Here is a 72089-nt window from a genome sequence, read left to right on the forward strand (position 1 = left end):
GCTACTGTGGTCTCAGTTTAAATTAACAAACACACAGTATTTATCAGTCATGGATACTATTTGCTAACAGAAGGGAATAAGAGAGAAAATGGAAGATGAGTGTGTGTGTGTGTGTGTGTGTGTGTGTGTGTGTGTGTGTGTGTGTGTGTGTGTGTGTGTGTGTGTGGGGGGGGGGGGGTCTGCTTACAAGCCAAAGCAGAGTGCTCTCCAGGGGAAAATGAATATTGGCTCAAACAGGTAGACACATACTCAAAGTTAACTTTAGCTGTTTGCAGACAGTTCAGACCTGGACTGCGCTTTTCTTATAAGAATGATAAAGGTTGTACCACAGTTGAGTACTTAAAAGTGGTGTCAGATTCAAAGTTATCTTTAGCTGTTTGCAGACAGTTCAGACCCGGACTGCGCTTTTCTTATAAGAATGATAAAAGTGGTACCACAGTTGAATACTTAAGAGTGGTGTTAGGTTCAGAGTTAACTTTAGCTGTTTGCAGACAGTTCAGACTTGGACTGTGCTTTTCTTATAAGAATGATAAAATTGGTACCACAGTTGAATACTTAAGAGTGGTGTTAGGTTCAAAGTTAACTTTAGCTGTTTGCAGACAGTTCAGACCCGGACTGTGCTTTTCTTATAAGAATGATAAAGGTGGTACCGCAGTTGAATACTTAAGAGTGGTGTTAGGTTCAAAGTTAACCTTAGCTGTTTGCAGACAGTTCAGACCCAGACTGCGCTTTTCTTATAAGAATGATAAAGGTGGTCCCGCAGTTGAATACTTAAGAGTGGTTTAGGTTCAAAGTTAACTTTAGCTGTTTGCAGACAGTTCAGACCTGGACTGCGCTTTTCTTATAAGAATGATAAAGGTGGTACTGCAGTTGAATACTTAAGAGTGGTGTTAGGTTTGGGAGACACTGAGCTCCTCATGGGGCCTGTAGCAGAGTGGATTGTAGTTTTAAAAATGATGCCTGCCACAGGTAATATTTATTAACTTTGGGATTGGCTTAAGATAATAAACTGGGAAGGGGGAGGGGGAGAACAAGGGTGTGAGCAGGCAGTTCTTTTGTACTGCTGTTAATGAACCATGGTTGATGAGGCCCACCATCTCATCAAACCATCTAACCATGACCTCGGTATAATCATGGAGGGCACTAGCAAGTTCATGGAAGTTGTCACTTACAGATGACTGAGCAGCCCTCTGCAGTCCCAGGCCCTGTCTGGTGTACAGTTCCATACGTGCCTGCACCCCCATGACAGTCTGAAACCACCACTTGGTGGTACCAGTTGTGGCACTTCTGCCAGGGGCATGATGATCAGCGACCCTACCATGGGCACCCCGGTACATTTGCCTATGTGGTGCCCTGCTGGACTGTGTCTGGTCACAGCAGGCATAGATACCACACTCTCATGTGCACTGCCACCAACTGTCAACTGTCCCTCTGCTATGGCCACTGGTGATAGGGTATGTATAGGCACTGTAATTGTGTGCGGGGATGGGGTGGCTAAGAGGGGGATGTCAAATGATGATGCAGTTTCGGCCTCTGACAACCCCACCTGTGCCTCAACAGTACTACCATCATCTTTGGTGTCTGTAGGAACACCAACATCAGCTTGCATGCAGGAGGGACCCTGACCCACCTAGCCACCTGTGGGGGAAAACAAGAAACCCACTTTAAGACCTGTACAGCATTGCATAACAGTACACACATACAGACACACACACACACACACACACACACACACACACACACACACACACACACACACATATACTGAAATTCCACAATAATATCTACCTGATCCTGAGTTTACAGACAGTCCCACCTTTATTCACATAAGTTCCCCATCCTGCATCACACTTGGTAACATACACTCATTAATACCACTCATTAATGTATCATTCCTCTAAATGCCTAGACGAGTGATCACAACACAAGACCTGTTACTCCATTACCTCCTTGACTTGAGTGGAGTAGGTTTTACATGGCCTCACTGCTGTCATCCAGTGTTCACCCTGGGTATGTCCGGACATTGTGAGCATGGCCCCCATATGTTAGGGGCTACTACGTTCACACTATAATGTCACGCACTGGAGTGTCATATGTAACTATTGCTCAGTACATGCCAGATCTGCTGCTCAATCAACTTATTATGTGGACAACAGTAATATATGGATACACTCCCTAATGTTGTCTAGTAATTCCCCAATGCATCTGTAGTGCTGCATATGTGGGTAGTCATTCACATTTCTGCTGATTGCAATATTAAGGGAATACCTGGTGTCTACTTTCCCTCACAATGCATGTTCCATGCTACAGACCTTATTATACTTTCAGCTGTCCTGTGATTACATATCAGACAAGTATTCCTGGTGTCTCATGTCAGTCCATGTCCATGTACTGCAAGATCCTGAAGGGAAGTACTGTCATATGAACAACCCCACAATCACACATGTGCATACATGGACACCCACACAAACACACACACATGCACACACACATCTTACATGCATCAATCCCCCTTCACTCCACCAGATTGCACTTACAGACAAAATATCGCCCCCACACACACACCTAGAGGTGAGGTTGCACAAAGTTAGTACACACATTCCTCCCATTACCCATCTGTGAACATGCATAACATATGGTACTCAACAGCATGCAGTGCAGCTATAGTCAATCCATGCTAGCAACAGTATACATGTGTGTGATGCATGGGCTGTGTTAGTAGGTGATGCCCCTTCCCCTGGAAAACACTGCACCCATTTACACAGTATTGCTGTGCACCTGTTCTGCACCCTGCCATGTACAGTGTACCAAACCTCACAGGTGTACAAACCATTGCTGAATGTGTATTACTGTGTCAGTTATGTCTGCTCTAATGATCACAGCTCCTATGTGTTTGAGCGACACATACCTGGGATGATATGTGGACAGCTGTCATTTGTGAATGCCTGATGTTTGGTTTACAGATCTCAACATCAGTGGTGCATGTATGACCAATACAATACTATTACACTGACAACCGTCAAACCTTACCGTGGCTATGGGGAGTGTACACACCCTTATTGATATGGCGCACTCTTCCTTGATATGCCATGGGACCACATCACTGCATATATTAACATTACATGAGCCTGATATGTGACATATGTCCTGCACATTCACATGCAGTATCTAAGAAATGTGTTAGTTGTGCAGATGCTGACCGCGATGCATATGTGCATGCTCTTATCATGATGGTTTGTTGCACCTATTGTTATGTGTACTACAGCAGTCACTATTCCTGGCAGGCGTATACTAGTATGGGCCATCTGCATTTGCCAGTATATGGTCATTCTGCCCTACACATGTCCCCCAACTCTGCATGATTGCAAGGTCTACTCGTGCACAGCCCTTGGAGTTCGCACACTGCTGTCACTATTTGCTGTGGAGTTAGGGTTATGTCTGCCACAGTTCCTGAACCTGACTGTGTGCAGATACAGCCATTCTTAGCATCCTTAGGATCCCTGCTGCAGTGCACTGGTGTGTCATGATGACAAACCCTCCCCACCCTCAGCCTTTTTGCAGATGCTTGACAACTATGGCCTACACATGTGTGTCAGTTTGCAGTTTCCCAAACACAGAACACCACGTGTAACAGCCTAGTCCCAGCTAATGACTGGCAAACATACATATGTACACTGGCACTGGCATAGTACAGATGGGGATGGTGGGCCTGAGGTGGGGTGAGGGATTGGTTGCGCAGCACCTATATCTGACATTATACTGGCTGTAGGTTTCCAACGTAGTCATGGTACACCAGTACACATTGCAACGCATGACTGTTGGGGACCTCTTCTGTTATGCATACACTACCTGTAGAGAGGCTTGGCTGATGTTTTCTGTGGTACAACTGTCACATCTGTTTACCCTAACCCATAGGCCACGTGCTTGCAGAGTCCAGGCAATTGCTGACACAGGTACCGCACAACCAGTACTTGCTGGATATTCCTGCTACCTCCTCAGTGTTGTGGCATGTTAGTAGGAAGCCCGCATAACCAGTTTGCTACATGTGACAGCATTTGTCTTGGGTGGCCATCTGTTTATGTCCTACATCATTCCTGTCCCATACATCCTTGCCACATACATGACTGTCTGCACTGTTTGTCATGGCATATGTAATGGTGAGGTATGGCTACATGTGCAGCTCATGGGTGCTACCTGTTGGGTATGGGGCCCACGACATGTCATGTAAGATGTGTGCAAGCCATGCCTGCCTCTGTTGCAGGTAAGTGTGCACATTTGATGGCCAAACATCTTGGACAGCTGACCATTATGTGGTGTGACATTGGGGATGTGTACTTGCTGAATGGTGCATTTCCATGACAAATGCATGCAGGCAGTACCTCAACAGCTGCCTCCACTATATTTTTCTCTGGAGTGTGTGCACACATATTCTTCCAGTGTTTGTGAAGGTATGTATTCCCCATATTTTCTGCCCTAACCTACGGTTCCGCATTACACACTCAGTGCTCATGTTGGGACCACATTGCAGGTGTTAAGGGTTGTGGACCACAGTATTATGTTATGCCATAGTGTAGATCTGTAACAGTTGCCATTGTAATACTGGTATATACACTGTTGTTGCACTGTATAAGGGTGATGTTTCACACATGTCCCTACTGTAGGCCATGTGTCCCACCATTATGTTCATCCCTGTGGATACATTTCACAATGACAGGATGTTAGTTATCTTGCAGGTGTCTGACATACCCTTCAGATACCCCATCATGTTTTTTCCCACTTTTCTGAGATTTAAAAAAGTTCAGTTACAGGCTTGCTGTTCTTGAACTGTTTGTAAGTTTTTGTGAGGCCATTTTTTGCTTGGGCTAAAGGGAAGTCTCTCTGTTGATCAGTGGCAGTGAAAAATATTGAGCAGCCTGCCTGCCCCTGTGGGAGTGGTTACTGACTTGAAACTGTAGTTTTATTGGCCATTTTGGGTCAATTCCAAAACTCCTTCATCTTCCTCTCTTAAAACCCTCTTTTGAGTGGTTTTGCACGTTTTTGTGCATAGCGCAACAGCGGGCAGCGCCGGCTAATTGGGTTTAAACTATTCCTGGCTCCACAAAGTCTGCTCTTCACTTTTTCCCTTAGAACTGCTCTATCTCTCAATTTAAACACCATATTCTCATTCTAAGGCCCTTCACTGGTCCAATTAAGTAATCCTACAAGTTAGCACTATTAAACCATAAGCACTACTTACTCTTATACTCTCTACGATTACCCTGTCCTCTATTGGTCCGTCTTAAATTCAGTTTCCCTATATTACTCTAGCATGTCCAAAGGTCAGTCAATGGTTTCCTCTCCAGTCCAGCTGGTGAATCTGGGAATTTTGAGGCAATGTTACAACTGTCTCATGTACACGGACAACCCTCTCCTCCTCCAAACAGGTTCAAATATATGTGAGAGATGCAACTATTTAGCCAAACTGGAGGCTGAGCTCTCTCATCTCAAAACTGGTGTAACCAGTCAGGAGGAGAAGGTAACCTCACACAACACAATTCCAGTATCACATAGTCCCACCACATCAGCTAACCAAACACATAAATACACAAAAACATACTCGGAGGCTCTAAATAAAAATCTACCTAAGCAACAGAGACCTCCAAAGCAGACATCCAAGCAAACACTACCTCAAAACAAAACACACACAACACATAACCCACAAAGTCAGTGTGCCAAGCAGCCACAGCCCTTAAGGCTGAATAACACACCTGATACTCTTGTTATAGGTGACTCTATTGTCAGTCACACTGACGTCCCGCTCACCAGGCTGAACAAAGAGAAGGTCACAGTGAGCTGCCTGTCGGGTGCTAGGATCCGCCACATAATGCAAGCACTCAGGTCACTCCAAAGCAAATACAAATATGACTCAGTCATTGTACATGCTGGTGTGAATGACCTGAGACGTTCCTCCCTGGACTACATGAAAAGAGACATAGAGGAGCTCTCTGATCATGTAGCCCAGGCTGGTATGACCCTGACCTTGAGCAGCATCTTACCCTTACCTAGAATGATGCCACAGTACAAAGACAAAATGATCGATTTTAACAATTGGCTAAAATTTTGGTGTCATTCAAAGGGGATCCAGTGTCTGTCAGCCTGGGATGACATGCTCGACAAGCCACATTGCTTCGCTAGGGACGGCTTGCACCTGTCACCACTGGGCTTTCGGATATTGGCAAAGGCTCTTGCCACCCCCATAGTGCCTTTTTTAGGCAAGGCTCAAAAGTCAAACCCACTCCCATAGACAGCACAAGGAACAAGAAACTAAGGGTAATGCTGCTAAATGCCAGAAGTCTTAACCTCAAGATGCACACACTCGAAGCTCTCCTCAGTATGGAGAACATCGATATCTGTGCAGTGACAGAAACCTGGTTCAAGGCTCCAGGGAGCACCCCGGCACTACCAGGCTATACCTCATATCATGCTTTTCGGCCCCAAAACCCAGACCGAACCACAAAAGGAGGGGGAGTTTCCATATTTATCGAGGATATCCACACCTCCAGGTTAGTGGCATTGCACAAAGTATCGGAGACCATCCATGTGCAACTAACAGTGGGCAAGACTGCTTTTCAGTTTATAGCATCCTACAGACCACCATCTCAAAGTCAGGAATCCCACTCGGCTTTCCTGAAAACATTGGAGAACATGAAGATCTCTCTGAACACCATTATATTGGGCGACTTCAACTACCCAAACATTGACTGGGAGCACTACTCAAGCCCCAGCACCTTAGCCCAAAGGTTCCTGGAAATTATAAACTCAAATGCTATGGAACAACTAGTCACCACTCCCACAAGAGGGGACAACATCCTAGACCTGATCATTACCAACATGGGGACACTATGCTCCACACCAAAAGTATATCCCTCATTGGTAAGATCAGACCATAAATTAATTTCACTGGATGTCCACATCCCGACCCCACCCCCAGCCCAGAAAACCACAGTGAAAAACTTCTCAAAAGTGAACTTCTCACTTCTCAAAACCGAAGTGGAATCCTTCAAGGCCCCAGGGCCAGTGGAAACTACGGCCCAAACTGCAGAATCCTATATAAACGCATTCTATGGACATCTTCAGGAATGCATGGATCATGCTATCCCAAACAAAACCAAGACCCAATCATCCAAAGGCAGGCGTCCAGTCTGGTGGACTCCTGCCATAAATAAACTGTACAACAGAAGGAGGAAGCTACTACATGATAGAGCAAAATCCCTAATAGGGAAGGCATCTCTGATCAGTACTAGCAAAAAATTACGATCCCTCATAAAATCCTCCAAGGCCAGCTTCGAGAGAAAAATTGCACAGGACACCAAAGACAATCATAAGGCTTTTTCAGTTATGTTAGAAACCTGGGATGCAACTCCCAGACTTGTTCTGAGTTGATTCTAAATGACAAAAAATACACTGAACCCACAGACATTGCCAATATCCTGGCAGACAGGTTCAGTGCAAACTTCTCCACCCCCCAAAAGAGCAAGTATCTGTCCCGGTAGAGGGCTGCCTCCCAAACATCTCAGATGCTCAGGTGAAGGCTGCCCTCTCCAAAGCAAAAAACACTGCTTCCATGGGACCAGATGGCATCCCAGGTTGCGTCCTACATGAACTCCAAGAGGAACTAATCCCTCAAATAAAACAGCTATACAATCTCAGCCTCACTACAGGATATGTGCCCACAGAATGGCGTGCAGCAACAGTGGTCCCACTCCACAAAGGTGAAGCCTCTACGGACCCTGGAAACTATCGCCCCATAAGCCTGACTAGCTTAGTCTGCAAGGCTATGGAGAGGATCATCATGGAGCTCATAAACAAAGACATTGGGGACCTACAGACACTAGATCCTACCCAGTTCGGCTTTGTCAAGGGCAGATCCTGCCTTTTGAACCTGATTGACTTCTTCGAAACAGTCACCAAAGCCATAGATGAAGGGAAGGTAGTCCACACAGCCTATCTGGACCTTGCAAAGGCATTTGACACAATACCCCACTCGGGCATCATAGATAAGCTATCCAGCTTAAATATAAACACTTATGTCACAAGATGGGTCGCAAACTGGCTCAAAGACAGAACCCACAGAGTGAGAGTTGCTGGAGCCATGTCAGACTCGAAACCAGTCACAAGTGGCGTCCCACAGGGTTCTGTCCTGGGACCACTCTTGCTCGGTATATACTTTTTCAAGGTACAGGCAAACGTGGGAGGACTATGGCTCACCAAGTTCGCAGACGACTGCAAACTGGGCGCCATAATCAACACTCCAGCTGACACAAACATCCTTCAAAAAGGTCTCACAGAGACAGATAACTGGTGCCAGCACCATGGTTTAAAGCTAAATGCCAAAAAATGTATAGTCATACCCTTTGGCAAAAACAATGTGCCCACAAATTACCACATAGGCAGAAACCCATTAAGTACAGAGAAAGTTATTAGGGACCTGGGGACCCAAGTTGATAGCAATCTCTCCTTTGAAAACCACATTGCCAAAGTGGTTAGAAAGACCTTCTACATAGCCCACCTCATCACGAAGGGTTTCACATCTAGATCATGAGAGGTAATCGTGCCCCTTTATTCATCCCTCATCAGGCCCATCATAGAATACAATGCCCCTTTGGGATGTACCTTACCCGACACCTGCAGCAATTAGAAAGACCCCAAAAGTATCTCACCAAGAGGATCAAGGGTCTCAAACAGATGCCATATGCTACTCAGTTAAAAAAACTCCAGCTCTACTCAGTTGCATACCGCCTACTTGAGCGATCTATGCCTGACATACAAAGCTATGTCAAATCCAGAATTAATGGACATGCTCCACCTCAGTAAATCTAAATCCCTTAGAGCCACACACTCGAGGGACTTGAACCTCAGCACAGAAATAAATAGAACTTGCTGGAGGGACAGGTTCATAACCCAGAGGCTCCCTTCGCTCTGGAATAGAATTCCAGTTCATGTGAGGCAGAGCACCTCACTGAATCTCTTCAAGAAGAATCTCGATAGGTGGATGGGGGATCGTAGGTTTGTCCCAGGGATTACTCCCGTGTCACTATTAGACAGAGGCACAGTAAACTAAACCTTAAAAATTGCACAGTATACTCAAATCAAGGGGTGGCGTAAGCCATACAGAATCGGGCTAGGCTTATAATTGCCCCAGGGTAGATAGCCTAGTATGAACCTATGAACCTATGAACCACTGTGATGCAGTGCATTTAACAGCAACAATACGTGAACATGTATGGCATGCATTATGGGTAGGTGTGTTAGATATTTGCATGGAATATACCATAGCCATTACATGCCCGGTGTATTGGCAAACATGAACATAAACCATACTCACCAGCTACAGGCTTTTGCCTTGGTGGCATACTAGAGGGACCTACATAACAGTGTGAGAGATGTGATGTCAGTGGCCACAGCTGTAGCATTGCTACAGGGTGGGTGCAGCATTACAGTACATCAACAGTACATGTCCACAATACTACAGCTTATGCACATCTGTTTATTACTACTATGCAGCAACAGACTATATATATGACATCTCACATATGCATGATGTACCTGTACAGATGCGGATGCATATGCAACAATGGTCTACTGATGTGCCCTGTGGCCTTTCCTGCACACTCCTCAGCTGGTGTGTGGGTAGCACCCATCTCCACAGTGGTCTCCACCAGTTATTGGGTGTGCAGGCGGGCAGGTGCCACGAGGCTGGCGAGGAGCTCCTTAACACGTGTCGGGGGATGGATGGCATGACCCCCCCCCTGTTGTGAGGTGATCCCCTGGACTGCAGCAGCATGCCGATGGGCATTGCAAAGCAAGTCACTACAATGATGCCGGACCTGCTCATAACTGCGGTTATGCAAGCCGACATCATTGACCCTGTGGACTAGATCGTTCCACAGGGTGGTCCACTCCTGCTACTCTTGGGCTGTCCTTCTGAACAGAACCTGTTAGTGCTGTATCAGGTGGTTCAGTATGACCTCATTTTCTGCCGCTGAATACCCTGATAAACGGCCGTGGGACATCTTGCCTGAAAAACATAAAGATGGAAACAGGTCTGAGAACTCATACAGCAAGGTTACCATAGTTCCTAATGAACATCTCTGTCCCCCCACCATATCAATGACAAAAAAAAAAAAACTGTTCACACAACTCAATAGGTATGGCTACAGCTTACCTACCATTGGGACATATATTGTATTGTACCATGCTTTGTGCTATTTGTTTGTAGCCATGTTCCCTGTGGGGATACTATCATTGCTGGCCTGATACAGACTATTTCACCTGCATGCCATTGTCAGGGCCACTATGGTTCCATATATGCATGTGGTATGTTTGCTATGTGATTGCTGCACATCTGTCATTCTGTATTATTGGGGATATCTATGCATGCTGTTGGACATGTTCCGGGATTGTGTGGACTATTACTACCCATATATGTTCTATAACAGTGACACAATAGCATGTTTAGGGAATAGTTGCCAGCAGAACCACCTCTCCCACCTCATCTGGCCATATTACCAGGCCACATCACATGTGGGACCCACCCTGGGGCCCCCTCATCTACTGGTCTAGTACTACCTTCAGGTGGAACCACCTCAGGGGATGGTGTCCCCCTGGGGGCACACACAGATATGATTCTTTCACCCGAGGTCAGGTCCAGTGTCTGTTCCATAGGGGGCTCCACAGAAACATGTGGGATGTGCTACAGCACCTTGAGGCCCCCAGTACACAATCACAGGGTCCACATGCTCCTCCTGCTCAGCCTCCATGCCAGGCATCTTCAGGGATATGAATGCATGTGTGAATTGCTATGTGTGATGTTCCCTCACACACAGCATGCAGCACTATGGTGGTAATATAGGGGACATGTATTTACATACATATGTGAGTGTGTGTGTGTTTGTATATATGTACACATATACATACCAATATATATGGAGTACATTCAAACATCAGGTCCACAATCTCTAACTATCCTTCCTGCACAGCTGCACTGTTCTGCCTTGCTACAACACAGACAGGTGCCACATATGGACACAGCCTAACATTAGGGGGGTATATATAGGGCCAAATTGCAGGTAAGCCTATTGCACACCTATGGCATTTCAGCATGCTACAATACATGTTAACCTGAGTGTCCTGCAAGTGGTGGGCTCTGGAACCCACATGCCCATCATTATGACAATCCTTCCACCACCAGCTATTGGCCACAATAATATATACATCCTTTCCATTACACAACACACACTATGTTGGATTACATCTTGTCAGTCAGTGCTGCTCTGCACAGATGACGGGTATGGCCCACTACCCACAGGGACAGACTCTATTGTCTATAGCAGTTGTTCAGCTGAACATCATTACATCAACACCTGATGGCACATATATATCATTCCACATCATTTATCCCAGTATTATGGACCAAGTACTACAGTCAATTACATGCATATATACTTCACATACCTGTTGTGGGAATGAGGTCTGTTTTGGATGGTTTCCTTGTAGGAGATTTTTTTTCTCCTTGGCTTTGGCCCTAGCTTGCTTTCTTTGTTTCTGTTTCTGTTTTCGTTACTCTCTCTCTCTCTCTCTCTCTCTCTCTCCAGTAAATGGATTGAGCTGCTTGGAGTAGATTGCAGCCGGGCTTTTGTAGGTGATGCACATGATCAGGTGATGGCCCCTGCACCAATCAGTGTCCTTCGCTTGCTACCTGCATGCTGTGTAGTACTTCCAGTTACCACTGTCATGGCACCCCACTACTATAAATCTCTACATCATGTGGGCATGGTCCCTTTACCTTTCCTGTATGATTGGCATCCTTCCTGTGTGTGGGCAGCAGTGTTACAGACAGCAGGTAGCAATACCTCTTACAAGAAAACTTGCACACTCAGGCCAGCTACATATTTGTATGAGGTTTCAGAACTACAGACAGAATGTGAGTAGTGTTGTTGTATGCATTGTATAGCACCAGTGTTACAGGGTTTGTGTGCACATACTAGTTTAACATGAAATGCAGTCTGTCTGCATAGCTCTTAACTGTGGGCCTATCCACTTGATGGCCAGAGGTGAGCCTGTTATGTTTTGTCTGTCCACCACACAGGTCTTGTGTCAGATATATCACTGGCAGTGTGTGTATTGAGTGCTATCAGTACATGGCTACATCCATTTGTATTTCTGACTTCATATTCCTGACTAAGGGTATGTTGCAGACTATCCTGTAACACCAGCAACTCGCTTAGTGTATGACGACACTATTTCACATATGGGCCTGTGTTCCAGCCTCTGTCCTCCACCTACATACCAGGCTTTGTCCATATGACATGCTGTCAGGAGTTGTTATGTAGTGGCCTGTGAGTATGTCATGCTGCCATTCCTGCCATCATTCCACTGCTGTTGTGGCCCCCACACATATTGTGGGGTTGGGTCCATATATGTGTGGGCTTCATCTGCACAATACATGTGTGCCCTTCTGCGGTCCAGAGGTCACTGTATGTAACAGTGGTATATGTCCCTGTATGTCAGTCTATGGGGGGTGCACCATCCCTTGAGGTGGTTCCACCCAAAGGTGTTGCAGGACCAATGGACGAGGAGGTCCTGGGTTGGGCCCCAGACATGCTGGTGCCCTGTGCCACGGCCAGCTGAGGTGAGACAGGTGGGTCCACCGGGACCGGCCTTCCCAAATGTGCTATGGTGTTTAAATTTTATCAACATATGTAGGTTAGTAATAGTCAACACATTCCAGAATTAGGTATAACAGCATGCATAGATATTCTCATTAACCCAAACAGCAGATATGGAAAAGTTGCACAGTAAACAGAACACATGCATATATGGAACCACAGTGGTCATTACAACAGCATGCAGGTACATTGATGGCAGCATGCCACCAATGTGGGAGTATTTCAACATGGCACATGCATAGAAACAAATTTAAATAATTATCAAACAATAGGATATATGTCCCAACAGTAGAGTTTATTCAGCACATACCAATTGAGTTGTGTATTTAGTTTATTGTTGCAGATATGGTGGGGGGGGGGGAAGAAAGATGTCAATTAACAACTAGTATATTCCTGTAGTTCGCATTACTTTCCTAGTCAGTGCTGTGATCTGTACCTTACAGGTATTAGTACACCACCCTATTGCCTTAGTTTGGACAGTATATACATGAACTGAGTTTTACCTGCAGCATACACCTCTTACCTGGTATACCTGTAGAGGTATTGTTTGTTAACACTACCTAACTGTTTGTACACATACTCTCAGATTCCAGGTTGATGTTATGCAAATACCTGTCCATGTCTTTTTGCATATACTCTGGGCATGTCTTCACCACATGCAGGTGAACCGGGACATATTTCAACTATTGCCCTCTGAAACCTTTAGTGACTTGTACAATGACAGATTTGTTTTATTTGACATTTTCCAAATATGTACAGGTCTGACAGTCAGTTATATGACATGAAATGCTGCCTACATGCCAGAAAGTAGTACACTGATATGGCAGGGGGACAGGGTAACAGCCGGCAGATATGGGCCGAATAACTGGACATTCTGGACATTTCTGTACATTTGTGGGGTATGATTCTGTATGCAGCTTACTACCACTCCCAGGATTCAAATCATGGCTGTGTCTGCTAAAAATAAAACACTGTCCATCACAGTTGAGTGTGCTATATAGATATTGCTGTGTATCTCTTGTCTGATTTCTGTCTATAATTCTCCTGTGGTTTTACATTCTGACCTTGTAATTACAACACTCTGATACAGGATTTCCTAGACAGTTGTATTATATAGTACAGTGTGGATGACAGTGATGAGTAATACCTTATTATAATGAGCAACTGCAACACTAACAATGCCATACAATACCAGAGTAAACAGTACCAGTACAGAGTATCGATCTTTTATTTATAGGTGCAGTGTTTGTATCTGACAGACCCGTGGAAACAATGTTTGTTAGCACTACATCAATGTTGCCACACAAATTACCAGTTTCCACATTACTATTATGCACATACGTGTCACTCTGTTAATGTACACACTCTGGTCACAGCTTGACAACATGGGGCTGGAGATGGGACATATTTGGCTAATTACTCTCATAACATTTTGGGGAGTTGCTAGAGTGATATGTATGTTCTTATAGATGTCTGACAATCAGTTGTATGTCTTGTTTGCTGCCTAAACATCTGGGATCATCCCACTGATTCGCCAGGGGGACAGGGTGACAGGTAGCAGATATGGGCCAATTTACTGGACATTCTGGCCATATATGTGCAGTTGTAGGGTATAATTCTGCATATAGCCTACTACCACTCCCAGGATTCGAACCATGGCTGTGTGTGATAAAAATCCAACAGTTCACGTTGCAGTTGAGTGTGCTATTTGAATCTGTCTTTTCACTGTTTTCTAAGTCTCTCTCAGTTGTACTATATGACCTCTTGGAATTACAACAGCCATATACAGACATTCCTACACATTTTATTTATGTAGCACAGCGTGGGTAACAGTGCTTAATACAACAGTACTATTAAGTGATTGCAACTCTACATTACCATATGATACCAGAGTAAACACATGCAGTCCAGCAGTTAGACCTCTATTGTCAGGCTATCATGCTTTTACTTACATACAACCTATATGAGACTCTTCCTGCCCTATTCTCTGGTGTATGTAGTACATGCCTTAAACAATACAGGTTTTATGAAGGCAGTTAACTAACTGCTACTTTTAGATATATTTCCTATGACAGTACATGCAAGAGTATTACTAACCTACCTTGCGTCGCAACCACTGCAGTCTGCAGCCATGGGCTTCCTGGTTCACAGCCCGCTCACCTGCCACTGTGAAAGACATGAGGAATATTTAGCCATACCTATCCATAATATACATGAGCTGGCAATTATTAAACAGGCAGTGGACTGATACTTACACATGGCTGGGACATCCCCTGTCCTTCTAGCCTCTTGGATCCACTGATCCAAGATATCCCCCTTTCTCTGCTTCAGGTCGGCATAGTGATGCCTGACCTGCTTACCAGTTCAGGGTATGCCAGTGGCACTGGTGAGGTCACGAGCGAGATGGCCCCAGCCTTCCACTTTGTATTGGGAACCCTGTTACTAGCCCTGCAGCAGTCTCTGGTCTTGGTCTTTCACAAGGTGTCTTGCCATGACTCTGGACTCCTGGATGCCCCAGCGCTGCACCCGAAAGTGCACACTCTATCCCATTCCAGACATAGTGCCTACAAGGGGGAGCTACAACCAGTTATGAGATGTATTCCCAGCTGTTGGGTTTAAATAGGGCCATTTTCCCACACTTTGCCATGATTGGACGGTTCTAAAAATGCTACGCTATGGGCAAACCTGCTTACCTAAGGCTGGCATTGCTTAAAGGGGTATAGCAATGGGCAGACTGAGTTAGCTGGCCTACACATTGCTTACACATACTAAGTTGGGCTGTGCAATGCTTAGCGCTGCTTAATATTTAATTTGCATTATATTTGCATTTTGGCATTGATTTATTATTCGTTACATGTTATATATGTGTTTGGTATCCATGATTCATGTGTATGTACACTGTATGGGGTCCTTGTGTTTATTAGGGGATTTCAATACTTTATTACAATGACACCTCATGGTTGTGTAGCGGTTAGCATTGTTGCCTCACAGCAAGAGGTTTTCCCATTCGATTCTTGGCTAGTGCACCTTCTGTGTGGAGTCTGCATGTCCTCTCCACGGTCGAGTGACATTAAAGACATGCAGGTAGGTTCGAGCATGAATGGGCGTGCCTTCGTTGAAGGTTGAGCGTCAGGCTGGCAACTTGGCACCGTAGAAATCCGCTGCCAATCATGAGTGGACCAGAGTTCCACTGTGGTGACCCCTAACCGGGAAAAGCTGAAAGTCTTATTACAATGACACCTCACATCTAGGCTTAATGCAGTACTCCAGTTCACATATTTATGTTATGTAGTAGGTTATACAATATAAAACTGTATATAGATTCCTTTCACATGTTCAGTTTGTATTTCCTATAGTGAGGATCTGTTTGGTGATACCTCAATCTTATGCATTGCTGTGATGGCTTAGTGGCTAACTATTGTGACTATAGCGTACAGGGTCCTGGGTTCAAGACTTACAAAGACTGTTTATTTTGTTTCTGGCCAGAACAGCGGCTGATGCATACAGAGTGATTAAGGCACTTTTAAGCAATTGTAAGTGGGTTTGCATGGGTTTGCGTGAAGGTAAGCAATGCTAACCTCTGGTTAAATATGCTTACAGAGAGTTAGCTTCAATATTGCTTAACCTGTGTGTGCATTGCTTACCCCATGCAAACGGGCTTACACTCGCTTACTACTGCTTAAATATGCTTACTCCCACTTACCACAGCACTAATTTAGACAGTAATGTCAAATGGTTCTTGGGAAGGTGGTGGCATTGGGAACTGTATGGCTTTATCATTCATTACACATTTTACCTTCCATTTGTATTCCTGATTCCTGTGTACATATACTGTATGGGGTACTTGTGATTATCTGTGGACTTTACAACATTATGACAATGACACCTCACATCTGCATTTAATGCAGTACTCCAGTTCACAAATGTATGTTATTTTGTAGGTTATGCAACAAATAATTGGTCATAAAGTGATTTGACATGGAAAATGGAATGTACTGGAGTGGGACTCAAACCAGGAATAACTGCTCGTAAGGCAAATGCTCTGCCCACTACACTATTGCTGTACTTCTTCATTTGCATATATCTTGCTTTTTATCCTCTTGTGCCATTTAAGCTGCATTAACTGTAGCTAAGCTATGGGCAAACCCGCACACCTATGGTTAAATTTAATCTGTTGTATAAAAAAAGCACTTCTTTATATTTAATGTTTTAACTATTGCTCTTGTACACTTGGGGGGGTGTTGCTGGGGGTATGCGAACATCTATGAGCGATCTCGCTCATTCTTATTCCTACACTGCTGTTCTTCATTGCAGGGATGTGTATATTCTGAGACCTCTGCTCTCAGACACACCCCCTGCACTCGTACATGCTCTGTGTCCATTTAGGAGCTCTGGCAGCACACCTTCATTGATATGCATGACGAGCTGCCGTCCTGCTCCTAAACGGCTGCTTCAGTGCAGGACTAAGCTAGTCCTGCACAGAAGGATAGTGAATCCAGGGCAATGTCTAGAGCTAGAAGTTTTTCTAGTGTCTTGAAAAAAATGTAATTACTAGGTTTAAAATGCAAAGTGTTTTATTGTTTTACAACTTCCAAGATCTGGCAAACATCTGAGAGATATGTATTTTTAACACAGAGATTTTAAAATTGTATTAGTTTCTGGTTTAGCCTGGGAATTGAAGACAGGTGACAAAAATGATGTCATCCAGGCTAACCCAGCAGTAAAATGTGATATTAATTTAAAAACTCTCTCAGAGAGAGACTGTGCATTTTATATTTTGTCTTGGACCTAGCAAGAACATCCACTCATCATCATCATCTGTGCTTGCCTGCATGTAAGTAAGGCTCAGGGCATTGTATTTCTCTTAGATATAGATAGGAATATAGTAAAGATTAGTTTAGATGTTTTCTGTATTTATTTGAGACTGTCCTGCAATGTTGTTTTAAAATATTTCCTGTGATTTTGAATTCTGAAGTAACTGTGTTGATTGACTATTGTCTTGTTCTTTTATAATTTATTATTAAATATATTTAAACCTAGCTTTGTGGCTGATATTTTTGAGACATATTTAAGCTCTTAGAGTACTTGCATATGTATTTGGTGACACTGCACAAGCCCCTTCTAAATAGCCTTGCAAGTCTTGGTCAAAACTACCATTTGGATAATAGTGGCATTACACTGTAGGATTGGACACCCTTGGTAAGGGCCTTATAGTAGCTGATAAGACGGGGTTGGTGACAGTGGAAACTACCTTATAGTCTGGGCAGAAGGGGGCATAGCTAGTAAACCTGTGCCACCCTTCCCCAGGTATACGTGTGTATGTGTGTGTGTGTGTGTGTGTGTGTGTGTGTGTGTGTGTGTGTGTGTGTGTGTGTGTGTATGTATGTGTGTGTGTGTGTGTGTGTGTGTGTTTGTATAGAAACCAAATCTCAAAGTGTGTGTGTGTCGGCTACTTGGGCATGGACATGAAGCACTGGTGGGACACAGAGGGTGCTGGAGGTCTTGGCTTGGCCCCTCAGCTGAGATCTTAACCCTATAGCTGTGCCAGTGGGGAGTCTTACTGGGGATCTGGAGAAAGAGGGAGAAACCAGCCTCAGACTGACTGTGATCTCTGTGTGCTCTTAAGGGAAATTGTACTTTACTGTGTGTGTACTTGTCATCCTCCCAATGTGTACATCCACTAGCTGTTGCCAGTGGTAAGGACTGAGGCTTCTTGATTATTGGGCCAGGGCTGGGGCATCCCATATTAATTGGTGGACAGTGGTAGGATATCCATGTCATATTAATTGGTTGACAGTGGTTAGATGGCCATGTCACATATTAATTGGCTTGTAGTGGTGTGGATATTAAATACCTGTAGCCTGTGTACAGTGGTCACTGAAGGTGTTTGTACTCTCAATCAGCCATGCAGTGAACATTCAGAGTTCATATCACAATTATTTTATTTTTTTGTTAGCTTAGTTAGTCAGGGAGAGCAGGCAAGCATATCAGCAAAGGAGTATGGCAAACTGACAAGGAGCCACTGGGCTTAGATGTGCCAGGCTAAAGACTGGTGCATGCCAACCTGACTAAGGCAGAAATGAGTGAAGCTTTAGTCACAACTACATCACAAGATAGCAACCAGGAGGACAGTCAGACTGGCCTTGGGAATCTACAACTCTCAGAAAATGAACAGTTCAATCTTTCACAGAGGACTTAAAAATCCATCTGGAGTTAAAGAGACTTGAGCTGGACGCCAAGTGTTTGGAAATAGAAGTAGCAGAGAGAGACTGAGACATCTAGAGACTGAGGAAAATGAGAAAATGAGATGCCTGGAAGCTGAGAATGAGAGGCAGAGACAACATGAAAAGGAGATGCTGACTCTTCGCCAGAGTCATGGAGGTAATGGGGAAGGGAGTAATCGAACCCTAGAAGCAACAAAGGTCAGTAAATTTGTTCCATAATTTACAGAGGGGGATAATTTTGATAGTTTCATTAATATGTTTGAAAAGGCATGTAAACAGTAGAATGCTGACCAAGGGCTCTGGGTACGGTTCATCACCCCCTTACTCCATGATAAAGCTGTAACTGCAATTTCTAAATTGTTTGATACTGATTGCTTAAATTATAATATTGTAAAAAACTGTTTGCTAGAATGTTTTAAGTTAACACCTGAAACTTATAGGAAAAAGTTTCATGAGCATAGACGCAAGGCAGATGAAAGTATGTGAAAATATATTGCTGAACTAAGCACATATTTTCATAGGTGGGTGTGTGGATGTCAGGTCACCACTTTTGAAGGGCTGGCAGACATTTTGTTGAGGGAACAAGTCCTTATCACTTTGCCTGAGGACATGAGAATCTGGTTAGCTGATGGACAATGCAGTACTGCAGATGAGTTGGGGATAGAAGGGACACCTATACCTAGCAATTAGGGCATCACTGCACAGGAAAGGGACACCCAGTGCTGCTCATGGGTCTAAGGGAACCCATAGTGGGCAGCCCAGACTGCCCAACAGAGTCTGCTAGTAGCAGGGGAAGCCACTAATCCATGTACACATCCAGGACTAAGGGTTAAATGTTTTAAATGCAACCAGTGGGGCCATGTAGCATACAGATGTCCACAGAGACAAGGTGGGGAACAAAACGTGGGAGAACCAGCAAGTGGGAATGACAAAATGCTGGCAGTAAATTGTCTCGAGACAACAAGGGTACCAAACTACCACAAGAGGTTATATCCTATCTTAGTGGATGGGAAATAGGCCACTACTAAGAAAGACACAGCCTCTGACATAAGCATTGTAAAGCCTGCGATGGTTACAGAGGAGCAGCACTTGTATGGGCAGTCAACTCCCGTCAGAGCTTTAGGAGGAACCCCATTCCAAATACCTTTGGCTAGGGTTCAACTTTACTGGGAGGGTGAAAATGGAAGCCAGCAAGTAGGTGTGTTTGAGGATATCCCTGCAGATGTCCTGATAGGGAATGATTTTGATAATGAAGTACCCTGTGTGCATGCAGTTACCTGCAGTCAGGTTTGGAGACAAGCATGTGGGTGTGGTAGCCTAGGGGAGACCCAGACAGACCGCACACTTGCAGTCAGGACTGGTTTGGTAGTTACTTCAGGTAGGGAGCTACCCTGTAGCAGTGAGATTGAAGGTAAGCCACAGCTGCTTGTGGGTACTGATGTTCCTTTGGACGGATTAACTGCATGGGCAGAGGTGAGTAGTAGTAGTAGTACCCAGGTTGACAGTGAGGCACCATTGTCAGATGATGGCAGACTTCCTGGGGAAGAGCTTACTAAGAGAGAGTTGAGACAGGCTCAGCTCTCAGACCCTAAATTACAAAGCCTGAGGGAGGTAGCTAGTGAGGCACCTGATTCTCAAGAGAAGGGGGAATCTTTATATTGGGACAAAGGGTTACTGTATAGAGAGTGGACCCCAGAGGGAAGGCTAGAGGGTGAGAGAATACAGCAGTTGGTAGTGCTCAGAGCCTACATCTGGCACATCTAGCCATAGCCCATGATATTCCCTTTGCAGGTCATATGGGCATAAAATGTACAAAAACACATATTATGCAGAACTTTTATTGGTCTGGGATTTCCAGAGATGTAACAGGGTATTGCAGGACCTGTGAGCAGTGCCAAAAGGTACACAAGGCAGGAGAAAAGGTGAAAGCTCCTTTGATGCTTTTGCCAGTGATTGAGGAGCCATTTCAGAGGGTAGCTATGGATATTGTGGGGCCTCTGAGTACCCCCAAGCTCCACAGGGAAAAAGTATATCCTAGTGGTAGTAGATTATGCTACCAGATACCCTGAAGTGGTGGCTCTGTCCTCCATTGAGACAGAAAAGTTGTCAGATGCTTTGTTAGAAATTTTCAGCAGTGTAGGGTTTCCAAAAGAAATACTGAGTGACAGAGGTGCCAAGTTCATGTCAAACCTGCTGACTTATCTGTGGAAGCACTGTGGGGTGAAGCACCTAAAGACCACCCTGTACCATCCCCAGACTAATGGTCTTGTTGAAAGGTTAAACTCTACACTCAAGTCCATGCTACGGGCATTTGCAGACCAGTTCAAGAGGGAGTGGGACAAATATTTATCCCATCTGTTGTTTGCTTACAGAAAGGTTCCCCAGGAATCCACAAGTTTTTCACCCTTTGAGTTGCTGTATGGGCAGAGGGTAAGGGGACCTCTAGGTTTGATTTGAGATGCGTGGGAGGGGGAGTGTGAATCCCACAAGGAGTCTGTTGTGGCATATGTCCTAAACCTTAGGACAAGATTCAGGGAACTCACTGGCTTTGCCCAGGAGAACCTAGCAGAAGCCCAACAGCAGAAAAAGGTCTGGTATGACAGGAATGCTCAAGCTAGAGAGTATGATGTAGGGCAGCAGGTAATGGTTCTCATTCTTGTCAGACAAAACAAGCTGCAGGCAGCTTGGGAGGGACCCTACAAAGTGGTAAGGAAGGCCAGTGATGTTAACTACATGGTAGAACTGGTAAAAATGAGAGTCCGGGGGTACACCAACCACTGAAACAAAAGAAAACAAAATCCCCAGGACAAACCACGATCCACCAAACTCCTTTCTGTAACACAGCTTTATTGTAGCAATAAAAAACACGAATGGTGCCAATCCTGGTTAAGCGCTTTCACGTATCTCCATACGCTTCATCAGAACAAAATGTAAAATGTTAATGGCACAAACTAAATACTTAAAAACCCGCCAAAATCGTTCCCAAATTGAATAATTATACAACATTATTTAAAGTGACAACTGCAAAAATATAAAAGATCAAACAACTAGATTTTATACATATGCAGATGAAATAAATAACAACATGCTCTTCCAGCGTATTAAACGCAATACATCTTTAGAGACCAAGCTATAATAATTCTGAAAAATATATACATTTAATACCTATTGTCTTATGAATGTTGAATATTTAAATATTTAAATAAATAGGTAAAAATACTGTAAGTATTGTGAATGTTGTAAGTGAACAACCAATCAACTGTACATAAAATGAACCAAAGTTCCAATATTTAAAATATTAAAAACCTTTCAATATTTGACAAGTGGTTTTGTTGAAATCATTTCATTTAGACCAGGGAAGCATGCTGCATTCAATTTTAATTGCCATTTTATCTCTCTTTCCCCCACAATTTTCTTAATGTCACCACCTCTGGGGTTGAGATTCACCTTTTCGAGAATGGCAAAGTGAAAATTGTGACTTGTGTCATTACCAGCTATATGACGAGAGAGGGCATTGTTTTCATCCTTCTTCCTAATACAATACTGGTGGTCGTAAATTCTATTCTTTAACTGTCTGTCAGTCTTCCCAACATAGAAACAAGCACATGTATTACACATAGCTAGGTATATCACATGACTTGACAGACAGTTCCCATTCACAAACCACACAGTGTTCCTATTGACATTTCTTAACGTACACTTGGCACCTTCAAAAATGAAAGGACATTGTGCACAACATCCACATTTTTGGGTGCCCTTGTTGGACCCCAACCTTCTAAAGTTCTGTCTATTAGATTTGAACTCAATAATCTTTTTCATATTACATCCAGTTTTGTGTACGAAAGTAGGCTTGTCATTGATATATTCCTTAATGCCCTCGTCACTGGAAATAATATTCCAGTTATTTCTAATTATGTCTTTCACCTTGTCAACATGCTGTCCGTATCTTAAAACACATGATTTTGAATATTGTAAATTTGACTCTTTATTAAAAGTATTTTTTGAAAAATTCAAGCTGTTACCTTTACCTAATAGTGGCAAATATTTTTTACCCCATTCTTGTATTACATAACCAGTCACATCACTAATTAGGTGATCAGGATAACCTCTTTTCCTGAATAAACCACCTATATATTCAATTTCTTGCCTCATCTTTGTCTCAGTGGAGGTCATTCTTGCAGCACGGATACACTGCCCTTTTAATATATTACGTTTTTGACTATAGGGATGTGTACTTCCAAAATTTAGGTACCCATTGCTGAATGTTTCTTTTCTGTAAATCTGTGACTGGAAAGTAGAACCATCATTGAATATATAGACATCCAGATAATTAATACCTGTTGTGTTACTTTGATGCACAAATTTCAAGTATGTGGTGGTATTGTTTATATATTCTATGAAACTTTGTAACTGTGTATCATCCCCCTTCCACAAAATGAATAAATCATCTAGGTATCTTACATAGCATCCAATCCATTTCATCCAGTCCGAACTAAGAACAAATTCTTCTTCCCAGTCCAATAAGACCAGATTGGCATAAATGGGGGCACAAGAAGCCCCCATTGCTACCCCTGAAGTCTGTCGATAGTATTCACCTTCGTAATAGATGAAGTTGTTGTAGTACTATTTCAGTAAATTCAATAAGAAGTTGAATTTTATCCCAACAGTAGCCACTATGTTTTGATACACAGTTCATAAATCTCTCAATTCCCTCGGTTCTAGGTATACACGAGAAAAGGTCTTTAATGTCTACAGTGACAAAACCATATTGGGGCTCCACAGCTCTTGATTGAAAATGCCCAAAATTTCCATGGATCTTTCATAATGTGGTGGGTGTTGGCTGGGATGTGTTTGAGCCACCTATCCACCACTCTGCCGTAGGGAAAAGTCTTACTGTGACTCCCCAAAATAATAGGTCTAAAAGGGGGGTTGACTGTGTCTTTATGTACTTTGGGTATTCCAAAAATGGTGGCTAACTGCGGAAAATCAACTTTTAAAAATTTGTAGAGGTCTTCATCTATTCTCCCATCCAACAGAAACTCTTCGAGATATAAATCAATTCTGTGATGAGCTATGTTGACTTGATTAAGGGATGATTCTTCATATTGTTCCAAATTGTTGAGGATCTCGAAAATTTTTTCAGTATAGGTATTTTGATCGTATAAAACAATCCCACCACCCTTGTCAGCAGACATTATCCTGATATTGTTGTCACACAAACTATCAATAGTCTTTTCTACCTCACTATTGTAAGTTCCTTGGATTCTGTCTCCTTTCACCGAGTTAAGAAGGGTGTATATTTCTTTACTAACAACATTTTCAAAGGATGTCAATGTGTGGTGCATAGGTGGGGTAAAGGTGCTTCTTTTTTTAAGGGAATCGTGATTCCTACAGGTGGTGGAACTGTCATGAAAAAATACACTAAGATTTAGTTTCCTCAAAAAAAGCTTAATTTCAACAAGAGTATCCACCAAATCAAAACGCTGGTTGGGAATAAATTTCATACCCTTGGAGAACAAAGAGATATGTTCTCTAGTGACCGGTAAAGATGTATAATTGAACAACTTAAGATCTCCTACTACATTAACTATGTTGTTCGATGGTGTATCTGTTGCCAAAGAATCAGTTTCACCATATCCATTGTTATCATCTTCTAGTAGTTCCAATGTTTCCTGCCTCTCTGATTCATGTCTACTTCGTCCCATCTGTTGTACCCCCTCCCCCCTGCGGATAAAAAATCTTTGCCTTCGATAAAATTGTTCTTGTTAAAACCATCCCTCGCATTGTAAATGTGATTGCCACTGTTTTTACTAAAACCATCCTTAGACCATCTGTATACATTACCATTTTCATACTGTTTCAGGTCTCTAAGAAATTTCTTAGATTTTCTTTCAAAACTTCTTTTCCCATTCTTTTCAGCATATTCAAATTGTTTAAAAAACAGTTTGTCCCATTGAGGGAACACCAAATCATTTGTAATTGTTTCACTCAACTCTTCTACCTCTTTTAATAAACCACTGAGTTTGTGGTCATTACAATTTAAAATAAATTCCATAAATTGTTTCCCAAAGTTGTCAAAAAGCTTATTACATTTGTTAATGTTGTCTGCATTCAAATCAACCCCAATGGGTTGTTTGAAAAATCTAAGACCCATTGGAACAATGTTACTGTCTAAACATTTCCTTAAATACATGTTGTCAACTTGTAAATTCTTAATTTTCATAAGCTTATTACCAAATGCAAATATCTTTTGTTTCAATGTTGGGTTGGGCAACCCTTGGTTAACATACCCTACATTCACTCTACACTCAGAACCAAACTCATACGGCAAATTCAGGAATTTGTCAAAATTGTCTTTGAAGTTGACAGTAGTCCCTGCACGGGGATTACATGTAGGTTTAAGAACAGTACCTTGAGTATTTGTAAGTGTATCCCGCTGGGGGAACTCCAAAACGGAATAGGTCCTTTTCGGTGGTGCACGTTTCGGTTTCGCACCCGAAATTAAATATACCTCTTCCGGATTGTTGCCAGATCCGTGCGAAAAGTCAAACAACCTCCCGTGTTTGTCCGTTCTGTTGATAGAACCACCTGATGTAGAATTTACAGACACGGCAGGTCTTTGCCCGTTAGGTATCTCCTCCAAACTGCCGTGGTCCGACAGTGAGCGTGGTGATGTCAACCGCAGAGGTGACGTCAACTGCTGCCCAATCCCTTTAGACGCAGTGTTTGTGGAAACTGTTGGCGGAGTCAAAAGTTCCAATAAACGGGTGATTTCACCCTTGAGAATAGCAACTTCGGAATGGACTTTATCTAATTCTTCTCTCCACCCTGGAGAGAAGTTAGCTGAAGTCTCCTCGATGGAATCCATGGCGAAAAACAACCGGTAAAAATGAGAGTCCGGGGGTACACCAACCACTGAAACAAAAGAAAACAAAATCCCCAGGACAAACCACGATCCACCAAACTCCTTTCTGTAACACAGCTTTATTGTAGCAATAAAAAACACGAATGGTGCCAATCCTGGTTAAGCGCTTTCACGTATCTCCATACGCTTCATCAGAACAAAATGTAAAATGTTAATGGCACAAACTAAATACTTAAAAACCCGCCAAAATCGTTCCCAAATTGAATAATTATACAACATTATTTAAAGTGACAACTGCAAAAATATAAAAGATCAAACAACTAGATTTTATACATATGCAGATGAAATAAATAACAACATGCTCTTCCAGCGTATTAAACGCAATACATCTTTAGAGACCAAGCTATAATAATTCTGAAAAATATATACATTTAATACCTATTGTCTTATGAATGTTGAATATTTAAATATTTAAATAAATAGGTAAAAATACTGTAAGTATTGTGAATGTTGTAAGTGAACAACCAATCAACTGTACATAAAATGAACCAAAGTTCCAATATTTAAAATATTAAAAACCTTTCAATATTTGACAAGTGGTTTTGTTGAAATCATTTCATTTAGACCAGGGAAGCATGCTGCATTCAATTTTAATTGCCATTTTATCTCTCTTTCCCCCACAATTTTCTTAATGTCACCACCTCTGGGGTTGAGATTCACCTTTTCGAGAATGGCAAAGTGAAAATTGTGACTTGTGTCATTACCAGCTATATGACGAGAGAGGGCATTGTTTTCATCCTTCTTCCTAATACAATACTGGTGGTCGTAAATTCTATTCTTTAACTGTCTGTCAGTCTTCCCAACATAGAAACAAGCACATGTATTACACATAGCTAGGTATATCACATGACTTGACAGACAGTTCCCATTCACAAACCACACAGTGTTCCTATTGACATTTCTTAGCATACACTTGGCACCTTCAAAAATGAAAGGACATTGTGCACAACATCCACATTTTTGGGTGCCCTTGTTGGACCCAACCTTCTAAAGTTCTGTCTATTAGATTTGAACTCAATAATCTTTTTCATATTACATCCAGTTTTGTGTACGAAAGTAGGCTTGTCATTGATATATTCCTTAATGCCCTCGTCACTGGAAATAATATTCCAGTTATTTCTAATTATGTCTTTCACCTTGTCAACATGCTGTCCGTATCTTAAAACACATGATTTTGAATATTGTAAATTTGACTCTTTATTAAAAGTATTTTTTGAAAAATTCAAGCTGTTACCTTTACCTAATAGTGGCAAATATTTTTACCCCATTCTTGTATTACATAACCAGTCACGTCACTAATTAGGTGATCAGGATAACCTCTTTTCCTGAATAAACCACCTATATATTCAATTTCTTGCCTCATCTTTGTCTCAGTGGAGGTCATTCTTGCAGCTCGGATACACTGCCCTTTTAATATATTACGTTTTTGACTATAGGGATGTGTACTTCCAAAATTTAGGTACCCATTGCTGAATGTTTCTTTTCTGTAAATCTGTGACTGGAAAGTAGAACCATCATTGAATATATAGACATCCAGATAATTAATACCTGTTGTGTTACTTTGATGCACAAATTTCAAGTATGTGGTGGTATTGTTTATATATTCTATGAAACTTTGTAACTGTGTATCATCCCCCTTCCACAAAATGAATAAATCATCTAGGTATCTTACATAGCATCCAATCCATTTCATCCAGTCCGAACTAAGAACAAATTCTTCTTCCCAGTCCAATAAGACCAGATTGGCATAAATGGGGGCACAAGAAGCCCCCATTGCTACCCCTGAAGTCTGTCGATAGTATTCACCTTCGTAATAGATGAAGTTGTTGTCGAGTACTATTTCAGTAAATTCAATAAGAAGTTGAATTTTATCCCAACAGTAGCCACTATGTTTTGATACACAGTTCATAAATCTCTCAATTCCCTCGGTTCTAGGTATACACGAGAAAAGGTCTTTAATGTCTACAGTGACAAAAACCATATTGGGGCTCCACAGCTCTTGATTGAAAATGCCCAAAAATTCCCATGAATCTTTCATAATGTGGTGGGTGTTGGCTGGGATGTGTTTGAGCCACCTATCCACCACTCTGCCGTAGGGAAAAGTCTTACTGTGACTCCCCAAAATAATAGGTCTAAAAGGGGGGTTGACTGTGTCTTTATGTACTTTGGGTATTCCAAAAATGGTGGCTAACTGCGGAAAATCAACTTTTAAAAATTTGTAGAGGTCTTCATCTATTCTCCCATCCAACAGAAACTCTTCGAGATATAAATCAATTCTGTGATGAGCTATGTTGACTTGATTAAGGGATGATTCTTCATATTGTTCCAAATTGTTGAGGATCTCGAAAATTTTTTCAGTATAGGTATTTTGATCGTATAAAACAATCGTGGTTTGTCCTGGGGATTTTGTTTTGTTTTGTTTCAGTACATGGTAGAACTGCTAGGCAGGAAACATGATGAAACCTTACCATGATAGGGTGGCCTTTGTGCTGAGTATTTGCAGTGGATGGCAGGAGAAGTCTGAGGGAGATCTGGTGACTGATCTCCTCAGTGAAACTCAAACTGACACCTCAGTGGAAGGAATAGCAATGTCCCAGCAGTTATCCCCTACCTAGGTTCGAGAAAGCCGAGCAGTGTTACAGGAGTTTGGGAACATGTTCATTGGGGAAACCAGGGTGCACCCACCTGGTGCAGCACCATGTGAGTGTCTATATCATGTTAAACTCTTAAAAGTTCGAATGTCATATGGTCGACACCATATGATTGAACTTTTAAAAGTTTGAACGTTTCAACGGACATCTTCATACAGTGCAGAATGGGAAGATTTCCCTTTTCTGCACTGTAGTGCGATCTTGGAGTTTGTATATTTAAAGAGCGGGGGTGCGGGGGTGCAGGGGAGCCTTCCCCCCTGCTTAAACTGTTCAGGTAGGTTTTTTCTTTGGTTTATTTTTTTTTATTACATTTTCGAACTTTGAAAAGTTTGATCATATGGAGTCGACCATATGATGTTCAAACTTTTAAAAGTTTGATTATGTAATATAGACACCCATGTGGATACAGGACCCCAAAGGCCTATTAAGTAGGCCCCTTATAGGGTGCCTGAGAGAGTCAAACAGACTGTGAGGGAGGAGATACAGGAAATGTTGGCACTAGGGTTAATTCGGGAGTCCAGCAGCCCCTGTGCCTCCAGAGGGGTGCTGGTACTGAAGAAGGATGGCAGCACCAGGCTCTGTGTGTACTATAGGAAATTAAATAGTCACAGAGTCAGATGCTTACCCCATGCCTAGGACAGATGAAGCCCTAGAGCAGCTGGGTGGGTCTAAGTATCTTTCCACTATTGATCTTACCAAGGGTTACTCACAGGTGCCCTTGACTCCCAGTGCTAGAGAGAGGCCAGCCCTTGTGACTCCTTTTGGCATGTATGAGTTTATGAAGATGCCCTTTGGGATGAAAAATGCCCCAGTGACTTTCCAGAGGCTGGTAGATCAGATCCTAGCAGGAACAGGAGATTGTGCACTTGCTTACCTAGATGATATTGCCATCTACAGCCATACCTGGCAAGAGTACCTTCAGAATGTCAGGGAGGTGCTGGGCAGACTACAGAGTACAGGGTTGACCATTAAGCCCAGCAAATGTCTGATGGGTATGGTAGAGGTCTCCTACTTGAGACATAGAGTGGGGAGTGGTGAGATCAGGCCAGAACCTGCCAAAGTGGAAGCCATTCAGGCATGGCCTGCCCCTGTTACCAAAAAGCAGGTGAGGGCATTCTTAGGGACAGCAAGGTATTAAAGAAAGTCTGTCTCCAATTATAGTACCATAGCTGCTCACCTCACAGACCGGACAAGGAAAAAGAGGCCAGATAAGGTAGTGTGGACCCCAGCATGTGAGCAGGCATTCCAGACGCATTAAGGAGCTTTGGGAGGACCCTCTGTGTTAGCCAGTCCATATTACAGCAAAGAATTTGTTGTGCAGGTGGATGCTTCAAACTATGGGGTGAGGGCTATACTTAGCCAGGTTTCCTCTGAGGGAGAAGAGCACCCAGTGGTATATTTCAGTCGTAGGCTCCAACCCAGGGAGGAGTGCTATGCAGCTGTAGAAAAGGAATGGCTAGCGATAGTGTGTTCACTGCAGAAACTTCAACCTTATCTGTATGGAAGAAAATTCACTGTAGTTACAGACTGCAATCTCTTAACATGGCTACATCAAGCCAGCCATCAAAATGCCAAGTTACTAAGGTGGAGCCTAGTGTTGCAAGCATATGATATGACAGTGCAGCACCGCAGTGGGGTTAGCAATGCCAACTCAGATGGGCTCTCAACACAGGGAATGGGGTAAGGTATTCCCAGATAGGCTCAACCCTCTCAAACAATTTTTCTCAAGGTTCACTTGAAAAACTAGCTTGAGTTTTCTGGGGGGGGGGGGGTCACACTGCCAGCCCATCTATCTGGAATTTTGTAAATAATTCTATGTCATTAGTGAATATTGATATGATTTATACACAACTGTATGTTATGTACTGAGCTTCAAGAATGTAACCACAGCATACCCTGCTGGAACATAGAAGATTAACCTGCAAAACTTAAGCATAGTTGAGGTTAAGTTACTTTATAGCTGGGCCATAAACAAAAGATGTTATCTCTCAGTTTCAGTTCAGTAGCAGACACAATGTCTAGAGCTAGACGTTTTTCTGTTGTCTTGAAAGAAAAGTAATTACTAGGTTTAAAATGTGAAGTGTTCTATTGTTTTACGACTTTCAAGATCTGGCAAACATCTGAGAGATGTTTTTTTAACACAGAGATATTAAAATTCTATTAGTTTTTGGTTTAGCCTGGGAACTGAAGTCAGATGACAAAAAGTGATGTCATCCAGGCTAACCCAGCAGTAAAATGTGATATTAATTTAAGAACTCTCTCAGAGAGAGACTGTCCATTTTGTATTTTGCCTTGGACCTAGCAAGAACATCCACTCGTCATCATCATCTGCACTTGCCTGTCTGTAAGAATGATTCAGGACATAGTATCTCTCTTAACTGTAGATACGAATATAGTAAAGATTAGTTTAGATGTTTTCTGTATTTATTTGAGACTGTCTAGCAATGTTGTTTTAAAATATTTCCTGTGATTTTGAACTGTGAAGTAACTGTGTTGATTTACTGAGTATTGTCTTATTATTTTACTATTTATTATTAAATATATTCAAGCATATCTTTGTGGCTGATATTTGTGAGACATATTTAAGCTCTTAGAGTACTTGCATATGTATTTGTGACACTGTACAGGCCCCTGCTAAATAGCCTTGCAAGTCTTGGTCAAAACTACGATTTGGATGATAGTAACATTACATAGTAGGATTTGACACCCTTGGTAAGGACCTTATAGTAGCTGATAAGAAGGGGATGGTGGCAGTGAAAACTACCTTATAGTCTGGGCAGAAGGGGGCATAGATAGTAAACCTGTGCCACCCTTCCCCAGGTGTGTTTGTGTGTTTGTATAGAAACCAAATCTCAAAGTGTGTGTGTCAGCTACTCGGGTAGGGACTCGAAACACTGGTTGGACAGAGAGGGTGCTGGAGGTCTTGGCTTGGCCCCCTCAGCTGAAATTTTAATCCTATGACTGTGCAGTGGGGAGTCTTATTGGGGATCTGGAGAAAGAGGGAGAAACCAGCCCCAAACTGACTGTGATCTCTGTGTGCTCTTAAGGGAAATTGCACCCTACTTTGTATGTACTTGTCATCCTCCCAATGTGTATGTCCCCTAGTTATTGCCAGTGGTGAGGACTGGGTCTCCTTACTGGGCCAGGTCGGGGCATCACACCACTAAATTGACAAAATAACTTCTCATTCTTGGGACTGGAAGTACGTCTTCAATTTTTTTTGCCACATCAGACTAAATTTTTCATTTTTTCCTGAATTGTCCTTGTTAATAAGAATATAGATCTTACCTACTGCCCTTTATTTTAGTATTGGTGTTGCAAAGAAATAACTCAGTAGACAAAGTTGGGCTAACCTTTGGGGCTAATATTACATAATATGAGGTTTTTGACCTCCTGTAATTTTAATGAATAAAAGTTTATGTATGATTCATTCACACTACACAGATCTGCAAATAGATTCCAACTAATGGGGGCACCATTAGTAACCAGATATGTTCAGTACTGTAGACCTTCACACTCCTTTAAGCCTGTTTGGAAAGAGGGAATAAAATGATATAAATTACTTTTCCTCTAATAGAGCCAATTCCTTCCACCATGTACTCAGCTTTGCTCAATTTAAAAGGTCATGTAAAGCAACTATAATGTCCCTTTTCAACAGTGCTTCCTCAGATAATTTTGGTGGGAGCCTGGGAATTGGTAACACATATTTTATCAAAATCCACAAAAACTATACTAGTATGTCTTTCTGTCTCAATCTTATTGCCTGGATATACAAATTAAAATCTGGAAATCCTATTACCACCAACGATATAGGTAATGATAATATGTCACCTAAGAACCTATGCTTTCTCCTTTCTCAAATAAAATTCAGTAAAAACATTGCAATCATTCTCATTTAGAGGATGGGAGTTCTTGTACTGTATAAAAAAGAAAATAAACTAAATGTTTGCCTGAACTTTCTGTTGTGTATCTAAGCATAACCCTTTCCGCTTGGTAATTAAGGCTTTACTTTTATCTAGAATTTCTTATAAGCAGACTCCATTGATCTAAAAGTGTATTTGTAAATTATATCCCTAAGTAAGTCATACAGTTCTTTATTTGCAAAAATGGAAATTGTTGTACCAGGTCTAATGATGTATAGAAAACACAAATCATGTCTGTTTTTAAAATATTTATCTTATAGCCAGATAACTCTCCAAACATTCCCAGTAACTGAAAGACTCTTTGTAACGCAGTCTCTGGTTCTGTCAAGTAAAAGAGTAAATCAGCTGCATATAATGCAATCTTATATATTTAATTCCCAATTCTATAAACCCTTAACAAGGAATTTCTTAAAGAGAATGTCAAAGGTTCAACATAAAGAGCAAAAAGCAACAGAGAAAGGGGGTATCCCTGTCTGTTGCCTCTGAAGACTGAGAACTTCAGTGATAATCTAGCTGTAGGAGTAAATTAATAAGCTTAAAAGGGAATCCCATTTTCTTGAGCACCAGAGATAGATACTCACATCTAACCCAATCAAAAGCTTGTTCAGTATCTAAACTAGCTCATACCAGTAGGAGGCCATCCTGTAGGCATCTTCTATAATTAGTGAGGCTTTTTAAAAGGTTGTCAGAAGTAGATCTCCCTGCTATAAAAAAACATTCTGATCTGCATGTATACGGGAAGGTATCGGTTTTCCAGTTTTGACAGTCTGTGGGCCAGTGGTACCATAAATAGTTTATAATCATGATTAAGTACTGAAATTGGCTGGTATGATGCCACTTGTAAAGGGTCTTTATTTGGTTTTAATATAACAGAGATAGTAGTGATCCTCCAGGAAGAGAAAAAAACAGCTTCTCTGAGGATAGTATTCACCAAATTTGCAAATATTGCAAAATTCCTTTATTGATTTCTTATTTCTCTCTATAGGAAGTCTATCTGATCCTGGTATCTTATTTCTGGGAATAATTTTATATACCAATTCAACTTCTATTGGAGAAAAAGGAGAGACAAGTTCTTGACTTTTGTTCAGACTTAATTTTGGCAGTGACATGGAAGATAAAATGTAGTGATTATTTAAGTATTAGAAAAATCCTTACCATGAGGGTTATATAATTGTTATAATTGTGAAGCAAACTCTTCTAATATATCACTTGGGGTACATACTATCTGTAAGCCAGTACCCCTTTTAATTCTAGTAACTGATCTAGTAGCTTTCAAATTGCCCAACTTCAAAGCTAAGTACTTCAAGGCAAAGAGGGATGAGTGACATGTTTTATGTTAACCATTTTATGATGGAGATCCTATTTATAGTCTAAAGTCTAGATAAATTCTTGTAAGAAAGAAAGCAACTCCCTATCCATTCTTTTCATCTTTCATGCCATCTCAGTATAGAATTTTGCACTTTTATTATTTTATGTAGCTTCATCTGGGTCAATTTAATTTGGTTACTCCTAGATTTGGTAAATTGATAAACCATTTTATAGAAAGAAAGTTTAAAAGCATCCCATTTCTCCACTAAGGCAGCACCCTCTATTTTTGCATGCATAAAAACTATAAGTATTTGATTTAAGTATCTGCTGGAATTGTTCTCCCTCCCAAAAGTTACTGAGTTTCCAATGCCTATCCAAAGTATCTGTCTCTAGCTTTAGTGTCAGTATAAGGGGTGTGTGATCTGATAGTGTTAGTGCCCTGTAGTTGAGAAAAGATAAACTATGTATGTGTTCAGCTAAGATAAATATTTTATCAATTCTGGATAAAGAAGCAAAGCAATAAGACATGCAGGTGTAAAGGTTATTTGGAAGACACAGAGCCACATGAGGATACTGTAATACATGAGGCCTAAAATGCCTAGTTAAAAGCTTTCCCAGTGCTGCAGTCTGAAATAGTCATGGTATCACTTGAACATCTCTGGATAAATGAATTGTATTCTAGTGTCCAGCCCAGATAACCTATCCTTCCTGAAAACAGGTCCATTCTCTTACCATCTTAGCCACTTCTTGCACCTGACTATCTGGAGGCAGGTATATTGACATAATAATAATAATAATAATAAAAAGCCTACCCAAAATATACCCTTTCAACGTATCTCCCCTTTGCATCACTCAGTTTAGAAGTTAACTCAGAGGGTGTATTCTTGCATATCAAAACCACCACTCCCTCCTTCCTGATGAACAGTAGGAAAATACTGTGTTATATAAGCTCCAATGCAATTTCAGATGCCCATCATAACTGACGTGTGTCTCTTGTAGTAAAACAAGTTTGTACTTTCTTATGTAAGCAAATATTCTGCATCGTTTCACCTGGTTTAACATATCATTAATATTCCAGGAAAATACTGAAATAAAGCCATAGCTTCAGTTATTAAATTAGGTTTACTCAGCTAAAGGTATGCTTCCAGAGACTGACTTCAAAGTTGTCAAAGGATTAGCTCTACTACTGATGCACAACTGTCTATATCTTGTTAGGCAGACTGTAAGATTTACTTCAGTTATTCTTTTATTTGTACAGTCTCTATGCCTATCGATAAATAATTTGAAAAAAAAACATTGCAAACTATTTACAAAGAAAACTATATTGTTTCCAAGGAGGGGGGAAATACTTAATGAAACAGTGATACCACAAGTTACCTGTCCATACTCAAGGGAAAGTAAGCGAGCAGGATTCCTTTTCACTTGCGAAAACCACATGGTGCTAAGGTCCCCTTCCCCCACCAGTGTTAGTCAATTGTTTAAATTAATGCATGACATGTTAGAAGTACTAAAAAAACACATAAGATACGAACATTATTTTACAATCCATAGGTTATGGTAGACTTCACAAATACTCATACTTTAAAATGGCTCCATTTAACTCTATAGCAAGTCCATCAGACATGGAGCAGTTGCGCTTCATATGATTGCAGTCTTGAAAGGCATATTACCGAGGCATGGACCCATTATATCAGTACCTGTACATGCCCTTAATTAATAATTACAGATGTAGTGTCTTGTTGTTGAGTCTTCTTCCCAGTTAATGATAGACTACCATACTTATGCTGCAGAGCTGCCTCCTGCCTCTGGATCATGCACATTTTAAACAAAGGGAATGGCTGGAGTGACTTAGCTGGAAAACTCTTGTGCAAGATGGGGTCATTTGATGCTTTGGAGGAAGGCCTTACCATCCTGTCTTTTTCAGGTTGAAGATCCTTTTTCTGGGTAGAAGATTGCTCTAGTCTGTCTCTTACATCATCCAGTGAGATAAAGGCATGGGCCCCTAGGCAAGCAAACATTGAGATCTGCTGGGTACAGGAGCCTAAATTTCCACTTGTTTCTCCTATATAGTCTTTTAGCTGGTGGAAAAATGGCATGCCATATCTACATTACAGGTTAAATATTCAGCTGTTCATAAAACATAGTGGTTTTGCTGAAGTCCATTGGGATGACAGCATTCTCTCCTTCAACAAATACATTGCAAAGCACACTAGCACAGGACATGGTTTTGAGTTCTTTACTCTTTTAGGTGAGCAGATACGATGAGCCCTTTGTATGTGAGTATCTTATGCCAGAATACCTGTTCATTTCTTGATATGCATTGTACCACAGATGGTATGCATTGATGTAAGTCTGATGATTCATGTATGCCCATAAATAGAATATTGATTCTTCTGGGGTGATCCTCTAATTCGATCACCTTGGTCTCTATGTATTTTAATCTTTGACTCATTTGCTTAGTTTTGTTTGAGGGAAGATGTTTCTGAAGATATAGTGGAGAAGATGCCCGAATGTTCAGTCAGTGCTTCCTCTAAGTCTTTTAATTTAGAATCTGTCTGTGTAATATACTCAGCTAAGGTGTTATTCAATTTTTTGTATTTCTAACATTAAAATGTCTATTTTTCTGTTTAAATTCTTCATTTCTCGATCTCCAAGTACTGTAGACAGACCAATTTCACCTTGTGTTGTGATATCACCACATGCTGCTTCCGTTCATGGGACTGCCAAGCTTTTAGACTTTTTAGTTCATCTTTCTGCCATTAAGTACACTTTCTCCACCTTATTTAATATCAGAAAGACAAAATACATGCAGTGATGAGAGTCAGCACTTAAAAAGCTGCCTGTTATTTAGAAAAAAACTGGTACATTAATAGAGGACAAGAGGGAGCTATGGGAAAAGCCAGTTAGCTCATCACTGCTGGAACTGCAAGTCAAATAACACCGCTTTTGACCTACAAACAGCACAAAGCCGTGCTCATGTGGCAATTAATAAAGGACCGAAAGTGAAAAAAAAAGTCTGGCAATTGCTTTATACAACTAAAAGCTCCAAATGCATTTCTGGTAAAACCTCTTTAGATTCTTTACAGTGAAGATGAGCCTAGGACCTACAATGCTTTCCAAAGGTCTTATTTATGCTGATTCTATTAAGCTACATTTACTTTTATTATTTTATTATTTTTTGTCTATGCAGAACATTGGGTGATCTACAAAATGTTACTAAGCTTGTCTAGAGGGCTGGATCTCCTATTCAATAAGCTAGTTACTACCACTGATATTTGTCTATTGTTCACCTCATCCCCATAGCATCACCTAGAAGATAAGCCTATACCAGCCAGATTCATAACATCCTGGGTCCTGGGAGGCACTTAAAATAAGTATACATATATATGCATTTTTTATGTATATAGGTTTACATAGATTTAATCTTTAAAATCTTGATTGAACTATAATGTATTCTGCCCTAATGGGTACTATAGCTTTAATATGGCTGTCTATTTAACTGAAGAGGGAAGAAATGTAATTACACACTGAGGACGCCAGAGGGTGAAACCGGATACCGGTCTGTGTGTGTGGTAGTTTGTACCATATTTTTCACTAACTTCACTGCTGAGAGATGGTATAACAAGTAAAAATAATATAGAGCTGTTTTAGCTCACTCAAAAGTGTTTCCGGACTCATTTTTTGTCTGTATTGGGCATTTCACAACTAGAAGCTTTGCTAGATCAAGTGCTGGTATATTGTTTTGGTGTTGTGTTTATGAACCGGAGCACCCCCTTTAACACAAGCACCATTACTTTTGGATTTTGTACTGTCTATTGAGTGCTGTGTTTCAAAGCGTGCTATCTGGTGGATGCTATATTCATTTTCTACTATACGAGAGTGGAACGAAAGTCATGGCAGTTGGTTATGGTGATTTGCGGACTTTTATTGGAAACCTATCTTTGGACAAAGATGACAATTCGTGGTATGAAGGTCAGAGAACACGGGAAACTGTTGGGACAGTAACTGAGGTGAATACTGATACTGAAATGGAGCATGCATTTAAAGATTTGACTTTGTGTTCTAAAAAAAATTCGATCTACAATGTGGCACATTAAATTGCTGAAAGCATATTTGAGGGCTAAGATAGCTCCATGGGGTTTACGGACATATGTTGAACTTGGGGTTGGAAAAGAGGACATTGAATTTATGTCAAAATGGCGGTTGGTGCAAAATACCGCTTTTAGAATGTTTATAGAACTTTTAATTTTACATTATGATAAAACGTTAATAGAGACTAATGTAAAGTTAGATTCTAACCTTTTGAATGTTCAGCAATTTGAAAAACAAAGTGGATTTGACAAATTGTATGATATGTATGTAGAACAAATGAATGCATTTGATACTGAATTGAAAGTGCGTAAATTGAAAAAGTTTAATAGGGACATGAATGATTTTAAAAATGACACAGCATATACAGGGAAACAAATGAAGAGGGCAGTTAGATTTTCTGGAACTGTAAATAAATCTAGCCATGAAAAATGCAAAAAGGGAAAATCTATATTAAAACCAACGCGCACTATGTGTTTTACAGACTCTAGTGCCTCACAGATTTCCTCTAATCCACCTAGTACAGACACTGACAATGATTTTGGAGAGACTTTTGAGCAGACATCGTCAGTACATAAAAGAACTAAAGGGAGAGAGGGCCCTTTAGGAGAGGGGGGGCATAAATATCGGAAAGCAACCAGATTTCAGACTGGAAGTGGTGGAAAAGGTTTTCAGGGACACATTGAAGCTACCAATGTAATTGAAATTTTTCAGCAAGCCAATTTGATTGTTAATTTAACTGATGTGGAGTTAACAAAAAATGAGAAAAGCATGTTAAATAAAGGCTTGAACTATGTACCTTCAGCTTTTGTCTCTGAATATGATATAAATATTGATGTAAAGAGATTTTGTAGGTTGTTAAACTTGAAGCATTTTTTTGCTAAAACGGATGGAAGTTGTGTTCCACCCCCTGAATTTAAGATAAAACAATCTAACTTCAATCCGCCTTATGAAGCTAAGGTAAGATTATTTGAAGAACTAGTCCTGAGAGACTTACACAGTCAACAAACTGTTATTTTTAAACATGGCTCGAACCTCAGTCCTGATGAGAGACAAGCACTTAAGAGCCTTAGGGCTAATAAGGATTTAATGGTTGTTAGGGCTGATAAGGGGGGTGCTACCGTCATTTGGAATACTTTGGAATATACTAATAAAGTAATGAAACAACTAAGTGAAACCAAGTTCTATAGTAAATTAACTCGTGACCCCACTAAAGAATTCAAAAGAAAGATAGATGGTATACTTTCTTTCTAGAAAGAAAAGGGAGTTATTACAGATAGTTTATATAAGGAACTTTTGGTGACTGATTAAAAAAATCAGAATTTTTATATACTTTCAAAGATCCATAAGACAATAGATTCCCCACCAGGTAGACCTATAGTCTCTGGTAGGGCATTTTTGACTGAACCTATTTCAAAATATTTAGAATTTCAGTTAAAGCCCCTTTTAGTTATGGTTAGAGCCAGACAAAAGGATACTAATGAGTTTCTTTAATTGATGGATAACTTACAAGTTCCTGTCAATTCCTATTTATGTACCTTAGACATACAATCATTATATGTTAATATTCCTCGCACAGGTGGAATTATGGCAGTTAGATATTGGCTTAAGGAATACGGGAAATACTCTGAAGAACACTGTGATTTTCTTATAAAGATGATTAGTTTGGTACTAGAACACAATGTGCTTTATTTTGGGAATGATTGTTATCTGCAGTTAAGTGGTACAGTAGTGGGTACAGTATTTGCCCCTATCTATGCTGACCTTTTTTTGGGCTTCATTGAATGTAGTTTGATATATGGAGATCAGAATATACATCTTAAATATTTAAATATGTGGCACAGTTTTCTGGACGATTGCTGGGGAGTATGTACTGCTACGTTGAAAGATTGGCATATATTTGTAGAATACCTGAACTCTAATGAGTTTGGTATGAAGTTTGTAGACAGAATAGAACCATGTACTATTGATTTTCTTGATGTGAATGTGACAAAGGTGCTGGATGGTACTATGGTCACAACATTATATAGGAAACCTTTTACAAAAAATGCCCTCTTAGAAGCCAGTAGTTGCCATCCTAAACATACGATTACTAATATACCATTGGCTCAGTTTCAGAGACTGCGCCACATTTGTAGTTATGATGATGATGATGTTATAAATGAGGCACAGGACATGAAAGATAGGTTCATAAATAGGGGTTATGATAGAGCCCATATTGATTCAATATGTGATAAAGCTATGCAGCTTAAAAGATAACCATTGCTGTACATTTCACGATCAGATGATATTAGGGTAAATCCTTATGTTGCTCCCAAAATTAGATTTGTGACTACTTATGGTACCAATACTTATAAAATTAAAAAAATCATAAATAGAGATTGGCATATTCTAAAATCAGATGATTTATTGAATCAATGTCTTGATGATGTCTGTTTCTTTAGCTATAGATGTGGTAAAAACATTGGTGAATTTCTATCTTGATACAAAAAAAATGGATAAAAATTGTGATTATAGACAGGATGGGCCTAAGGGAAGCACCTATTGTGGCAATTGTACATATTGTAAGGTCATTTCAAAAATGAAATGTTTTACTTCGATAAATACACCCAGAGTATTTGAGATCAGATATTTGATTATTTGTCAAACAGAATGGGTGATATATATGGCCATATGTCAATGTGGTGCTTTCTATGTGGGTCAAACTTCTAGGTCTTTTAAGACTAGAATTGCTACTCATTTGAGTGATATTAATTGTAGAAGACCTAGAAGTGCCCTATTTAAACATAAACTTGAACATGATACAGCTCATTTGTGTTTGTAGGAATTGATATGGTTGTGGGGTTGCATCTTTTTGATAATAATAAACATAGGATTTTGGATAAAAAAGAAAGATTATGGATTACCAATTTGGGAGCTTTATATAAACCTGGATTGAATGGGTATTGAGGATGAATTAGGTGAGTGTCTATACTGCACTTTTCATTAGCTTTATTTGTGGGATGATTTAAGTTAATTGTTTTATGTACATAAGAATATGTGGTTTAATAAGAGAATATATAAAACTTATATGTTTATTATGTTATAGGAAGATTGTAGATGCTTTATTTTTTTTCAATAATTTTTATTTTTATTTTTACATTAATAAATGTCATAAATAAAAACTATCTTACAACATGACCGTATATATATATATATATGTGTATATATATATATATATATATATATATATATATATATATATATATGTTATACATTGATGTCAAATACCACGGGATATAGGTCGCACAACATATCTATTTACACTATGTACATAGATGCTTTCACTGTTAGTTCCACAGTTATATAGACAGTATATACATTCGTAATATCCAAGTTATTATTTAATATCTGAACTTGTATGTGTTCTTTGGTTCCATTATAGTGTATTTCTAAGTTGCTGTGTGATGAATTATGCTAATATGATATTAAACGTTTGTTCCCAAATCTCTCTGGATTTCATGTTTTTGTTTCTTTTATCTATTACTATTTTATGAGCTAAAATGTATTGTATAGCTACTTGTTTAAAACCCTCCCAAGAGATACAGTTTCATTAGTAGGAAAATTGTTAAAAGTGTATTTGCTTGTTTTCTTGGTATGTTGGGTGGGAGAATGTGTAATAGAGTGAATTCCCAAGTTAATGTTGATGTTTGATAACCTGTTTTTTTGTAATTGCACCTTGACAGAGTTCCAGAGTTTATAGACACATTTACAGCTCCAAAATACATGGATTAAGTCAGCTATCTGGTCCTTACAGTGTGGGCAGAAAGGTGATTTTGATGTGTTAAATTTGTGTAGGATTGCAGGTGTAAAATAAGCATTATTATTGATCATGAGCTGAGTGTATGCTAACTTTTTGAGGGGTATAATTTTCAGTGTTAGATTGATTGCCTGGCTTATTTGCTGATCATCTATGGATGGTTTAATTTTTCTCCAGTAGTTAGAGAAGAGGAGGTCTTTCTGGTATTTGATTTCATTTATCATTTTATATGAATTAGTAATAGTTTTCTTTGTTGTGATAATAGTTTTCCAAAACCTGCTACAAGTTTCTATGTCACTATTGGTCATAGTAACATTTTGGGGGTAACTGGAACACAGTTCTTTGATTTGTCTTAGGATTATTATGTGTGATTTAGGGAGGTTTAAGTTGGTCCTCATTTCTTGTATTGAACAGTTAAGGTAGGGATAAATATCTTGGATTGTTTTATCTTTCAGTCTGGGGAAAGGGAATAAGTCCAGCATCTTATTGTTTATTTTTAAATTTGAGTTTTTATGAAGGGGTTGCAGTATTGTCATGGCTTGTCTAAGGTTCAAGAATTGAAAGAGTTTTTGCGCTAAGTTTATAGAATGTTTTAAGGGCTCTATAATGTTATAAGTTTGTATTTATTTCTCCTTCAGGAATGGAAGTGCTTTGGGATTGAAACCTAGAGCTTTAATATATCTATAATAGATTGTCACCCAAAGAGGAGACCAATTTTCCATTGATGGGTTATGTTCAGCTATTCTTAATATTCTGTTAGTGTTAATGATCGAGTAGTACATTTTAAAATCTGGTAGATTTAGTCCTCCTTTGCTTTTGGGGAGTGTTAATTTTGGATAGGAGATTCTGTTTTTTTGGGTTCCCATATAAATTTTGCTAGGAAGGTATGAATTTGTTTGAATAATTTATTATGTATTGTTGTCTGTGATGTCATGAATATATACATTAGTCTAGGTAAAATGTTCATTTTGATTATTGATACTTTGGCCAAGAATGGTAGTTTTAGGTTGTTCCATCTTTTACAGTCTTGCATTATATTTTGCCATTTAAGGTTTACATTGTGTTGGTTGTTATTCTGGAAAAAGGTGATTCCCAGATATTTAGTTTCTTCTTTTATTTTTATTGTGTTTAACAATGGTATTAGTGAGATGAGTTTGGCTGTTTTTAGGGGGAAAATATTAGTTTTATTGATGTTTAGTTTGTAGTTAGACATAATCGAGAAATGTTCAATTGCAGCTATTATTTTGTTTATATCTGAATTTGGTGTAGTGCAGTATATGTTCAGATCATCTGCAAATGCAGTGAGGTATATTTTGAAGTTGTATATTGATGGAGGATTGTGGTATGTATTTTGTTTAATGTATAAAAAGAGTGGTTCTAGGTATAGGTTAAACAGGAAGGGTGATAATGGGCATCCTTGTCTTATTCCATTTTTTATCAGGATCCTATTTGACCAAGTTTTATTTATATATAGAGATGTGTATGGGTTGCTATAGAGAGTTTGGATGATCTGAATGAAGTTATTGGGTATATTAAAGTAGGGTAGTGTTTGGAGTAAGAAGTCTAGATTAACCCTATCAAATGCCTTGTGGGCATCCACTACCATTGTGTAGATGTTGATATTGTATCAGTTAGCATAGGATATTAGTGCATCTAATGTTAATGTATTGTCACTAGTCTGCCTATGTGGTGTAAAACCGGATTGTTCTGGGGAAATGATTTTCTCTATCAGATTTTTCATTCTGTTTGTAAGTATAGAGGTAAATATTTTAGTATCTATATTTAAGAGGGAGATGGGTCTGTAGCTTTCGGGGTTTTTGGGGTCTGTGTGTTCTTGTAATATAAATATGGTTTTAGAGGCATTAAAGTGGATATCATTTATTTTATAGTTTATTATGTAATTCAGTGTATAGTATAGTAGTTTGGCTATCAAGGGGGGAAATGCTTTGAAAAATTCTGATGTGAGTCCATCCGGACCAGGAACCTTATGAGCTTTTAAGTGTTTGATTGTTGTAATAATTTCACTGATGGATATCAGTTCAGTTAGTTTTTTTTGTTGGTCTAAATTGAGTTTAGGGAATTTCAGTTTTTGAAGGAAAAGAGTTCTATCTTCCTTTGAGGTTTGTAGTATTTGTGCTCCATATATTTGAGAGTATATTTGTTCAAATGTTTTAATAATGTCTTCATTTTTTGTGTAGTTTTGTCTCTGTAGTTTATTTCTGATATATTGGAGGCATTTTTGTGTTGGGAGATAATTCTGGCCAGAGCTCTAGATGGTATTTGAGCTTCTTCTGCGTAAGTGGCTAACATTCTGGCTTCATAAAAAGATAGGTTCCTGCTTTCTAACATATATAGATCCCTTTGCAGTTTTAAAAGTTCTGCTTCTGTTTGGTTCTTAGGGTTATTTATTAGTTCTTTTTCAAGACGCTCTATTTTCCCTTTCAGTATATGCTCCTTTTTCAGTTGTATTTTTTTATAGTATGCTGCTTTTTGATAAACAATCCTCTAATTTGTGCTTTGGTTGCAGCCCATTCTATGTCAGTTGGTACTTGGGAGTTAGTGATATTTGTAAGAGCTATTTTTAGTATTGCTTCTGTTTCTTTTATTACATCCATTTTGGAAAGTAAATTAGGGTTTAATGATCAATTATGACCCCTATATAAAAATATCTTTTTGTCCCAGTTAATGTTCAGTGTGATTTTGGAGTGATCTGAAAAGAACCTGGTATGTATAGTTATTGTTGGGTCCATGTTAATGAATATGTCAGAGATTAAGAAGAAGTCTATCCTTGACCACATTTTGTGGCATTGCGAATAGAATGTGAATTTCCCTGTTTTATCTGCACTGTTCCCATATTTAAAAGGGTCATATAGTTTGAAATCTTGTTTGAGATTATTAAGGGCTAATGTGGCTTGTTTATTATGTGATTTGGTCAGATTAGATTTATCCTTTTTTGGGTTTTGATATGTGTTCCAGTCACCTCCAATTACTAGGTAGTGATGTTTAAATTGGTTTAAGGTTGGGTATAATGACATAAAAAAGTGTTGTTGGTTATTACAGGGTGCGTAAACATTAAGTACCATTATAGGTTTTGGTATTGTAGGACTATTAAATGTTACATAAGTATTTTTTCCTTAAATTGGTTTTTAATTATTATGGCAGCCCCAGCACTGTTTGTTTTCCCCTCTGAAGCTATGATTTGACTTATCCATTTCTTTCTGTTAATTTCTGCCCATTGATCTGCAGTCAAGTGTGTTTCTTGTATTAGTATGAGGTTGGCTGTGGTTTTTAATGTAAGGTGTAAGAATAGTTTTCTTTTCTTCTTGTTTTGGAGCCCTTTAACATTCCATGATTCTATTTCCCACATTTGTTTATTAGGTGTATTCTGTAGATATGCCATGTATATTAGTTTTGTTTTGTTATCTTTGTATGTGTTACTGTGTGATGGTTTAGGAAAGCATCTATTTATCCCCGTCCCTACTCTGTGCCTAACCACTATATCCCTGGACCAGGAATAATTGGGGGGGAGGATGAAGGTTCGTTATATGGTTTACCTTTACGTCTAATCTTGGAATGTGATTTCTTTTTAGATATAGATTTAACCCATATTATCCCCCCCTGTGTTACTATAAACAATGTGGACAAAGCTGAACAAACTAGTTCCCTCAACAAACACTGCTACTTAATATCCCTAGCCTCTTCCAACATATTATTTATACAATTATGGTATTGCATTTAAGGTACAGCATGTATTGTTTTTGTCTTGTGACTAATTCTTTCTAATAGTATTTTTTAAACAGCATATTAATATACATTCCTCAGTAAATTATAGCAATATATGTACCATAGTAATATTGTTAAACAATCAATCTAGTCGTTTTTACATTTTTCTTTCATTTGACTTCTTTTTCCTCCCCTTTATTTATTCAGATTTCGGCCTTCTTTGGTGCCTGTAATGTTTTTCCACATCAATCTGTGTGGATTGTAAAATATATAATTGGAACCTATTTATCAGAGGTAGGAAGTATAGAGAGATACATAAAAAAAACAAAAAAACAAACAAAAAAAAAAAAACAGCTTAGCCAAACAGTCCTTCTGCTATAGTTAACATATTAAGGCTATATTTACATTACCCCAAGATTGTTAGGTTATTTAACTATTTTCCTGAGATTACTTCTCTCCAGGATCTTTTAACACATTTCTAGTATTTACATAAAACATTTAACAATTTTTTTCCCTTTTTTCCCAATATTAATCTATGAGCTAGCCTGTTTCTGACAGTTTATTTCTTGCCTATTATTTAAGGCTGGATTTTCATTCACCTATACAGTACTGGGTGTACTGTTTTAGTGAATGGTTCAGTTCAACAGTACCTTATTTCTTCAAGGTTTTGCTTGCAGGTTGGTTGACATCTATGGTGCAGCTTTCTTCTTTTAGCTGGTGCAGATCAATTTTCATTTTTCAGGCAGTAAAATCATTTGGAGCTTGCTGAAATCCATTTTGTCTGACTGTTCTTAATGGAGTCCTCAAAATTGTAGGGGGACTGAATTTGCAGACCAATGTCCCAGAAGGAGGCTCCTTCCTATATTCGCGCATCGGAAATGGGAGTTGATTTTTAGTTCCTACCCAGGCTGTACTTCCTTTTCCTGTGTTCCTCATAGCTCACATCATTGATTTAAGGGCATAGACAGCAAGGGGAAGCTTTCAGAGTTGGTTCCCAGCTAGAGTGCTTGTGAATGGGGTTGTTTTTTCACCCAAGGGTCCTTTATCGTTTTTTGTGGATTTATTTCACTTCTGAAGGTGGAATTTGCTTGAAAACGGCCAGGAATGTCTCTTTTGCCTCTTTGGAGTTAGTGACCATGTATTTAACCTCTTTGATGTAGAAGATTAACTGATTTGGATATTTCATCTGGAATTTGATTGTTTTTTCTATTAGGAACCTGCAGTATGGAGATATTAGTTGTCTTGCTTGTCTTATTTGTATTGGGAGGTCTTGAGCAAAGGAGATTTTATTATTATTCCAGGTGAGTGTGCCTTTTTTCTTTGCTGCCAGTATGATTTTATTTACATCTTGGTAGTTTAATATTTTAATATAGACAGGTCTTGGTTTCAGTGGTGTTTGCATTTCTCTCAGGGCTCTGTGGGCTCTCTCTATTGTTATTTGCTGCATTTCTTCAGGTTCCTCTAGCAGGGAATTTATTATTTGCTTGATTGTTGGTATTAGATTGTTATGAAGTACAGTTTCAGCTATTCCTCTGATGATGATATTGTTCCTTTGAGATTTTGCTTCCAGGTCTGTTATTTTTGCTTGTAAGTTTTGTATTTCTTTGTCATGGGCATCAGTTCTTTGAGAAATGGAGTCTATTTTTATTTCATTTTTTATTATTTTGGACTCAGATTTTTCCATTCTGGATATTATTTGGCTGAATGAGTCACCAAAGGTTTGAAATTGTAATGATAAGTCCTTTATTGCTTGCTGGATAGGTAATAAGGCAGATTTTATGTCTTCCAGATTAGCTGGCTGGTCTGTCTTGGATTTATTTGTATTTTTAGAGTTGTCAGTTTGTTTAGTTGTCTTTTGTCTTTTGGAAGTTGTGTCTTTCTCAGGTGAGGCTAGTACTGAGAACTTGGTCTTAGTTATTGTTGTTTCCATATTATTTTCCTCTTTTGACATCTTGCTGTATAGTGTTTTACCAATCTTGCAGTCAGATGCAGGGCCTTAGTAGCACATGGCTTAAGCTGTTATTCCGAAATCTTAGTTAATCCTGCTGTTTCTGAGCTGAATCTGTCACTTTTTCTTCCTCTTTTGTTTGCTGGATGATATTAGCAGTAAATATCTATAGTTATTTCTGTATTATTAATTCTGCGTTGCCTTCTAGGTTTGTTTTAATCCAGGGTATATCAGAGACCTAGGTGATAGCAGTCCTCACAGAACAGCGGCCATTTTGAACTCGCACCTGTAGATACTTTATTAATGTAAATTAATTTATTATACCTATTTTTATTTAGTATATGCATGCTGGTTACAGAAAGTTATTTAATATGTATATGTACATATATATGCATTTGTTTTTATGTATATAGGTTTACATAGATTTAATCTTTAAAATCTTGATTAAACTATAATGTATTCTGCCCTAATGGGTACTATAGCTTTAATATGGCTGTGTATTTAACTGAAGAGGGAAGAAATGTAATTACACACTGATGACGCCAGAGGGCGAAACCGGATACCGGTTTGTGTGTGTGGTAGTCTGTACCATATTTTTCACTAACTTCACTGCTGAGAGATGGTATAACAAGTAAAAATAATATAGAGCTATTTTAGCTCACTCAAAAGTGTTTCCGGACTCATTTTTTGCCTGTATTGGGCATTTCACAACTAGAAGCTTTGCTGGGTCGAGTGCTGGTATATTGTTTTGGTGTTGTGTTTATGAACTGGAGCACCCCTTTTAACACGTGCACCGTTACTTTTGGATTTTTATATATATATATATATATATATATATATATATATATATATATATATATTTATTTATATATGGGTCTATTGTGTATGACCAAACCATCCTAATGTAGAATGCAAAACACCGATAAAATAAGTTTGATCATACACAACAGAGAACAAAAACAAAACCAAAAACAATAATATCAAGAAAGCAAAACTATTTCCTTTCCTGGTATTAAAACTAAATCCTGCCATAACACTAGTATCAAATTAGTTTGAATAGTTGCAGTGTTATGGGAAGATTTTACTGACATTAAGGTGTAGGGTTACTGTTGGGGGAAGGGGCAGTATTAGGTTTAGGATTGGCACCCATTACTAAAAAGGACAGGGCAGTTCCTACGAAGAAACAGGAGACATCTTTCACAATGAATGTTTCAGAGTAACTGTGAGAGGACAACATGCATTGTTCAAGACATTGCTATGACTGCAGAAGTGTCTTGATAATTTTCTACAGAGGTGTCTATAGAAATGTCCCAAAATATATTTGCAGGGTTTTTCTTTAGGTTGGAACATCAGCTAAAAGTATCACAAGAGTCACCAACAGGTGAGCTACCAGGTTCATAATCAGTTATCAAGATCATAGAAGAGTTTGCATTACCATCCCCAAAAGACGTCTACATAAGGAAGGACTACAAAGAAGCCATTCTAGATGGGTACTAGATTTAAGATCTCTGCATTAGCGACTGATGCTTTTAATGTCAATAACTAGTGTATATGAGGTTAGTGCCGAGAAGACTGAGATTGTGCTATCTTTGGGATTTTTCTTTTTCTCAAGATAATATGATCTCAGAGTGGTAGATAGGTAACTGGGGTATGAGGGTACCACCTACTACATTGGTGGATGACTGAGGGCCTTTTGGTACTTTTAACCGCAAAAAGGATGGCAGTGAAGTTTAAACTAATTAACCAACCGCAAATCACTCAGAGCAGCCAAATAAGAGCCCAAGTCACACGAAGAAATATATTCAGGTAGTGTAATACACACAAATTAACGCTAATATTTTAACTTGGCGTTTTCGTCAAAAACACTTAATCAGATACAAAATAAAGTGCCCGTACATCATTTAAATAATTAAAACAGACTGAAAAACCAAATGTCATTGGACTAACTGTAATAGTCAATCAGACTCTCACCTATAAGGTTCACACTTATATTAATATCATAAAAACATTGTTGTAACATAGTGCTGTTTAAAATAAACATCTTATGGCAGTTGCAATATAAATATATTTCCATTATATATATGTAACATAATACTATAATGATAATAATATTATATAAAAAAAATTATATAAAAACCTCATATGAAACAAATCTTTATAAATAGTATACTGCCCTCTGGTGGAATGAGAAATTATTACATTCATAATTTAGCAGTTCTAAGTTTTAAAACTGGTAAAATAGACAGCATGTCATTTAGTCCTGGTTGCCGAGTAGCTTCCAATATTATTTGCCAATAAAGCTCTCGGTACTCTAATTTGGCTTCCCACATACCCCCTCTAATTTCCTTTGGGACAACCTCCAGGACAAAAAAATAATAACTTGCTTGAGTACATATTAATTTGTGACGGAATAGTGCATTCTTTGTATTAGCCCTACCAATCTCATACAAATGTTCATAAATATTATACCGTTATATAGGTAAAACGGAAAGAAAACTCAAGACACATATTTATGAACATTTGTATGTGATTGGTAGGGCTAATACAAAGAATGCAGTATTCCATCACAAATTAATATGTACTCAAGCAAGTTATTCTTTTTTTGTCCTGGAGGTTGTCCTAAAGGAAATTAGAGGGGGTATGTGGGAAGCTAAATTAGAGTACCGAGAGCTTTATTGGCAAATAATATTGGAAGCTACTCGGCAACCATTACTAAATGACATGCTGTCTATTTTACCAGTTGTAAAACTTAGAACTGCTAAATTATGAATGTAATAATTTATCATTCCACCAGAGGGCAGTATACTATTTATAAAGATTTGTTTCATATGAGGTTTTTATATAATTTTTTTTATATAATATTATTATCATTATAGTATTATGTTTCATATATATAATGGAAATATATTTATATTGCAACTGCCATAAGATGTTTATTTTAAACAGCACTATGTTACAACAATGTTTTATGATGTTAATATAAGTGTGAACCTTATAAGTGAGAGTCTGATTGACTATTACGGTTAGTCCAATGGCATTTGGGTTTTCAGTCTGTTTTAATTATTTAAATGATGTACGGGCACTTTATTTTGTATCTGATGAAGTGTTTCTGACGAAAACGCCAAGTTAAAATAGCAGCGTTAATTTGTGTGTATTACACTACCTGAATACATTTCTTCGTGTGACTTGGGCGCGTATTTGGTTGCTCTGAGTGATTTGCGGTTGGTTACATAGTTTAAACTTCCCTGCCATCCTTTTTGTGGTTATTGGTCTTAGAGAGATGGCAGAGCAACCAGGAGTTGAGTCTGAGGAAGAAATCAATGGAAGTGAAAGGGGTGAGCTCCGTAAGATGGTCGGGCACTTTATCGCAGCTTGTGGAATTGCTCACACCAGCCTGCCAATCAATCGCTGCTTTCATGTCAGATGTTCCTGGCAACCAGGAAATATTGAGAAGTGGAGGTAGGATGGCACCTTTGGTCACGGCGACTTCTCAGGGTCTCTTGACTCAAAATACACCTTTGGTGAACGATTCCATAGGATTACCCAATATTTTTTCAAGGGATGAAGGAAGTTTAGCTGAACAGTCGAGACCGACTGTGAAAACGACCAATTTTGGCGCCATTTCTAACACCAGCCAAGGTGACTTTAGTTCAGTGAATGGCTCTAATGAAGGCATTATTTTAGGTTTTAAAGACATGATAAAAAAGAATTATGATTTAACAAGTAATTCGGATCTTGTCAAAGTGGATAACAGAACTCTGACCTATAAGGAGAATCTTGATAGATTGTATTTTTTTAATGGACAAATTCCAAAGCCTAGAGTGTGATAATGTTTATTTGAATGAATGTTTGAAACACAAAATTGTACCCAAGGGCCTGAGGGTCTGTAAATACCCGAATAGGGTACAAGAAGGCTCTGAATTTCATTCAAAACTTATAAACATCTTTGATAATTGTGGTTTAGAAATAGTAAAAACTATAAGGGATGAGAATGATAAAGACAAAATGTTTTTGTTGAAGGAAATTGAGAAAGTAAATCAATGCATTCTTAATGATTTATTATTTACTGTTGAAAATGAAAAAGCCAAGTATCATGATATTTTTTTACAAATTGATAAGAAATGTACCAGTAATATGTCTAGAAAGCAAGGCAAATTACATAGGGGCTTGAAGGAGTATAAGGAAGGTACAGCATATTTTAAACCTAAACCATTTGTGAAATTTGTGGAACAAGATGTTAGAAGTACTAACTTTGATTTGGCTAGTGATAGTTACGGACCTGGTGAAAATAATTATGGCCAACCACATTCCCCTAGGGGTATCCCTTTAGAACACTCTTACCCCCCTCCCCTAAGGAGATCCAACAGGATATGGAACAAACCACAAATACATTAGAACTACAACAATTACCAGTACAACCAGGGAAGGAACACACAATATTAAGTGACTCCCATGTAGACACTATTTCTGCGTCTAATAATGTGTATTCATTTCAGGGATATAACATTTTCAACTATAACGATATTCCTATTAATGTGGATTATTTTAATTTATTTTCCAAGGGTTTTAAATTTATTCCACTTAGGAAGGTCAATTTGGCTAAAGCTATAGTGAATTTGAAGTTGTTCATCAGGAAAAAGAATTTAGCTGTATATTTTGACAATACTAAGCAGGTTAACATCACTGAATCTACCCTCAGGAGAAAATAAACTTTTAATCCTCACCTCTATCCACAACTGAGAAATTTAGAAAACATTAAGGAGAGAGAAATTAGAAGGGAGGTTCAGAACCATAGAATTTTCACAAACCTTTCCAAAGTTGAAAGTCAGTTATTGGACACTTTAAAATCAGACCGTACCATTAGAATCATGCAACCTGACAAGGGGGAAGGTACGGTTCTGATAGATAGTATTATATATGAGTCCAAAATGAAGAATGAACTTAACAATTCCTCTAAATATATTTTTGCTTCGATCAGTGAGGTCAACATTGCCAATTCTAGAATTCAATTGATGTTAGATGATTTATTGTTTGAAAAGTCTTTGTATAAACGTTTCTTAGATGATATTTGTATTTTGTGGACAGCCAGTGAAGAGAAGTTTTTTGAATTTTTGAGTTATCTAAAAAGTAGAACTAGTTTTTTGGATTTTACCTATCACATGGATCATGATACTCTTAATTTTTTAGATGTTAGTATTACGAAAGAAAATGGTAGATTTCTTTCAAAAATTTTTAGGAAGAAAACTTTTTCAAATTCATACCTTCATTTTAGTAGTGGCCACCTTTTTTTTCAAAAGAAAAATTTAATCAAAGGGCAATTGGTCAGTGTTAGTCGTATGACTTCCAAGGAAGATGATTTTATTACCGAGTGCTATAAGGTAAATGAAATGTTTCAGAATAGAGGCTATCCCTTGGACTTAATTCAACAAGTCACTAAAGAAGTTAATGAAGGTAGGCGAAATAAATTTGCACCAATTTTAGGTCAAGATCTGTGTTCAACCACCAATAAAATTCCCCTTGATCCTAGTAAGGATAAAAAAAGATGCATATATTTTAGATTACAATGGGGATTCAAATGTTATTAGAAAGGTGGTGAGTAGAGAATGGGATAAATTTAGAGAAATTACAGACTTGGAACCCACTGTTGTGGGTTGTTTGCACTTTACTTACAGAAGAGATATGAATTTAAAAAAAATTTTTGAATATGTTGGAGGATATGAGAATCCATGTCATCATACTAGGACTGTCACATTCAAATGTGGCATATGTTCTCAGTGTAAATATATTAACAATGCCTCTTCTATAGAGATTCCTAGCAGAAATCTACCTATTAAGAGTAGGGTATATGCTAATTGTAATACTAGTGGTCTTGTTTATCTAGCCATGTGTAAAGAATGTAGTTCTTTTTATATAGGTAAAATGGAAAGAAAACTCAAGGCACGTATTTATGAACATTTGTATGAGATTGATAGGGATAATGCAAAGAATGCACTATTCCATCACAAATTAATATGTACTCAAGCAAGTTATTCTTTTTTGGTCCTGGAGGTTGTCCCAAAGGAAATTAGAGGGGGTATGTGGAAAGCCAAATTAGAGTACCGAGAGCTTTATTGGCAAATAATATTGGAAGCTACTCGGCAACCAGGACTAAATGACATGCTGTCTATTTTTACCAGTTGTAAAACTTAGAACTGCTAAATTATGAATGTAATAATTTATCATTCCACCAGAGGGCAGTATACTATTTATAAAGATTTGTTTCATATGAGGTTTTTATATAATTTTTTTATATAATATTATTATCATTATAGTATTATGTTACATATATATATAATGGAAATATATTTATATTGCAACTTCCATAAGATGTTTATTTTAAACAGCACTATGTTACAACAATGTTTTATGATGTTAATATAAGTGTGAACCTTACAGGTGAGAGTCTGATTGACTATTATGGTTAGTCCAATGGCATTTGGTTTTTCAGTCTGTTTTAATTATTTAAATGATGTACAGGCAGTTTATTTTGTATCTGATGAAGTGTTTCTGACGAAAATGCCAAGTTAAAATAGCAGCGTTAATTTGTGTGTATTACACTACCTCAATACATTTCTTCATGTGACTTGGGCCCTTTTGGTACTTTAATTTAGACTGTAAATCACAGGAAGGTGATTCCAATGAACTGAGGCTAATGTTTCTTGAATCAATGACATATACATCAGAATTTCATTTGGGAGCCCAGCTAGATATAGTGACAGTTTAGGAACTCTATGAGAAGTGTAAAATCCAACATACTAAAGTATTAAAGCAATGAAATAGACAATATTTATGGTACATATACTTTTTCTAATACAGAAGTAAGTATATTGAATATTGAAAATAATGAAACTGTATACAGTGCTGGTTATTTATTACAATATGTCTACCTCAGATGTATGAACTGTTTTGCTTCTGAAAAAGGGGGATGTAACACATCATGCTATTTCTGTAAAATTAGTGCCCTTAGTACTGTTCAGAGTTCCAGCATGTGAATTAAATTGTCTTGTTTCCTGTGTACCCCGCCCAAGATGAGCATCACCCCCCCTGTCATTCAGTCTGTTAAGTAAATCTGACAAGATGTTGCCACTTATCCAGCTCTGTTATTTGATGCTACACCTACCAGCTGGAATTTAGCTACCGAGATATTTTTTTCAAGTCATGCCTGCAAGATTGATAATCAGCTTTATACTAGTTTCCTTTCTGCTTCTACTGTCAAAATGTCTTGAGACTGTAGCATTCAACAAATTCATTACCCACCTGTCTACTTTTAGGATACTGTATAAGAAACAACATGGTTTGTATATAAGCCACACAATGCCATGACCTGCCTCCTCTGCATTGTGTCTTATTTTACAGGAGTATAGATAGGGGGTGACATCTCTGGGTACTTATTCTCTGACATATGGTCTTTGATTCCTCACCCTCCTCACTGTAGACAGACTGAGTATAATATGATTAAACTTTTCTGCAAGCCAATGATTCTGCAGCTACGTGTAGCACATATTTTTCAGTCTACAGGTTAATAATGCCCTATTTACCTGGGGGTGGGTAAGGTTATATGGGTCTGTCTTTGGCTTCCTCCTTTTTTCCACCTTCACCAACTGACAATTCCACTTGGTTGCCATCCCTCTTTGCTGCCAACCAGACCTTCACTGACTGCATTAATTCCCTTTCTAACCTTAAGAACACACTAAACAGGATTAGAGTTTGCTGCACAGTTACTGACTGCTAGCACTATATAGGGGTATATTCATTCATTTTTATACACAATTGCAGGAATCTGTCATTGAAGTCTTTCACCTGCTGTCTGCTATACCTTTTATCTTATTTGTAAAACCTATATTTGTTTTAAATGTCACTGTGATTAATTTCCTGCCATGTCATGCATCTGTCTGTCAGACATTGTTCACTGTCAAACTATTGCCTGGTGATAATATCACAACAAGCTTTTCAACTCATCACTGTTATTCAAGATTAAAGTCTTACTTTATCCATCTGGACAAAGTATTTAATTAATTTACTCTGTGTTGTGAGTTGCTGTGATGACCGTGCCTTGGCCCAGCAATCAAGGAGCCTCAATCCTCATCACTAACACCAGGGAGGTCGTCTCATAGAAGAGAAAAGGATAACTAATACACACAGTAAAGTACAATTTCCCTTAAGTGCACACAGAGATCACAGTCAGTCTGGGGCTGGTTGCTCCCTTGCTCACCAGGTCCCCAATAAGACTCCCCACTGGCACAGCTATAGGGTCCAGGTCTCAGCCTAGCTGGGCAAGCTAAAACCTCCAGTACCCTCTCTGTCCAACCAGTGCTTCGTGTCCCTGCCCAAGTAACTGACACAACACACACACACACACACACACACTTTGAGATAAGTATTTATACAACTTCACAGACACTCCTGGAAAAGGCTGACACAGATTCTCCAGCTGTGCCCCTTTGCCCAAACCATATGGTAGTAATTACTGCCACCAGCCAACTAATAATATCAGCTACTAAAAGGCCCTTAAAAGGGTGTCCAGTAATTACTGTGCAATATTATAATCCAATGGTAGTATGACTAACAGTCAAGGCTTACTTTAGAGTGGCCTATTATAATAACCTCTATAAATATGCAATGTACTCAAGAGCTTATCTCTACACAAATCAGCCACAGGTAGAAGGTCTTAAAAATATTTAATAACAAATAATTAAAACACAAGACAAAACTACTACATCACAGAGATATCTAAGAGTTCAGAGATCACACAAAAACTTAAAATAATACAGTAGGACAGGTCTGATTTCAAAGAAAAATACCTAATTAATCTTTACTAGCTTTAACTATTCCTAGAAGAAATCACAGTGCTAAAACTTACATGTGAGCACAAGGCAGAGTGCTGATAAGCTGGATGTCCAAAGTCAAAATGCACTCTCGTCTCTTGTGAGAAATAGTATTTAAACATTACTAACAAACATGTCTCTAAGGCCCTCCCAAAATTACATCATTTTTGACACTTAGGGTTTTCCCAGTATTCATATTGCATTATCTTAACACCTGGTCTGAGTTGAAAACAACACAAGCAACTAGTACTCGTGAACACAAAAAGACTGCGAAACTTGCAGATGTTCTCCTTTTCCAAAACTTTATTCCGTAAGCGCTTTCATAAGGACTAGTATCCAAACTTCCCCAGACAAAGTTACACAAGCAGTCAATGACTTATATACTTATACAATTAATAAATAAAACAATAAAGCAATTATATAAAAAAACAATTGAATAATTAAATAAATAACTCAATTCCTTTCCTCATATGGAAAATTATTTACTTTGTATTTCTATATATAATTCATGATTTTATTACTAAATACCTAGACACTAAATTAGTGACTTGAATTAATATAAAATACAAATGTATTAAGTTGAAAAAAAAAAAAAAAAAAAATATATATATATATATATATATACATTTGTGGTATAATTAAGTAAATGACCTGGGGCTATGTTTTTTGTGTTAGCCCCCCACACACACACACACTCTACCTATCTAGCTGTTTAAGTTTAAAAATGCATTTAATGGAAGCATATTCATTAAGGCCGTGTGTGTGCAAAAGTTCTAATTTGCCACAACAACTCCTTTTCTTCTAACCTTAATGCCCATGGCCCTCCTCTTTTGTTATATAGTTCCTGGTGCACAATGGCAAACAAAAATTTGTGAGTGGGATGTTGCAATGTGTGCCTAGCCAAAGCATTTGTGGTGGTACCTTTACTTATATGATACATATGCTCGTATATGCGTTGGCTCACTGTCCTTTCTGTCTTTCCTATATAAAAGGATTGGCATTGTTGGCATATAGCAGCATAAACAATGCCCTTTGACTCACAATTAAATTTACCTAATATGTTGTATTCAATATCTCTAATGGTTATTTTAGTGCCCACATGAATATGCTGACACTGATGGCAGTGATCACATTTGTACATACCCATGCTCTTTTTTGTAATTCTACTTGGAAGTTCTAAGATGTCCTTTAAATTTTGGCCATGCCGATAAATAACGTGTGGCAATTTTTCAAACTTTTTGTTGATGTGTGTATCTTCTACCAGCAGTGCTCAATTCTTATAAATAAAATTTGAAACAATTTTTGCATCCTTTGAAAAAGTTGTGATAAGTGTGGGACCACCCATGGTCTAATATGCCTTTAGTATGGGAATTTGTTTGCGCATAATAATTTCTATCACCATCCGACTCATGAATAAAATCATGGTATCCATTAAACAGGATAGGTCTAAAATGTCCCATGTTTCTCTTGTTAACCACTTCTTGCCTTATTTTATCAAATAGTCTGGGTGGATAACCACTACTACTGAACATGGATCTAAGTAAACTACATTCTACTTGGAAATCATCCTCAAAAGGAATCATCCTTGATGCCCTGACTAATTGGCCTTTCATAACTGCCTTCTTTTGATGGAAGGGGTGGCTACTAGAAAAATGCAAGAAAGTATTAGAATATGTGGGTTTCCTATATATAGTTGTTGTAAATCTGTTATGGGCTCTATCTTTTGATATGTACACATCTAGATAGTTGATAGCTGGTTTGAGTTCTCAGGCCACAAACTGCATTATTTAGCAATCTAACACCTGCACAGAAACTTACAACAATAGAAGACATTTCACATGTATATTCTAACAGAAACTAGAGCAATAAAGCACATTCCACATCTACATTCTGGTCATAAACTTTAGCCTTAAAACAATGGACATGAAACCTTCATCCAGCCACACTGGAGACGAATTCTAATATGAAAGGATCACAACATGCTTCACTGGGCCAGTAGATTGCAATGTTGTCACATATTTTGTAGTTCCACATTTCACAGTATTCTTTACACTCAAGAAACATGCCTGTATTTTACATTTATTATCAAGAAAGCATGCCTGTATTTTACATTTATTTACAAATGCCAGAATTATATATCAAATTCTATTTGACTAGGCTGGCAGCCTTTGCCCATCTCTCCCCAATCATCACAGTTGCATCTTACACTTTTTATCTTGTGGTATTTATTATGATATGTATTACATCCCTACAGAATGCCATGACTTGCAGCATACTTTATCCTAGACTACAGAGGACTGATGTAAAAATGGAAAAAAAATTCAAGCCTGCTACAATGTATCATTGCCAGGGCTGATAATGTCACTTCAGAATGCCCAGTAAATATAACAGTTAAAAATACTGCGAAAGACTTGGAAGGGGCCTTGTACAGGATGGGTATAGCTAAGCATAAACTGCTGGAAGTACAAACAAGTTACTTTAACAGAAGGCTGCAAGCAGCAATTCTAGTTTCAAGGCAGCAGAATAAATTAAAATACTGTTCAAAATAAAACTCAGATGAACATGAAACAATACATTCTATTACTGCTTGTGCCCTTTGATACTCCACTAATGAAATGCTACTTCAAATTCCTTGAGATCATGAAACTCTCAGCTGTCAAGAACACTGACATTGACATCAAATCCCTTTTTCCCATTTGCACACGATGAGACTGAGGTGTCACATCCACAGTGACGGTCATCTAGATGTTCATATTATTACCATTTTCTAGGTAATTCCTCACAGAGGTTCCGGGACGGTGACAAGTAGTGGACTCATGGATGAAGCTGTTAGTCAGCCATTAAATATCTTATAGTTTTGATAGTTTTGATTTATTTTACTGCCAAATGCAGGAATGGCTATGTAGCTGGATAATACTGAATTTCATATATTAACTATGGATTCCTATTGTCCCAGTAAGGCTTTCAGTTTCTTCACACAACCCTCCATAGCTTGAACTCCACACTCCCTTAAGTTTTGATTCTAACTCCATTCTACCTAGTATGTGTAAAATTCCAGTTCAGCAGTTTCCACAAAATAAGCAGTTAACACAGTGAGGCACGTTATTTTTTCCAGGGCACTCAGAAGGATCTCTGCCTTCAAAACATCTTGATAACAAGTTCATGGAAGACCACTGAATACATGCATGCCACTGATGATTTAAATGATATTTGGGTGCTGGTTGACCTGAGTCTGCTGACTGGGCAAGACTAGCAGGTCCTGAAATGATAGTTAAAAAGTAAGTGCCCTATCTTTCTTAACAGGTAATATTTTAGGGTCTATATTAGAACACCGAACTTTCAAAATTTCGAGTGTTCTAATATCGAACCCTATTAATCGAAAATTTAAAACATCAAACATACAGAACAGCAAATTTTTTCCTAGGGAAAAAAATTGCTGTTCCAAAACACATACACTCGACACAAGCACACCAAACAAACAGCAATCCACACACATACACCTAAATTCTTACACCTAACCCTACACTAAACTATACATACACCACTAACTATCCACTTACCTTAACCCAAACTCTAACCCTAAGCTCCGTCACTACCGCACAGTCACCTCACCTGCACCCTAACCCTAACTCACCTACCCCACCCTAACCCTCACGTCCACACAATCGCACACTTACCTGACCCGCGCCCTAACCCTAACTCACCTAACCTACCCTAACCCTCACATCCACACAATCGCACACTTACCTGAACCTGACCCGTTACTTTCCACAACAGAGCTGAAAATACCGAAGCAACAGAAATGGACAACCAAATTCTTTCCCTAGGAAAAAAATTGTTTTCTGTTTCTTTGATATTTTCCACATTCGCTGAAAACAGGTCGATATTAGAACACTCAATATTTTGAAAGCTCTGTGTTCTAATATAGATCCACATTTAAAAGGGTCTAATAGGGTAATAGGGTGATGACTTCAATGTTCGATTTAATGCTTCTTGCTGATGAATGTGCCTATTTTAACTTTTCTTCTCAATGAAATTATCTGCTACTCAGCCAAAGTCATACCTTTCAGTTGTCCAGATTTTCACAGAATGTCCAGATTCCTCATAAAATTTGTGGTTTTGTGGCAAATCACAGAGTATTGAAGTCACAAAATAATGACATACATTTGAGTTTCAGACTTCATATCCTTCAGAAATGCATGCTAACAAAGGTCCTGTGATTCTAGCAACTTTCTAAGTTAATAAGCGTTGTTGTGTCTTTCGGCTTTTTCCGGTTAGGGGTCGCCACAGCAGATCTCTGGTCTGCTAATGATTGGCAGTAGATTTTTACGTGCCGAGTTGTCAGCTCTGATGCACAACCTTCAACGAAGGTACGCCCATTCATGCACGTCTCCACACAGAAGACGCTGAGACTAGAACAGGACAACGTCTTACTGTGAGGCGACAACGCTACCGCAGCACCACCACAATATTTAAAATTTGACCCTATTTTTTGGACCTCTGTTTCCACATTATTTTAGGCATTATCCATATTTCTTGTGCTAAGATGTTGAGAGGTATGGCCAAAGAGCATATTGGATGATTGCAGTGAACAGTATGCTGACTCTTTGTAACAGTACATATTACTTTGCATGGCACTTGCAGTACAGGATCCCTTGCTAAGGGTGAGAACATGTTTTACAGATAGCTAACAAGATTTGTTTTCCTGTGTCCATAAGATATATGTTGTTTTAGCCTTTATTTTGAAGGAAACACTTGACAATATGAAAATTAGACATCACTAAAATGAAAAATACCTATCATATTTACCTTATAATTAGACTGTAACATAGATTAGGATATATTCATACTATAAACAAGCCAGGAGCTATCCTGGCAAACCCATTACTTACCCTGCTGATCTGCTTTCACTTAGCACTACCTCTGTGCTTTGTAATGGCACATAATTTATGTATTAAAATATGGTCTAAATTTAGATTACAAACCATTCTAGCCTTGGTTACTGTCCCTTTTAAGTTCCTGTCATGCTCATGTGAGATATCTCAAAGGAATATTCTCATATAGCAAGCCACAAGCATGAAGCCATTTTGCAGTTTGCACCTCTTAGGTCTTGTTTGCATTCTACTCCTTCATTCATCATCTAACTACCTGCATAATCCAATACAGATACAGGATCATACAAAAGCTAGAGCTTATCCCAGCACTGAGTGGGTGCAAGGCAGGGATGCTAGCTCACCACAGGATGAACTCACACAAAGGTCACATGCCAGCAGAGAATATGGAGGATCACCATTCCACCAACATCATGCCTTTGGGATGTGAAACAAAGCCAGAGCAACCTGCAAAACCCCATGCTGACCCAAGAATGATGTGAAGACTTTGTAGATAAGCCACACCTCCCACGAATTAAGCTAGAGAATCAGACATTGTGTGTCAGCAATACTAACTGCTGTTTCACTGTGTCACTCCACTTGCTACAAAATAGTTTTACGTAATTTTCAGTTTTGTGTAATGTGCATTGTACATAAGAAACATCACTTAAAGTTATTGACAGTAAAGGTTTACCTAAATTATCTGCTGTTTGTAAGACTGTTATTCTTGTTCACATCATATGGAAGAATAGTTTGGTTATAGCTTGATTTATGTTTCATAATTAGCTTACACAAATTACTAATTTTGACTAGGTATTTTTGTATGTGCTCTGGTTCTGTCTGCAGAGTAACATTTTAATTGGTTTAATAACTTCAATTACCAGTAGAACAATGACAGCCAGTGCTCTTAATAAAGCAGTCAGTTACAGCTCCCTTAACAAATGAGCTGTCAACTACTCTTTAAGAGAATGCAAGCTGGTGCAGGCACTTAGAGCTGAAAACATCCATACTGTCTTCATTCAGGTAAGTTCTCTGTCTAGAATTTAGGAAAACTAAGTCAATGCATGAGTTTCTGCATGAGAAAAGTAATTAACTCCCATGCCAAATCTTTTTTTAATGTTCCCAATTACCTCTTTCTTCCCCATCACATCTCCAGCATTTGGTGTCTACCTGTGGAAAAATCTTTGGAGCCTGCATGGAGTATAAATTACCTATGTAAACACTTCAAGCAAGAAGACTACTTGCATATTTGGGAGCCATACATATATCTCTCATTGTTTCTCTGTGAATTGCTTATCCAATCTCTCTTCCCAATCCTTTCTAACCTCCTCTGATTGATTCCTATAGTTATCATGCAATATTTCATATACCCTGCTAATTACCCTTTTTTAACAAGAGCTTCTGTTTAAGATTCTACTAAAAATTCTATTAGTGCTGGTCTTTCACTTAGGATCCCACTAGTTCTTTCACTTTGCCTATACCCTGATTTCAAAAAGGGAAGGCAATCTATCACCTCCCAAATTTTGAGTCAAATTATTGTTGCCTACAGAAGACGTCATAACAGGATATTTTTCAGCAAGCATGGGATAAGGTGGGTTAGTAGCTACTGGTAAGAAGTGGTCCTGTTGTTGGCACAGTTGTAATCAAAGGACTAGATAAGCATACTCAGTGTACTCAAATGAGTACATTTTTGAGCATCTTCAACACTCAAAAACAGAGAATGTTTAGAACTGTGTAATTTGAGATATGCAAAGAATACTCATGTGAAAGGAAATACACCTCTAAAATATTTTTTAATTAAAAATGCTAACAGTTGAAAAAACCTGCCCCCTGTGCACATGTTTACAATGATAGGTGGCTAGTGGGGACAGCAACATTAGGTTTTAGTACAAAATGTAATTTTTTGCCTTCACCCTTGGTTATAATAGGCTACTACTATGACTCTAACAACTCTACAAAACTCAGCTTTACTAACTCTGGTTCTACTTTTTGAGCAGGAGTTTAGCCATGTATAAATATCACTTAGTACAGGCTATTGCAAACAGCATTCACACTCTCTTTGCCTTTGCAGAAAAGCACTAAGCAGGGGTGATCTCTTTCTTTAATATTTCTGATTGTAACTGATTTCCTAATCAAGAATGTAAACAGGCATTCACAAATAATTCCAAGCATTCACAAATTTCATCCTAGAAGCTTACATCTGTGGGTGATATATTACCATAAAGTCAGCTTCTATTCCAGCCTTGATCAAAGTCCTGCACTATATGGTCAAGCTTTACAAGTCTAAACTTACCTCACTTAACATTTGTGACCTTAATATCCTTACATTAATGACAAGTATTTTATATGTGGCCAGGGCTGTTATTTAACTTTGATTAAAAATATCATGGCAGTGTGGTTGGAGATACCCTTTAAATTAGAAGTCACATTTTTCAGATCATCAGATTGGATCTATCCAGATGAAGAAAACTCAATGTGCTTTTCTAGTTCAAGTTATTCACTTGTAGGATGATGATTGTTTCAAGGATATTCTCCCATTTCAGGGCTTAGAAGGAACACTCATTCATATCTCTCAGCTGTCTAGAATTTTGCAGAATATCCAGATTTTTCCTATTTTGGTCTGTTCTTCATAAAATTTATGTTTTTTGTCAAATCATTGAGGACTGAAGTCACTGAATAATAACATACATTTGAGTTTCAAACGCTACACCCTTCATAAAATGTAAGCTAATGCAAAACCTATTATTTTAGCAACTTCCTAAGTTTATACAAGCAATATGTAAAATATGTCCATGATTTTGGGCCTTTTTCACACCATTATTTTTGGTTTTGTCCAGAATTATTGCACTGATATATTGAAAGGTATGTGCTTATTTAATTTTTAATAACATGGAAATAGCTCTTAGAAATTTCTGTAGCATAATGCCAAACACTGGACTGGATTTCTCGGTCTCCCTTTATCCTTCAAAAATGCTGGACTTGGCATCTCAAACTTCACTTGGCTCTTCACAACAAACAATTCACAGCATGTCAATGTCCTCCTTACTCATCTGTCAAGAGTGTTCTTCCAGATGGATCCTAATTGAATGAATGGTTTATTGACACCTAACACACTCCAGTCAAATTGTTGCGTACTAGCTGCAAACCCAACTTTGTATGCTCTCCTTTATCTAGATGCACTTTGGTTATTCTATTTTAGACTAGTTAATATGTGCCATCTAAATAAAGATCTTTCTTTACTACTGACTCCACTATGGAAAACTCATTCAATTATCACTGAAGATGCCCTGCTCAGTGGAAAGATTGGGCAGCACTAGGTATTTCTACCATTGTTGACATCTGGATCAGCTATCCTATTTGATCTAAATGTTTGACTAGATGAAATCTTTCTATGGTCTCTACAGACTATTTCTAGTGCTATTTGCATATGAAGGTGCTGGATGATTTTTAATTTTCTGAGCAAATTAAGCAAAGCAAACAGGGCCACAACATTCAGATTTACGTAAATAGTTTTGCAAAAAGAGCTCAATGTATCTGCTTAGGTATCCAAGCATGAGTGGGGATTTCCTTCTATAAAACTTGCCTGAAAAAAAAGAGAAATAATTAAGTTGGTGGATCTCTAAGAGTTAATACAAAGCTTGATGACATCTTCCTACATTTAAAAAAAACAGAAATAATTAAGTTGGTGGATCTCTAAGAGTTAGTACAAAGCTTGATGACATCTTCCTACATTTTACTTTGGAACTCATACAGGGGTGACTTTGATCAAAATGTTGGAGGTATGAGGCATGTTCAGCAGGTCTAGTTCATGTTCTGTGCAGAAACTTCACTATCATTTCCTTTTAGAGAAGTGCATTACAAGCACAAGAAAGGAAAGTATTTTTTTTTTGAGAAAGGTATGTTCTGGAACTCACAGAATAACATAAGTCCTGGTTAAATTGAAGCTGTCATGTTGTCATCTTGCTGTGGGGCAGGACTGAAAGCCTACTTTTCAACTACAGATTCACACAATATTACAGGTTAGGTTGTGCCTTTAGACAGGATCATTGCAAATATCATCCCATTACTGCTGCATGTACTCTGCAACTAAATTGGCCATTTTAAATCTCCACTGTGTTACCAAAATCTCTTGTTTTCTTGATGCAATTGTGACAGGTATTTTTAAATCCCATCTAGAGTGACTTTATTTGTTACTTCTACGTAGTATCTATTTTCCCAACAGATAACCCTGTCCATTTTGTTATCCTTTGGATCTCTATGTCTATATGGTGTTCTACCAATCAGGTGCACCCTGGTTTTTAGGAGCAAGAATAAATATGAGATACAACTCATTGGCAGTCTTCACTTACCCTTTTATGTCCTTTGTAATACACAGTCAATACAGTTTTGTATAAGCCCCTCTTTCTACATTTCATGATCATATGACATGAAAAAGCAATAGCACAGCCTATGGTAAGAAGTACCAGATGATAGTTCCTAGGGACTGCCAACTGTTGCATCACTTTTCCATGTAGCCCCTCTTTGGGAGTCCAGTTTGTAAACAAAAATCCTTTTACCAGTATGTGAACTTCTTCTGACCTTGAGAATTATGATCTCCCTTGACTATCTTTCTCAGGTTTTATAAAGTGGGGTTAGACTGCTTTAGTTGCCTTAACTCTGCATTTGTAATTCTCCCCAGTGTTTCTTGTTTCCTTTTACTGTAAGTATTTTTGACAGTCGTATCTCATATTTATTCTTGCTCCTCTCACCTATTTCTTACTGTGTAGGAAATCCTTCCAGATTAAGTCTAGTACTTTCTGACAGCTGTGGCTCCAATTCATTCTTTTTGTTATTACTTAGCTTTTTTTTTTCTGAAATGGCCACATAGACAGCCTCTATTTGACATGCAAACACTGGCTGGGTGTCACTCTGCTACTTCTCCCATGTGATTGCCTCCACGGTTGACTGTATCGAACTGAATGTACATAAGGTACTGTGCTATTAAACTCATTAACTTTTAGAACATCTGCTGCAACGTCATCAAACATGACTAACTGCTTGTCCCCCTGCCCCTTCCCAGTCCGAATGAATCATGAACAGTGGCACCTGAGAATACAACCAAACCATGGCTCTAACTTGGGTGGACTGCCTAGACTGGCAATGTTTCTCAACAACTGCATACTTAGTTATATCTAATGCAGTATTCTTGGTAGTTATTTCTCTACCCTCAACTCGGATAGGGTGCCGACCATTATGATAACCAGAACATCTGCAGTTTTAAGTCAACTTATCACTGCTGTGTAACTAATTTTATTATCTTCCACACATGACCTTTGTTCCCCAATTTGTCAGTGTGGAAATGTGGACCAGTTAACATTTAACAAATACTTATTATGCATTTGAGCCAATGTTTTTCCCTTTTGCTTGGTATGGTTACCACCTGTCCCTCTTTGCACAGGACAGTCCTTATTTGGGCACCTGTGTCCTGTGAAAAAAAATTAAAGATGCCAAATGTCCTGACATTTTTTGAGAAAAAATATAAGCTTCCTTTAATAATTGCATAAAACAATTATTTTGTATCTGAAACATCTAAATATTATATGGAACGGCATTAGCAATATGCTGCAATAATAAGCTTTTACTTTGGCAAACAAAAGTGATGTTCAGTCCTTTGCATTGGCTGCAGGTAGAGTTTGTTTTGCAAAATCTCAAGTTTTTACAAAAAAGCCCCATTTTGAGCATTTGAAAAGGTGGCAGACTTATTGCTTGGGCCACCTGATTTTAGGGGTTAGAGTATCCCATAGGCTCTGTTATACCCACGTGTAGTACTGGATGTTCATTCTTATGCATGTCCTAATGGCTAGATAGATGTCACTCTTTTTCCCGTTTTCTGATATGATGAATTACTAACAACAGTCTCTCATACCAGTGCTAAGTCTCTTTTTCTTTCTGTTCATTTTCTAAAGCTGTCTGAATTCACTCTCTTACACATAAACTGTTTTATTCTCCTGGCTAGCTTGACTTTCAGGCATTTCATCTCCAATTCCAGTATTTTTAACTCCACTTGGATGAGATCATCTGTGAATGAATTTGCTTTGCTGCATGCTCTGTATCTACAATGATTTTCTCTCTCTCTCTCTCTCGCTGTCTTTGACTGGAATGAATTTCAGCTGCATACAAACCTGCTGCTATGTTCTGCTTGAACATACCAGCATAAGAAATTCACTTGGTTAGCACTCCGTAGTAAGCCCTGATGCTGACATTTTCCCATAATTTCCAGTTTTAATTTTACCTATTTCATAACCACTTTGTATAGAAAGTGAAATAACTGCTAGGCATGATTTAGCCTTTTTTTTGCGTTTTTTTCAACTCCATGACCATCAAACATCTCTATCCATATAGTCTATAGGCTCCTTCATTCCTTAAGAAGTGTTAACCCTATGGCTTATGCTTTCCTCTGAGGGAAAAAGACAAGCCTAGGGAATGATGATGTTATCCATAAGGGTTGTTTCTCTTTTGTTTTAACCTAACTCCTCCTCCCCCGTTGCACATGTCTGTTAAATAGCCTCATGGTTTGAAGTCTGTGAGGCATCCACAATGGCATGTCACTCACTTTTACAGTCAGTGTAACCTTTCATGATTGCCACACTTCCTCAAAGCCAAAGATACCATGTGTTTTCTAGTCTCCACTTGGGATTCTACTGAAGGACAACTGCCCTTGGCATAATCCCCACGTCCTCCCCTAGAAAAGAAGCCTGCCAAGCTGTTTCATGTTTCCCTTTCCCTGTAAGGTCCAATAGGAGCAAAGTCACTAATTAAAGCTAGGCTATAGTCACAGCTTTATCACTCTATGCCACTGGAGCTGAGGCTAAGTATGGTGTACTGCTGAACATTTACCTTGTTTCTGCAGGGGTATATACTTTTTGGGTGATCAAATATTTTACAAGCTATAGAAGTCCAAGTTACAAGATCCAGTAACTACATATCAATTATGTAGGAACAAAAATGAGACGTATCACCAAGGCTGTCGTGAGATGAACACGTCACATTAAAAAACAAATTTTTAATATGAAAAATAAAAAGTAGCATAAAACAAAGTTCTAGGGTGGATAATCAGTTTCAGTAAAAACATTCTTCAGATCCTCACCCATTAACCAACAAATGTTCTTATAAAAAGAAGTAGAAGCCAGTCATTAAGAATCAGGAACAAGCTGGACCAATGAGCTTCTCAAACTGAAACAACCATTTAGCATATCAAGATGACCAATGAGAGACTGTCAGAAACTATTTATTTCAATCAGGAGCATGCCAGTCTCAAGTTCATTCAGTAGTACTGTTCTAACTTTAGGTGTCAGTTGCTTTAATTCATCCTCCACAAAGACAGATGGATTATGGAACTCAGAGCCAATCACCCACCTGGTCTTAATGGTGCTATCTCCCTTAAGCCCATTTTAAAAGCAAGAGGCCTTGTAAGTCAGCATGGGCATTGAATTTTGCTCCTTAGTTTCCTTTTGCTTCTACTGGGTGTTTCGCTGGCTCTTTTCCTCACATGAATATGACTAGTCAAGCTCTAATTTCTATTGGAAGATGAGCTTCCTGACTATGAATAGTCATGACTTGGTTCCTACTGGCGAAAAAGCTTCCTGATTAAAGACGATTGGTCCCTTTGTTATGCTGAATAGCTGGTTCAGTATGACTAGTTCATTGGACCAGCTTGTTCCTGTTTTCTGTTGATTGGTTCTACTGGGATTCTGAATGAACTTGAGACTGGCATGCTCCTGATTGGAAGAAATAGTTTCTGATAGTCTTTCATTTGTCATCTTGATATACTAAATGATTGATTCAGTTTGAAATGCTCATTGGTCCAGCTTGTTCCCGATTCTTGATGATTGGCTACTACTTCTTTTATAAGAACATTTGTTGATTAATGGGTGATGATCTGAAGAAAGTTTTTACTGAAAGTGCATATCTACCCTAAAACTTTGTTTTATGCTACTTTTCATTGTTTGTATTAAAGAATTTGGTTTTTAACGTGAAGTGTTCATCTCATGACAGCCTGGGTGGTATGTCTCATCTTTGTTCCTGCATTTTCTTTACTTGTTGAGACTACCTTAGGTAACGTCACATTTTTTTTGTTTTACATATCAATTATGTGACAGAAAGAGGTTTGAATACTACCCACTGCCGACAATTAATATGTGACAGTTAGGGTCTGTTGGTTTTGACCTTCACAATGATGCCATCAGTATTTAATGAGCAACAAAACTAGAAGTATGGGGTGTGACTACTGCCTCTACATACAAAGGGCAATTAGATTTATGGCATGTGGTGAACATGTGCTGCTGCCTTGGGTAATAGCCAAGTCATGCCATACTCAAACACCACACTGCATAGCCACAGATCAGATTATAACTACTGGTTCCTTAAGATTTCATGCAATCCAGGCAAAGCCCAGTGCCTTTCAGTGCAACTTTATCAAAATTAATTGTAACTTGACAAGAATTATTTCACATTCATATGTTTTTTTCTCTCTTCAGAATGGGACAAGTGGTGACACTCCAGCAACAATTCCCTCCATCAGTGCTTTAAGTATGCTGTCACTAGTTAATCAAAGTTAACAAAAAAATAAATAAATAAATAACTTACGCCTTGCTCTGTAGTCTTAAAATAAGCCAACCTATGACTATACAGATAGTAGAAATTAGCTCTGAGCAGTCATCATTCCAATGACACACCACACATGTAAAATGCGTAGACCCTTAAACAAAAAGTAAAACATCAGGTATGAACATTCATAATTGAATAATACAATTCCTTAATTGAAACAAATAAGTTTAGCATTTCCTTTCCACATAAACATAAAGAAGTAAAAGGCGCTCACAAGAAATTGAAAATAAAACATTCAATAAAAATAGAAAATGTTATTATCATATAATCTAGAAACTGCCTGCTTCAGGTTAATGACATACTGTGCCTTACTATAGAAACTATTTGCTTCAGGTTAATGACATACTGTGCCTTACTATAGAAACTATTTGCTTCAGGTTAATGGCATACTGTGTCCTTACTTTTCTGGATTTTCAGTCCAAAATGGAATTTCAGAGTCCTTAAAGGCAATATGGTGTCTCCAAGGGCATCTTTCAGGAAACAAATCAGTAACTCCTATAGCTTCTGTACTTCTGTTACTTTTTTGAATTAACAGTCAGTTCATCTATTTGTATGTGTCTTCAGGCACTTTCCCTTTCCTAAGATTATATACTAGGAAACTTAATTTAGTAATTTTATTTCTGAATGATAGACATGGACACTTTTTTTTGTCAGTTCAGAGGTAAAAAGTAACTACATCCCAACCTATTAATCTCATGGGCACTTTTGATAAAATGCATGAAACAGATATTAGGAATGACTTGTTATAACCATGCAATAATGTATTTTACAATTTAACTAAAAATCAAGGAGAAATGTTAAAACAATGGTGTAGTGACATGTTTGTTCATACAATGAAAGCAGACAAAGGGGTAAACTTGTGATTATGGACAGTGCAATATACTTGTAAACATATATGGGGCCGGATTCACGAAGGTTTGCACGGAGTCTAAGAGTAGAGTAAGACTCCATGCAGCCAACATGTCTGCCGAGCAATTCAGGAACAGCCAGCAGGGACATGCAGGAGAGCTCCTAAAACGACTCTTACACGGACAAGGTTAGGTTATGCAAATTACCTCATTTGCTGCTGAAAGCTATGCAAATGACATAAATTTGCGATCCAGGAAACCCTAACCTGTCCGAGTAAGAGTAGTGTTATTTGCAGAAATGTACTCCGTTGTCAACTGAGTACCGTTCTGCAAATAGCAAAACGGAGCCATGACAGCTCAAAATAAAGGATGCATCCAATTGAGGAAGCATGCCAATGGCCAAATATATGGCCATTGGCAATTCTTCCCGTTGCAAAATAAAAAAAATATATATTTTTTTTTACCTCGATCTCCGAAGTTTAAGCATAGTGCAGTGCCGCGCAAAAGTGCTGCACTCTAAAAACCATGAAAAAAAAATAAAAGCCACAAATAGGGATTTTATTCAAAATATTCACCTGCCATGCAAGTGAATGGCAGGCTGAAGACAACATGGCTACTGAGTAGAGGTTGCTAAGGGGGGAAGCTCAGTCTAAGAGATGTAACCAAGCATTAGTAGGCAATCCTATGCAAATGAGGGTAAGGATAGTGAATCCCAATTTTACATGGCATATGAGCAAAGTCCGTGGAGTGTAAGAGTAGGATAAGGGGAGTATCAGAGTAGAAGATAGGTGACATCATGAGGGGAGTATGTATGAAAGAATGTAAGCTCATTGGAGCAGAGTGGCATGTGTTTGCTGTCAGTTACTCATCACTGGAAGAGGCGTGTCAACAGGTATCCTAGCTAAAGCCAAGAAATTGAAGGTGTATGCCGTGGATAACACTAAAGTTTCTTGTAGAAGTGCCTGCAACGTGTTTGTGCAGGTGCGCACCTGTAAATCCGAGTAAGATTGTGTGCGTGCGTGTGCGCCTGTGTGCACATGTTTAAGCCGGAGTAAGCATGTGTAAGGTTGTTGAAATCTGTGTAAGCGCATTTGCTCTTGTGTGTGCATGTTCAAGCAGGAGTCAGCAAGTGTTAGGCCGTGTAAGCATGTGTGCTCGCATGTGCGCTCGTGTGCGTGTGTTTGCACTTTTTTGTGCGGCGCTGCCCCCTGTGGAAACAGAAAGGGAAAAGGAAGCACAACAAATAGTAGGAAGTTAACCAAGGAGAACTAGCAGAGCTAGCAGGTGGAAACAATCAGAATCAGGCAATTACACAGGCAGTACACTAGCCCAGCCCAGCTCTTAAAACTGCAAACAACTTTCCACCATGTTTTCTTCAGAGACACTGCAACACTGCAGTAAACTAAGAGAAGTGCAAACTTAAAAAGCTTTACTGAGACAAAGAAATGTTAGGGGCTGCCATTGCTGTTATAAGGCGACATATGCAACATGCTGAGGGTGGTGACAATGCAAATGCTGCTGAGCAACCCACAGTGACTAGACGGAGAAGAGTGTACAGGCCCA

This window comes from Protopterus annectens, chromosome 7.part1, assembly GCF_019279795.1.
Source record: "Protopterus annectens isolate FY-2018-M chromosome 7.part1, PAN1.0, whole genome shotgun sequence".
In the NCBI taxonomy this organism is placed as follows: domain Eukaryota; kingdom Metazoa; phylum Chordata; order Ceratodontiformes; family Protopteridae; genus Protopterus; species Protopterus annectens.